We start from the raw sequence: 72,089 nt of genomic DNA on the forward strand, positions 1-72,089 counted from the left end.
TATAAAACTTTGGCAAGTTTAACAAAACAGAACTAAATGGAAAAACTAACATTGCTAACATTTCCATACCACCTGAGTGCATCTTTATAAAAATTCCAATACCCAAGGCCCAGCACTCTGTGGACATGAGGCTCACGAGTTGAAGGTGAGCCTGAGAGCTGCATTGTAAGTTCCAGGCCAACCAGGGCCACACAGTAAAACCCAATCTCAAAACAAAACTATAAAATAAGCCAAAACAAACAAAACATGCATTAAAAATACAAAGAAAGGGAGGGGAGAAGGCAAAGACAATGTTCCTTGATCCCAAATCATCAGGGCTCTAAGAACAACTCTACTCTAGGCAATGAGGGCTCTCAGAGATGACTTTGCTCGAGCTAACAGATATTCACGTGCTTTGTGGCCATAGCTTTCAGATGAGTAAATGACTGATACTAAAGGATGGGTACTCGAATCACCTTGAAACGGCTCGATTCTATTTCACATCGGAATTGCATTTGATGTAAAACACTGAAATATTAAGAAATGTAGGTATCATGTTAAGGCAGAGGGTGGTGAAATCATAAAGTGCAGTGAACTCTACTGGAGAGATCTCTGCGTGCAGAGGTTGTCTCAACTTTCCTGGAGTGATGTCTTGTAGTATTTAACGCAGTGAAGTGCATGAGTGACTTTTCTGTGCCTTTTGTAAGAAGTTAGCATAAGCTTAGACACTTAAAACCATACACATTTATTCTCTTAGTTCATGGGTCAGAAATCTAAACACAACTTTATGGCTGGAGAGCTGGGTCAGTAGTTTTAAGCTTCCATGTGGGAACTGGGAATTGAAACGGGATCCTTTGCAAGAGCTTCAAGTGCTCTTAGTCACTATCTAACTCCATTTCCAGGGGATCTGTGACTGCTTCTGACCCGCCACAAGTACTGCCTATGTGGGGTTTACTCACATACATGCAGGCAAAACACCAGTACGCATAAAAATAAATGAGTAAGTAGGTAAGTAAGGAAACTGTCTTAGTTTGTTTTCTGTTGCTGTAAAAACAAAAAAGCAAAAGCAAAACCACTCAAACCAAATGTAACTCAGGGGAGGAAAGAGTCCATTTGTCCTACACTGCCATGTCATAGCCCATCACTGGGAAAAGCTCAGACAGGAACTCAAGGCAGAAACCTGGAGTCAGAAGCTGAAGCAGAGAACAAGGAAAAATGCTGCTGAGGGGCTTCTTCTTCACAGCTCGAGTCCAGCTGTTTTTCTTACACTTCCAGAACCACCTACCTGCCCAGGGATGACATAGCCCACTGTGGGCTGGACCCTCCCCACAGAATTGTTTCCTTTTTCCCAGATGACTCTAGTTTGTGTCAAGTTGATAAAACAAACAAAACACAACCAGCACATGAACCTAAGAAAATGTTTTTATATATCATGACATTTAGCTAAAATAAAAATTCGTGCTCAAACAGCGTATAGTGCAATAAGACATGCCAAGAGAAAGAAACATTAAAAAAATAAAAAAAAAAAAAAGAGAAAGAAACATTAGAAACTGTCAGAGGAAAAGTAGAGAGGACACCTAGGCACACAGGCACAGGTAACTTGACTAGTACAGGAAATGAGACCAACAATCAACAAATTGGACCTCGTGCCATCTTTGTATATAACAGAGGATTAGTGTTGAGAATATGCAAGAACGCAGCAAACAACCCAGTCAGAACGATGGACTGTGGAGCTGAGCAGGGTTCTCTCTCAAAAGAAGACAAATGGCTAGATTTTTTCAAAAAGTGTTCAACATCAGGGAAATGCAGGTTAAATGTCATCCCAGTCCAAATAATGTCACCCAGGGAACAAGTGATGGGATATCTGAAAGGACCAATATTGGCACAGATCACTCCAAGACTGAGTTCTCAGCACCAAGGAGATGTATTTGCCCCAGAGAGACAAAGGGCAGGGAGTAAGAGACAAAGACAGGAGATAGATGAAAAGGGGGAAGGGGAAAGGAGCAAGGGAGAGGAGAAAAGGATGCTTGTCTCAGAGGGACAAAGGACAGCCTCTGGAGAGAGAGGAGAAAGATGTGGCCCATAGGCAAATGACAGTTTATAAGGGGAAAAGGGGGAACCCCATGTTAGAATGAGCTGGTTTGTTTTGATTGGGCACGTTAATTAGGGCAGCCTAAAGGGGACTTTGGATTGCTGGGCTTCTATACTTCGATAGCTGAACCTAGGTAGTCAGCCTCAGAAGAAGGAAGTACCCAAATAAGGAAATAGATCTTGGTTGCTAACTTTAGGAATATATTCTAATGTGTTTTTGTGGTTTTGGTTTTGTGTTTGTTTTTTTGTTTTTTGAGACAGGGTTTCTCTGTGTAGTTCTGGGTGTCCTGAAACTCAATTTGGAGTCCACTTTGGCCTAGAACTCACAGAGATCTGCCTTCCTCTGCCTCCCAGTGCTGGGATTAAAGGTGTGGCCCACCACTGCCACACAATCTAATGCGACTTAGCATGGTAGAGGGTATAGGGAGAGGGCAAGGCCTGACAGCTATATTTGCCACGCTTGGGCCTGTTAGAGTCTCTTCAGCATCTTTATCAACTCCTGTCCCAAGGCTCAGGGAGTATCACAAAAGGGAGAAAATGCAAGAGCTGGATGGGGGAAAGTGATGTTAAAAAATAAAGAAAAGGCTATCTTCTAGATGTGACACAGACGTTGCACTCATGGAATTTATAATGACTAGGTTTACTTACACAAGATCAGTAAGCATTCCAACAGGCAGCACTAACTGGACTCAGTTGTTGTGTGGGAAGGTGGGGGTGGCACATATGTGTTAGCCTAGTATTCTGGAGGCTGAGGCAAGAGAATTATAAGTTCAAGACCACCAGTGCAGCTTACAACTGTAAAAATTTGTCTTAACAAAAACGGATAGGCTGTGCATAGTGTTCTATGCCTTTAACCTCAGACTTCAGGAGAAAGAGGCAAGCCGAGCTCTGGTCTATATCAAGTTCCAAACCAGCCAGGGGTACATAGTGAGACTGTCTCGAAAAAAAAAAGAAAAAAAAAAAAAAAAAAAAAAAAAGGTAGGAGGGGACATAAGAGGGGGAAAGTAGGGTACCTTGAAAGAGTGAGAGGAAGCAGTTGGGGTGAATATGATGAAGGCACATTGTATGCATGCTATAAAGAACTGAGGCAACAACCACAGAGGAACTTCTTCCTGGCTAGCTTCTGGATCATGCTCAGCCAGCTTTTCCTACAGCCCAAGCTCTCCTGCCTCGGGTGGTGCTGCCCCCAGTGGGTTGGGCCTGCCCATATCAATCATCAGTCCTGACAATCTCTCACTTCGCTTCTTGCTTGAGTTTCTGCCCTGAATTTCCTCAATGACGGACTGCGATCTTGAAGTATAAGCTGGAATGGTGTTTTGTCAGAACAGCAGAAAGCTAGCTAGAACACGTACAAACAAACAATGTGCACAGCAAATGCTTACTTTAGTGAGTATTCCTGTAGATTAAATGAGAAAAGTTACAAAATGCAACTCGGAAAGTGTCGGACGAGCTTCGACAATTTTTTGTCAGTTTAAGTAAGTTGCTTAGAGTTTGAAAACGCACTAGAATATTTTTATAAAGATTAAGTTAAAACACTTTCAATTTTCTGTCAGAAATTCTCTTAGCCTTGCGCTAGACAGCTTGAGAACTTGAAGTATTTGTACTGAAGGATGCAGAAGTAGTGGTCAAAGAGACTGAATTTACGAATAATAGATTTGGTTATATAACTAAACATGATTTCAGGTTAAGAATTTGTCAAGGTCTGATTTTAAAAACAGAAATAAGGCCCCACTGGGATTCGAACCCAGGATCTCCTGTTTACGAGACAGGCGCTTTAGCCAACTAAGCCACGGAGCCACCTGAAAGGTACTTTCTAGTTTTTGATCAAATCACAGTAGATTAGGTGAAAATTTTAAATGGCATTGTATTTACTATTAGGATACACTGACACTGTCGCCAAAATAAAAGCACTGCTTTCAAACCAACAAAACACTTGAACACATTCTATTTTTTTTGGAAAATGCACTGAGCCAGTCCCCGAAAGCTTGTAAAGCCAGGGACCAGAATGGAATCCCAGAGGTGGGACCGGTTTCCAGTTTGATACTTCAGAATCTCCATGTGCCTGGATGTTCATCAAGCGCTATTCTTAAAACATATCATTCAAGTTTTAGCAAAATCAATAACATTCCTGGCGGTTTAGAAAAAAAGCATACTTGATTATTGAAAAAAAAAAAAAAAAACCCAGCACTTTGTCTCCAAACAGACTTGACTCAATTGCAGAAAGCTGAAGAGCCCTGGGCGCTAGCTCCAGGCTTCTAAAGATTCAAACCCAGAGCCAAGTGCTATCCCGCGGCTCTTAGAAAGGCGCTGAGATGGATAGCTTCAGACATTCTCTGGAAACAGCCGTGGAGATGTATCAGGAGTCCTGGAACTGCTCCTTCTCCGCTCTGCCTTCCTCATTTTGGTGGTGGTTCTGCAAAGCTAAACTCATTGCGGGACATTTTAAAGGGTAATTGCTTCCAAGACCCCGCGGGTGCCAAAATCTGCGGATGCTCAACTCTTCGTAACAATGTGTATTGTTAATATATTCATGTACAACTTTACATGTAGCTTCAGATGATCTACGTTGGAATCCCAAAGAAGTTGGTTCGAATACCAGCAAAGGTCAGCAACAGGATGGATGGACTTTGCCAGTAAGAATGAGGGCAAGCAAACAAAAAACAAAGTTTCTTTAGAGTCCTTCTATCTGGGGTTCCACCAGAAGGTGCCGCCCAGATTTGGCATGGTCTTCCTGCATCAAATATTCCGGTTAAGAAAATCACTCACAGGAGTGCCCAACAGCTTGTGTTTTAACTGAGTTCAAATGTAGTCAAGTTGACAACTAAGATTAGCTACCATAATCATATTCTGCCGGAGGCCAAGAAGAAGCAACAAAGGAAGGCAGGGTGAGGAACAGAATGAAATGAAGGAAGATAAGGCGTTACCACAGTCTGAGGCTAGTTACCAGACCAGGAGTGGTGGCCAGGTATGTAATCCCAGATATATAGAGGCTGGAGTAGAAGGACCCGAAATTGGAGACTAGCTTGGGCAATTTAGTGAGACCTTGTCTCAAAATAAAAAAGTAAAAAAAAAAAAAAAAAAAAAAAAAAAAAAGGCTAGGAATATAGCTAAGAGGCCAGAGATGGAATGATTGCTTACATGACACTCCAAATTTGAATTCCACACCCCCCACACACACACACTCGCAGCCAAGAAAACAAACAATAGCAATAGTAACAAAATGCCATTAAAACTATTGCATAGATGTCTTGGTATGGTAAGTGCCAGTTAGACTATAAGAGAACGATGTAGCACTACAAAAACGCAAGACACTAGCGAGGAAAAGGTCTGTGAACTCTTAACCTGTGACTTGGAAAGCTGATAAATGCTGTGGCTCTTTTTAAATTAACTGTTAAATGTCCTTGTATCTTTACTACTTCAGGGTTGCATTTCTCAGGCCTATAATACTGGTCAGTAGCTGTTTGCACAGGGTGATTTAACCAGAAGCCCAGTCTAAGACTCACACCTTAGTGTCCTCTTTCCTTAGGATCAAGTTGCTTGAGTAGGAGACCCTGTTATACTGATAGTCTAAAATGCTATAAACAGATGGAAGGAAAAGCTGGTACCCACTGTTCTCTTGATTTAAAACTCAGACTGCCAGTGATGGTTGCCATAGGCTTGGCTGGAGGTGGAGGGTAGGGCCAAATACAACCATTGTAAAACTTTTCTAAATTTTCTTTACTTGTTAATGTCACAGAGTTTCGTAGGTTGGAAGCTGGGGCAAAAGTTCAAAGGAGGCATACGTCTTAGACAAAGGACCTACCAGACAAAGCCCCTTACAGAAGTGCTACAAAATCACTAACGTTTATAAAGTTGTGGGCTCCCGGTATAAGTGGGGAGAGGTGTTCAGGGCTGTGAATCTGCAAATGAAAACTTTATCACAGATATTACGATGTCGCTTTGTGCATAGCACTAAGGAGAAATTTTGAATTTTAAAAATGAAGGTGCATCTTGCTTCAAAAGTCTGGAGATGCTGGGGATCGAACCCAGGACCTCATGCATGCTAAGCATGCGCTCTACCACTGAGCTACATCCCCACTACCCAAAACCTGCTATTTCCTAATCATCCTTATGAAATCCAATGTCCTTGGGGTCGGAAATCTCAATAAGTGTTCGGGATCCTCCCTTCTTGCGCCTTCCTCTCCTTCAGAACTAAGGGGAGACCCTCCCAGAAAGCACCGGAAATGCTTTGTTAAATCTTATCTACAATTATGAAGACAAAGGAAGCACGGACCTGCCGTTGCCCTAAAGTCTCCTCATTCTGTCCCCGGACTTCGATTGCCAGTCAAAATTGGGAGCCTTGGGGGACAGGGCTCTCCAACAAAAACCAGCTTCCCTCCTATCTCAGCCACTGGGGAATCAAAAGGGTCAAGATGTTAGACTGCCAGCCCACTGCTCCAGGATTTATCCAAAGGATGCCAAGGAAACCCGAAGCACTGGAAATCTCAGACTCTTCGGCGAGTCTTTATAGCCTGCGGGGATGAAGTCAGCAGCGCGCTTCCTCGAGGACTCACCTTCTCTTCTCTAGGTGCACGTTCCCACTCAGGAAGTCTGTTCTTATTCCTGACTGGAGAGTTCAGGGAAATCTCATGTACATAGAGACCTGTAGGCAAACCAGGAGATGGGAAAGCCAGGGAAACTGAGGCAGAACTAAGGGTTCAGAAGGCAGAGAGAATAGCAGGAGGGAAAGAACAGGAAGACAAAGCCGAAGCTAGAAAATCTTGTTGACAAGACGCCAACTTTTCTCCCATTTTTTCCTTACCAAGAGAACCTAAGTTCAGTGTTAAAGTAGACAATCCTTGACGAGTAGTGACTGGTTTAAATTATCTATGCTTTTCCATTTCCTTTTGTAGATGACTGTTTCCCTAGAAAGATCGCATGACCCGGGGCAGTTTCGGCACTTTCCAGGCTGCCTGTGATGCTCCCCATGTGATCTCAGCGTTGGTAGCAGAACCAGGAGGATTGCCACAAGTTTAAGGCAAGCCTGTGTTACCTGGTGAGTCCTCTTACTAAATATTTTATAGGGTGTCTTCCCAGCCGACTTCAAATATTTTGAGATTAAAAAGAATACCTGAGGGAAAAGATACGTGCTTCATTCTAGCAGTGCTTACATTTCCCAGGACTCTGTCTCTGTCTCTCTGTCTCTCTCTCTCTCTCTCTCTCTCTGTGTGTGTGTGTGTGTGTGTGTGTGTGTGTGTGTGTGTGTGTGTGTAGAGAGAGAGAGGGAGAGGAAGAGAGGGAGGGAGGGAGAGAGAGAGAGAGAGAGAGAGAGAGAGAGAGAGAGAGAGATATGGGTCCAGCAGAGGATGGGTATCTGATTCCCTGAAATTACAGTTTCAGATGGTTGTGAGCTGGCACACAGTGTTAGGAATCAAACCCTCAGTCCTCTGGAAAAACAGCCATGTTGTTAAAACCACAGAACCATCTCTCCAGGTTCAGTAGTTCCAAAAGACAACAAACAAACAAACAAACAAAAAACTCCCACAAAAAAAAAAAACCACAAAAGCCAAACCACTCTTTTAGCTGAAAGTATACAATGAACAAAATTTGATGGATTTATACAAATGTGTGTACAACTGGAACCATCATCTTGGTCAAGGAAGTTCACGAACTCATCAAGTCTACAATATTCCTTCTGTTTTCACCTGTGTTCACTTGTCTAAAGAGCATTGGACTTGATTTCTGCTCTCAAAGCCTCCAGTATTTTTACTACAGTTGCAAGTTTTACAAATCCTAAAAGCAAGACCTCAAGGGACTGCAGACTCTACACAGGCTTGGGGAGTGCAGGGTAACCCCACTTTCTGAACAGTACAGAGGAATGCACAGGCTACCTGACCACAGATGTCTGACAGCTCACTAGGCTTCCCAGATTCTCTATCTGGAAGGCAAGAAGCAAGATATTAAATGCATTGAGAAAAATAATATAAATAATAAATAGCACCAAGAGGTGGAACTTTGAGTAGATCTTTTTTGAGGGGTAGTTCTGTCATGTTCTGAGCAGCTTTTCCGGAAAGCTGTGACCAAAGATTGAGTCAGATCAATAAGTTTGTGTCATCGTGTTTCGAGGATATTTTGGTTACTTGAGAGTTTCCACTGAACTGAAAGAGCAAAAGGGGGAGAGAGAGAGGCTGTTTAGGTGAAGCCGACTGAGGTGGATTTGTGTGTGTGAGTGCATGGTGTGTGTGTGTATAAGTGCATATTTGCACACAGGTTCATGTACCTAGGCATATGCATGTGGAGGTTAGAGGTCATTCTCTATAACGGTCTTATTTTTATTTTTTAAAATATTTTATTTTTGGCTATGTCAGGGGACAATTTGCAGAAGTTGGTTCTCTCCTTCCAGCATGTGGATCCTGGGGATCAAACTCAGGTCATTTGATTTGGTAACAGGCACCTTTACCAGCTGAGCCCTTATTTTATTTTATTTATTTTTATTATTTTAAATACTATAAGGAGGATTTATTGGGCTGGCTTACACAGCTATGTGAACCCAAGAGAGGCTGAGAACCTGGTAGTCACTTAGAGCAAGTCCCAATCCACTCACCTTAGTTTTTGAGACCCGGTCTCTCACTGAACCTTGAGCTTGTCAGTTAGGCTAAACTAGCCTGTTGCAGACACATGCTACCGTGTTTGGCTTTAATGTGCATATGGTGGAATCCAAACTCAGGTCCTCATGCTTCAGCACTTTGCCCACTGAGCCATCTCCCCCCCCCCAGCTCCAATATTTTCATCTGTCAGTTGGTTGATTGTTTTTGATGTGGCTTGTTTGCTTGTTCGTTTGAGACAGGGTCTCACTCTGTAGCCCAAGCTGGCCTTAAACTCACAGTGATCCTCCTGCATCAGTCTCCTAGATGCTAGGTTGGAGATGTGTGCTTCCTATTCCAGTTCCTGCTGAAATAAAATTGATAAGGCACTGATCACATGAAAATTCGGAAATGGTGCATCCCATGGAAGAAGGACTGACAAGATAAAAAGCCATGTGGCAAGAAAATCATTCCAAAAGGTAGAATTCTTTAAACTTAAAAACACAGTCCAGAGACCAGCATTGTAAGACTTTGGGAAAGGTGAATAGGCCCTTGGGTTTCATGTAACTAAGTGTGATGGGCAGGGCAGTGGCTCTTCGCTGTTTTCCACCAGTCTTTCCTTGGTTTTCATTATTAGTCTTAAACTTAGTTTTTCTCAGACAGCCATGAACCTGACACAGAAGGTGAATGGTCGGCCACGCAGGTAAGCCATGCTTCTTAGTCCAGCAAAATCAATACCCTTCCTTTTCAACAAATATTTTGTAACTTTATTATCCTGGCCTAAATCAGAGAGTTCATTTAAACTAGATACATAATTTTTCTTCCAAATCAACAAATCCATAGCTAGTATGAGAAATAAAAGAAAATTAGTTTGACATACAGAATAAAAAAAATTAAAGGAATTCTTAGAATAACTATTTGGAAAAAGCATTATATAGTCATGTGCTTGTACCTTTAAAAACAATGTCTATGAATTAAGCAAATACAAAGAAATGCAGACACTTGGTGCTGAATTAAAGCCAAGCATATGCTCACCTTTCCCAGGATGATTTCCAATGTAATTGGTGATTCTTAGTCAAGTTTCAAAGCATATTTCCACAAGTAAAGACATATTTAAAAATAAACCAAAGCAGAAGTTACATTCCTGGTCGATTTACTGGTGTGAAAACTGTTCAGTGGAAAAGGAACATTGAGGTTATATACTCTTAAGCTTCAGAACCAGAGCTCTTCTGGAGTTTCAGCTTGATTCCCCAACTGTTACAACACAGAACCCAGGAGCCCGAAAATGAGTAACTCGGTGTCCAGAATCCAAATCAGTCGGGTTCTCAGAACAACAGCCCATGACTTGCTTCACAGCTGTCTTTTGTTGCTATGATGGTGTTTCCGGGGCCTGAATCTAGAGCCTCCTGCCAGATAGCAAGCTCAGCATCTGTGGACCGTATCACCCACCATTCACCTGGCTTTTAAACTGTTATTCTAGGTGGTTCCGGCAAGCATTCATCGTTCAATAACTTTTGATGCTGTTGCCTCGGCTTCTACGAAGTTGGGTTTCCAGGCACAGCTTCGCCATTTCCCTACATCTCTCACACTGAGCCATTAGTTAATAAGGCCGAAGTCACAGTGAGAAATAAAATGGTAACTTGTTAGTACCTCCAATGTGTGAGATTCTCTATTCAAGGGACCCCTAAATTCCTATGTACAATTCTCAACAAATATTAGCAATGGGTGGTAGATATTAGTACCTCTCCCATTCCCACAGTCTCCCAAAAGAATAAGTTGAAGTAATTTTATTTTTACTGACTGTACCCCATTGGGACTGGCAGGGCACCCTTCCTTCGAGGTGTTGTCACAGATGCTTTCCTTTTCACTTGTCCAACAAACACCTCAGAGCTTTTTCTAGGAAGGTTGTGGTGTCTAGATAGTCATACAGAAACGAAATAAACTTAAGGACACAGAATACTTGCAGAAATTATCGTGGGGAAGAAATTTAAATACATATTATTATGAGAAAAAGAAAGTACGTACGCTTCTGGAGATGCCGGGGATCGAACCCGGGGCCTCATACATGCGAAGCATGCGCTCTACCACTGAGCTACATCCCCAAGTACAATTCAGTGGTCGTACACAGTTCCTATCTTTTAAAAGCCCCAGTGTGTTATGCATAACCGTACTGTCTTTGGGGAAGCACTATTGGATCACTAGTGATAAATTCTAGCTGCACCATAGCAGCTCCTTCTGGGACCCCAACAAACCCCAGTCTCAGAATCACCGAGAGGAAAACAGTTTCAAAAGCTTCAACACTTTGGATCCTCCCGGTGACCAAGTCGCATCATAGGCACAGACAGGGAGGATGAGGGAAGAGGGATTCCCGCCGCCCATTCTGGAGCATTTTCTGCAACTCAAAGTCTCAAATGTACAAATGTAGATTGACCTCGCCTGGAGAAGGAACTGTGGAAATGTTATAAGACAAAAACGTGAACATCTTCCCTGTTCTTTGTCCACATAGGCAAGGGCTAAGCCCACTTGACCGGAAAGCACGGACCTGTGGACTTGAGCATCACCAGGGATCCTGGAACGTTCTGCAGCTGGTTGAAGGGCTCTGGCTGCAGCAACCTCACGTAGGATGCAGGATGCGTGCAGCCAGAATCTCGGACAGGTGCAACCGCCACCGACAGTCACTAAAAGCCACCTCTGCCCAAGGTTCCGTTGCTGCAGCTGCACACACAAAGGTTCGGTTTCTCTGTTCAGCGGAGAACCTGCAGCAGAGAACAGTGGCTCTCCAGAAGTAGAAATGAGCATCAGAGACACGATCCCAGAAAGCGCTTATTATTTAATATGTCATTAAAATTAAAAAGTAGCTCGTGAAAACCCCAAGATAATAAGACAAGCCCCAGGCTGAGAAAAAAATTCTCTTCATTCACACTTAATAAATGTCATATTCCAAATATCCAAAGTGTGGTGAAAAAGGTGCCTTCGAAGGCTGGAGCATCAGAATTGCCGAGTTTGAAGAATACTGGACCACATATTGAGTTCCAGACCAATCTAGGCCACCGAATCTGGTCCCTGTCACAAAATAAAACAAAGAGTTGTCATGAATTAGCCTATGGTGTTAACCTCCACTAGCTCTGAAGTTGTAAGGACGCGTGTGCTGTGTACTGGTCTATAAGTTCGAACAGCACCGCTTCTGAGTTGTGTTGTTGCCTCTGTTCCTTCATAGCCGAGTTCCACCAGAACTCTCTGAAACCATATACATGGCTTTTAAAAACCAGGCTTTTATCTATAGCTTTATAATTGACTAATATATTTTGCCTGATGCTGAGGACACACCTCCATGGTAGAATGCTTGCCTAACATTCATGAGGCCCTTGCTTGGCCCAATGTCCCTTATTGCAAAAGTAAACTTTCTCTCAATCTTTTCTTCCATGGTGGTCAAAATTCTTTCCACATTTGTGTATTGGCATACTATCATAAGCAAAATTTGTCCCTTCCCTTTTTTCTTCCTTTCAGGTATTCTTCTTGTATTCTAAACATCGTTGTCTTTAATTGTTCAATAACTGGCTTCATTGTTGGTGTTTCTGAAATATACAGTAGATCCTATGACCTTTTGAGCATCCCATTATTTTCTGAGCATCTCTTTCTATTCTGGCATAGAATCATGTTCTAGGCTCATACTGTACTTTCCCTGTCCTAGCCCCTCTTGTAACAACAAATTCTTCCAGAACACTGGTTTCCTTTTAGTGGTATCTACACTAAGTAATTAATATATAAAGCTAGGTCTGCTCATTGCTTGTGTGCAATTTTCATGCACTGTTTTAGTACACAAAGCTAGGATAGAGCTGTTCTTTGCCCTTGCTGAAAGTTTGTGTAGTTAGTTAGGGTTTGGGTTTCTATTGTTGCGATGAAACACTGTGACCAAAAAGCAAGTTGGGGAGGAAGAGTTTATCTGACTTACACTTCAGCATTGTAGTTCATCCCTGAAGGAAATCAGAATAGGAACTCAAACAGGACAGGATTCGGGGAGCAAGAGCTGATGCAGAGGCCATGGAGCAGAGTTGCTTAATGGCTTGCTTAACCCACCTTCTTAGAGAACCCAGGACCAGCAACCCACGGATGGCTGGATCCTCCTACATTAATCACTATTTGAGAAAATGCCTGTTCCTCATGGAGAAAACAACTGTTCCTCATGGAGGCATTTCCTCAGCTGAGGCTCCTTCCTCTGGTGACTCTAGCTTATGTCAAGTTGTCACAAAAAAAAAAAGCAGCCAGTTCACCCTCTCTGACAGTGAATACACTGGCTTCCAACATTAGCTTCATTCCAACACACACACACACATACACACACACACACACACACACTAAATATAACTCAAAATTCAAGTGTGGTTCTATTGTATTTAACAGGTGATTGAGTCAAAGATCTGCACAAAACATTCACTTGGGTTCATCCAGTCTTTGCTATTGTGTCATATTTTTAAGATATTTTTAGTTATTATTCAACAACTGCATTCATATATACAATGTGTTTTGATAAGTGTTATGTTTCTTAGGATTTCCCCCCTGTTGGTAGTCAAGTTTAAAATAGTTTCCCTCTCTCTGTGCTGAATCAATTTTTAATGTGTTAAGACATAAACATGGTTCCAAGGAGCAAATCTATAGAGAAGTATCAAGTTGCTCAAGATGATTGCTGTATCTAGGGATGCCTTCAGTGGGCCAGTGTCCCCCAGGCATCCCCTTGGGAGCTGGCTTTGGGGTTAAGAGTGCAGTACCTAGACTAGTGCCTTGGCTTTCTTAGCCTTTCCCTGGTGTGTGTTCGAGATAGAACATAGTCTAGCAGGTTTGGAAAGAAAGTTGTGTAAAAAGGATCTATGTACCCAATAAATTTTAGGTTCTAAAAACTCATAGATAGAAAGAAGTCACTGGGGGATCTATGAAGCTAGTTTTGACCTTGCTAGAGTGGCTTAGGAGAGGCATGCCTAGTGTGTGCTGAGGCCGTGGGTTCAATCCCCAGCTTCTCCATCTACAAATCTGTCTTTTAGTCTGAAGACCTTGGACTCGGATTTCCCATCCACAATTCTTAGTTTACTTACACGCCAGCCATCTTTCTTGGCATATTTTTAACCCCTTTGAGATGTAAAAAGCTTTTTTTTCTCTCTCTCTCTTTTTTTTTTTGCTCATTTATATAAACTTGGACTTTTTTGTGAGGCCTAACACTTTATTTTTTTTAGACATTTTAATTAACTTGGCAAATTATATATTCTTACCATTTACAATATGATAGTTTAAAAAGCATACATTTTATACATATGTACACATATATGTACACACATGGATTTCATAATGACTTAATAGAATTATCAACATATGTGTCTTCCCTCTTGTGGTGACCTTCCTCCTTCCTTGTGCCCTTCCAGTGAGTGGTTGAGAGAGAAGACTTGTTGGGGGCCGGGGGCAGGTGGTTGAGGAAAGGAACAGAGGGAGAGAAGGATGGTAACTAGGAATTTTGTGGAAGGTCAGAGAAGGGCATGGCCACACAGCCACGCTTAGTTGGGACACTTGCTTTGTACCTCTTGATGATTCCATCATTCCCTACTAGCAGTCTAAACCTGTGATCCTAACAATAGCTTTGATGGACCCACATAATTTTGACCATACCACTCAGTTTATGAAATAAAATTGTCTCTGTCTATAACCTAAATGAGGAGAAAGTATTTTAGAAAAACTGAGAGTACACTGAGGTTCGAGGAAAAGATAAAGTACCTTCAGTTTCTAACTCTGACAACATGAAAAAGACAGTGGCTTAGTCTGCTACAGTAGGATGGGTTCACTGTTGATGATTCTTATGTTATTATCCACCAACACGATACCTTCAAATAGCTTCACAAACTGCTTCCTGCTTCCATTTTCACAGGTTCTTAACCTCCTTCAATGAAACCTTCTTTGTTGCTCCTAAGTTCACTCTCACTAGTAGCATGTGTTGTAAATTTCACCTCATACTTTCATGTTTCATTACTGTTTCTTAACTTCGTAAACAGTCTCCTCATCTATTGTACCATTTCGATGATTCATGCAGTTTGCTCTTTGATTACTTTGAACTGTCATCGACTCTAAATGAACTCTGGAGTGATGTTAGCAACTTCCTGTCAGGGGAGGTCACCCCAAATCATTTGTCTTATGTCCGAAATTACTTCCTGCTGTCTTACTCATTAGCCTCAACTCTTCAATAGATTAATAGTCTTATCAAAAGCTAATAGTTTTAAACAGGTTGATAGTCTTTGAATACATTCCTTTGGCTGCTGCAATTAGACGAAACGTAATTACCATATCATGGAAAACAGTTTATTTGAATGACTAACAAATAAGCCAACCAAAAAAACTTGCAATCTTATTTTCTTAAGGAAAAAAAAAAAAAAAAAAAAAAGTCTTGAGCTGGGCAGTGGTGGTACAGGCCTTTAAATCCCAAATACTTAGGAGGCAGAGGTGGGCAGATCTCTGAGCTGGAGGTCAATCTGGTCTACAGAGTAAGTTCCAGAACAAAAATCTTTTTGAGAGATCTGGTTGTGATGAAAAAAATGTCATTTTTAATTTTCTGGGTTTTTTTTTCTAATGGTTATTTTTATGTAAGTTTGCTATTTGGTGGCGGATGCTCAGGCTGATAATGTTTACACCTGTCTCCCTGCCAGGGAACTCTCAGCATCTTTGAAGATTATGAATTACTAAAGACCTAGATGAATAGAAAAGTGGGTCTCAAGAATTTTATCTTCGGTTTCCTTAATTTTCTGAGCTTGCCTTCTAGGATGTGGCAGAACAGAAAGGCACGTGGGTTTCCAGTCTGCTTCTCATCCAGCCATCCTCTCTCCACACCGCCAGGTGGGACGCTCATCAACTAACTGCAATCCTAAATAGACTCCATCCAGGTCCTTCTGAGTGGGGAAGGTTAAGTGCAGCAAACAGTTTAACGACGCTTTATAAAAGAAAAGAGAAGGGAAGAGAAGGGAAAGGAAAACTGACAAGAAGTGAAAGAAAAGCTTTCTCCTGTGTGGCAGAGATGGCTCAGCTGGGAGAACAATGTGGGGAAGACCCGAAGGCTCTTCGTTCATTCCTGAATCTTGGCAAAGCTGGCTTTTAAAGCCAACTTTACAAGTCAGATTATGAGATTATTCCTCTGTGAGATGGGAATTCCGAATGTTTACTACAACAATCTCCTGTACTATTGGTATCATGTAGTACGTTGATGCTCATGTCTTCACGCAGGAAAACTATAGTTTGATTTTAAAATGATTTTCTAATTCAGTAATTCTTTATTTTCCTCTTTTTTTAATACTGATGATTCATTTTAGGGTTCAGTGATTAAGACATTTGTAGTTAGTAATGAAATTGAAAATCAAAGCCCAATTTTACTCTTTTAACTGTACATGCATTGATAAGGAAAAGTAACAGAATGTGGTACACATACATATGTGACTCTGAAAACAAGTAGAAGCAGCACGCAGTCACTACGGTTCAAAGGGCCCGCAGAAACTGGATAGGAAACTGTCACACAGCATCTCCGAGGAACCTGAGCTGTCACCCTTGTCCAGTCATCTGTATACTTTCAGGTACTTTCAGTGCTTGTCTCCAGCGCTGCCTACCTATACTCTCTTCTAAGATGGAACTAGCTTCCTATGTAAGGGCTCTGTGGCTTAGCTGGTTAAAGCGCCTGTCTAGTAAACAGGAGATCCTGGGTTCAAATCCCAGCAGAGCCTCAGGACAGGTTGTTGGTGGCTCAGTTTTTAAGAGTTGGGTCTTTATGGTGTCATTTTCCTACCAGTCCCACTACACACTACTATGTCCATAACTTTTATCAACCAAAGACTTCTCAGACAAAAAACAATCCTACTTTGAAGCATCTGGCCCAACACATCACTGCAAGGAAAATAAAAAGGTGGAAAAGGTGGGTCAGTGCAGTCCAGATGTGGGTGTTTGGGTGATGGTGGTGGTGGTTTGGTGGTGTTGCTGTTGCTTTGGGGTTTTTTGTTTTTGTTTGCTTGTTTGTTTGTTTTTGATTTGTTAAAAGTTTTACACATTAGGTCTTCCACTGGGAGTGGAAGCATTGTCTTAATTATTCTATTCATAATTTCATATAAAGACCTAGGAATGAGAAACTGAAATTCAGAGAAAGCCAGTAAACCTTAACATGGATTTTAATGAAATGCCCAAAAACTTGTTGTAGTGAAATATTATGAATGTTGATTTAATATGACTGGGGCCAGCAGCCTGTGTACAGGCCCTGTATGCCCAGAGCAAAATGAAAATATCAGTTCTTACTCAAACAAAAATTGAGTTCTTTCTCGATTTCTCCTTCCCTACCCCACTCTTCCTCCCTCCTAGTCCTTTTGCACCAGTGAATTTAGCTCCTGGCCCAAACTCTGCCTCAAGTCCTCTCCGTAACTCTTAAGTGCAGATTCCCAGCACACAGTCCCTTAGTTCTGACTAAGAGAAGTTTCCAGTGTTTATTTATTTCTGAGGAGATGTGTGTGAACTTCTCTCATGAAGAGTGGGCTTTGCTAGACCCATCCCCGAAGAGTTTCTACAGAGATGCGATGCTAGAAACCTCCTAGGGCCTCACTGTTATAGTTAGAATGTGAGCTTTCTGTCACTTTTTAATTTAAGAGTACACAGCTTTCTTGGAGGTTGTGCAGTGGCTCTTGAGTGAGTAGCATCCTCAAAACAAGTCTGAATGGTCAGTAACCATCAACTGTGAGACACCCTAAGAAAGAGCATAAAAAGTGGGAGGCCTAGTTAAACACACGCACATGCACCCGCACCTGCACCCCCCCCCCCACACACACACACAGGGCAGCAGCACAGGGGCTGCTACAAGAGTGAAGCCCAAGCCAGCTACAAAGAAAAAGTTCAATGTGGCTATGCCCCGAATTTGAGCAGACCTTGGCATGGACTAACAGAGTGAGAGGAAGAATGATATCTTCCAATGTAACACTCACAACTAATGGCACACTTACAGGCAGAAAAAGGATCCAGTCTGAGTTTTTTTGTTTTGTTTTTTTAGAAATCAGGAAACCAAATCCTTCTTACCAAGACTGAGAAAAACCAAAATTGAGACCAATCATGTTTGTTGCTAAATAGCATCAAGCTGGTTGTGTGGCTAGGAGGTAAAACTGCAGGTTAAGCATGCAGGAGTCAAGTGATCTTGGACTCCATGTTGCTTTTCTTTGTCCCCATTAACACTGTATATACCTCAATAAAACAACCACGTTTCCCATCTTTAAATTGTCCTTAATCCCATTTTTCCTTGCTCACATCTAAAATAAATCCATCATGAACAGACTGTCTTTAAATGCATCTGTTTCAACCCCAGCTCCTGGCACCTGCTAGCCTTGCTCCATCAGCACATGTGTGAGGATGTATGTACTCTTCCAGCTCCTGCCCACAGTTTCCTGGAGTATAGAAAAGGAAAGATACTGAAAGTATGATGCTTAAAGTACAGCTCAGTAGTGTACTGCAGCGTTCAGTATGAGAGGTCCCGGATTAAATTCTCAGCACACTAAATAAAGGGGGTGTCACACAGTCCTTTGCTAACACTTGGCTGTGCCTCTGTTAACTATGTGACTACAGAATGGGGAGTAAAACACCTGCTTTTCGCTCCACCCACTTCAGTCCCTCACTCGTTATTGACAATAGTTGGAACCAATTTCACAAAGTGTTGGAAGGAATGCTGTGCATTCCACCACCATCCCGGCATCTTCAGGGTCAGGGTGACAGGATGAGAGATGACCTCTCTGAAGGAATGTTGCGATTTCCAAATTCCAAAGGGGAAAAATGTCTTTGAAAATAGAGATGTGCTCAAACTTGCTCATGGACAGGAACTCCAGGTGATTTCAGCTCTGGGCTGAAATTAGTGATCTGGCTCCATAATCTGAAAGGTCCAAATGTCACACCCAAAATAATTTCTCAAAGCCTACCCCTCCACACCATTCTTCTGACTTCAGTTCAAGTAAATCTTCCTAAGAGCTGAGTAAGAGGAACCAGAATTGAAAGTCTTTAATTTTTCCTATCTTCATCAGGATAACCTTAGATTCAACGTACTATGCCATTACTGAGACCTTACCTAGCAGGTTTGTTGGTACAAGGCTATAATCCTAGCCACTCTGGAGGCAGGCACAAGAGGATTGCAGAGTGAGTTCTGGGCTACAGAGTCAGTTCAAGGCCAGTCTGGGGAACTTAGTGAGATCCTGTCTCAAAATAAGAAGTAAAGAGAGGACTGCGGGTATAGTTCAGTGGTGAGTGGGAAGTCCTATGTTCAACCCCCAGCATCAAAAACACTTTTCTTTGGCTTAATAAAAATCTACTTAAATTAAAATAATTTCCATTTTCTTGTCATCACAAGAAAGGCACTTGGGACTCTGTGGAGGTTAGCAGTCACATACAGGAATCTAAAAAGCTGTGCTTTGACAGAGCAGTCACTACCTCCGTGCTGGCTGGCCTCAGACAGTCAACCCTATCTGCTTTGTGTTTTCTATGACTTTCTTATACAATCTTTCTTTCTTTGAAAGCACTTTATGAAGAATTCAACTGCTATATGATTTTATCCTTTCAAATACCAGCTCCACATCTCTCATGGGTTTTCCCATTGCCATGTTTTTGGCACAGTCATCCACTGGGCTTTGGAGATAAACATTGGTTGGTATGGGTTCATTTCCCCAATTAGCAAGAATGCCATTTGTTTAGATAATGGAGGGCTGTGCATATAGCTTATGACAGGACACTTGCCTAACCTATGTGAGTCAGCACCAGAAGGAGAAAATTGTTTAATTACAAAATTTAAATTAAATTTAATAAAATTAAAAATTAAACCAACTTTTTGAGGTTGAAGAAACTTGGATAATTTTCTTACCTTCTTGTGAAGAAACCTTCAAAGGGAGGACCACACCTTTCCCCACAAACATGCTTTGGTCATGATATTTCATCATACTAATAATAACCCGAACTAAGACACCATCTTTTCTAGTATGGTGTTGGGAAAGTCAAGCCTCTAAAATGCTGTCATATTTCCTTAATCTGGAGGATCCAGAAATGTGTTATAACTCTTTTTATATTTTTTAATTATAATGCTGTTGGCCAATGTCTAAAGCTTCTTATTGGCAAGCTCTGCCTAAATTAGTAAGCAGTGTGTTATAACTCTTAAAGGGTCAGAGTAGGGTAGAAATCAATTATACATTTCCTCCATGATTCAATCTCTGGACAGAGTTTTAATCAATGAAATCATAGAGCTCTCTACCCGGCCACCTCTGCTCCTTCAGAGGTCAGTCTGCTGATCAAACTCTTTGGGGGCAAGAAGATGAGCTCTTGTTTTCCTTTAGTCTCATTTCCTGCAAGCGGTATAGAGAATTTAAAGCAGAGACCATTACCACTGCCCATCTTGCATTTTGCCAAGTTATAAGAGCATCCTTTCAGTCTTGCTCTTTATCATCTTACTTTTCTTTTTAAAACAGGGGTCTTTCTTTGTAATTTGGCTGGCCTTGAACTCACTGAGATCTTCCTGCCTTAGGGAGAGGCCAATATGCTGGGCAATTTCTATATTTTGATGTGGAGCAAACTTTGGGGAATCTTCCAAGCTATTAAAATCTACGAGAGTTAATTTTCCACAGGCAACAAAACTCTGGCCACTGTAAATCTTCAGAGAACCAATACTTTGGACTCTCTTTCCAAGACAAGGGAATAACTGAATCTGGGGATCTTGGGGTCTCAGCATGGATAATGAATGTCAAATCCAGTGGTCAGGGGATAGACCTCCTGGTAATCCCCAGTATTGTTAAGCTGAAGAATTCCCACACCATCACACCATACACCACAGCTTCAGGCTGTCAGCCCAGCAGGACTGCTAAGACCTCCGTGCAAAAGAACAGAACCAGGAAAGATGCCTCAGGGAACTTAGACATTTATGGCTGACTTAGATGCTGGCTCCTTAATGGCTGATCATGGATAGAAAGGCAAAGACAAACACATGTGCAGAAAAGTTGGGATCCCCTGGGCTGTGCTTGCTTTGATGGAACACATCTACTTCTCAACAACCAGGAACCTAAACCAGTTGATTACAGCACAGGAGAAGAGTTACCTAGTCTTAGTAGGAGGTGTCTTAGGCAAGCTGTAAATATTCTGGAGGAGGAACCTGCTGCTGCTAGTTTTTGCGCACGCTGATCTACAGTTAATAGCACCTGTATTGGCACACACTGTCAATATTTGCAGTAGATCCAGAGAAAGCTTTGCCATCACCCTAAGCCTTACCTATGAGGAGGAAGGCATTGATCCTTGACATGCCCTCCCAGTGTCAGCTCCTTACACACTCGCTCAGGGCCTCCTCCCTCCCCAAATTGAGGAAAAAACACCAAGTGAAAATTTTACTTGATGCTGTCCCAGTCTCTGCACTCAAACGTGCCCAAAAGGGATTGCTGTGGAGAAACCTGGGGCAGCCTTCACTCGGGGGGTGGGGGTGGGGTGGGGTGTTGTAGTTGCTTCTGAGACCCACACAGAAATATAAAGGGCATTTCAGATCTCGAGGGAGAACAGCAAAGTGAATTAAACCTTTGCAATAACCTCTTCATTCCTAGTCCCCAAGCTCCTGTACACAAGATTCTCCAACTGCAGCTAGCAGAGAGGTACAGAGAATGGATGCTTCCTGCTATTTCCAAAACTTTGGATCTTCTATGCTTTCTTTCACCTCAAGCCACTGCCATGGCGTTAGGAAGACCAGTTTCTCTTCCTGTCGCAGAAAACAATTTTCTCAACTGAAGATGCGGGAAGCATCTTTCCTTTGGGCAGCATCCTAAAGACCTCAGGAAAAGGAGTGGTCCGCCAGTTTGGATACGTGTCGGGCAAGTCTTGTTCGTTCGGTGTGGGGAAGGTGAAGAAGTGGAACCCCGAGGACAACCGACAGAAAAGACAGGCTGAGGGCGTCGGGACCGGTGGTTGGGCTGAGTTTTTGACATCCATCAAGATTCTGTGCGGTCAGGGTGGGGAAAACAGAGCTCGGGCTCAGGAGTATTTTCTGCAGGTCAAGTCTAAAGTAAATTTCCGAAGGTCTTTCTCTCTTTCGGTCTTTTTTCTTACCAGTATCTTAATTATGATGAGAAATAAGTGCACATGGAAATGTCTACTAAGCTAGCATGCTTCCAATCAAGGGATCTTGAAATCAAAGTTGTATTTCCGTACAGTGTCTCACAGTGGTTTCCTAGCGGAGAAGCAACCAGGTTATGAGAGCGGTTTACATAACTGTGAGTGGGAGAAGCACAGCTACAAAACGTGAAGAAGAGTCTAAAGTAAGCTCACAGCTGCGGTAACCAGAAAGGACAACGACCTGTGGTGAGGTTGAACTGGAGGTGCTGGGGATCGAACCCAGGGCCTCGTGCATGCTAAGCACGCGCTCTACCACTGAGCTACACCCCCGCTACTGGCTATAGGTTTAGACTGTTCGATAATATGGTTTATACCTTTGTCGTTGACTAGGCGATCTAAGTTGGCACCTTCACAAAATCTTGTTTTTGAATTTTTGAATTGTTGGCTCTAGACAGAGAAAGGTGTTCTGTATGAAAGACCTCATTCTCTTTCCACACTTGTCACCTCCTGCAAGGTGACAATTCCCAGAGGCCCTCCAGGGAAAATCCCAAAATAAGAGTCTTTATGTGAGTCTTCAGAATCTCCCATCTTACATATACCGATGAGTCTCAAAAGGGAGTGCCAGGAATGTTTTAAAAGGGATCCTATGACTGTTTTGAGAAACATAGATACAGATGGGAACATAGGTTATCAACTAAAAATAAAAGTTAAGTCTAGCACATTTAAGACCCAATTCCATAAAGCTTCTGGGAGGAAAACAAACCAAATCCTCTTGACAGGGCTGTGGCAGGACCTGACCGCACTTGACTAAGACATGCAAGGCACAAAGGGGTGGAGGCAGGGGCAAAAGCCACGAGCATGCTGTCTCACAAAAGAGAAATATCTGTATGTCAGTGTGACAACTGAAAAGCAAACAATGATACACGCAGTCTAAGAAAATAGACGCACCGTGTCCACAGTTTGCATGATTCAGCACGCAAAAGTCTTCATAAGCGGGACTAATACAGCTCTTATCAAAGTCCGGCAAGAGTTGGGTATGTGTGTAAATGATAGAGTGCTTGATGAAAACGCTCAAGATCCAGAGGTTTTATTAACCATTAAGGCATCTGCCCAGCCCCCACAACCATTTTTTTTAAATCCCAGCAAGATATAGTGTATAGACTAGATGATTCCACAGTATGTATAGAAAGTCACAATTATTCAAATATGTGTATGGAATTATAATAGCTGAAATTCTGCTAAGCAATATAACACAGGACCAACTTAGCTAGTTTCTATTTCTACCTTTGTGTAACTGCAATTACTAGGACTGTTTCATCATTGTAGAGACATAGACACAGAATAGAGCAGAACAGAAACCAGAAGGTCACACAGAAATTCCCAGCTGTTTTTATACAGAATGGCAGAATTCTATTGAGAGAAACAGACTATTAAGAAAAGGTGCTGAAAGTTTAGGTGTCTGGGGAAATGAATGCATGGTTGAACTCTGACATCCTATTTAAGAATTAAACCTAAATAGATTATGAGTGTAAAAAACATAACTTTTAGGAAAAATGGAAGGAAATCTTGCTGTTTGGGGAGTATAGTTTTCTAAATGAAATAAAAAAACTGATTCTGCAGGAAGGGGAGGAAGCAGAACAGGAAGAGAAAAAGGAGGGGAAAGGGGCCTGTGGGCTGTCACAGAAGGGCAAAGTTACTGCTCAGGGAAACAAAAAGGATTCAATCAGGGAAACAAAAAGGATTTAGAGTGGAGGTGCCGGGGATCGAACCCGGGGCCTCATGCATGCAAAGCATGCGCTCTACCACTGAGCTACACCCCCTGCTCATGGTGGGCTTGCCTTCGTGCCTCTCTAGAAATGGATTCTGTTTTCCAATTTTCCATTTATCAAGATACTTGGATAGGACCCTAAACTCAGAAAAGATTACGAACTTATGTTAAATAACCCAAGGAGCTAACTTTGAGTCTTAAGTTTCTCCTACTGCGCTTGGCAAGAAATCAAGTTCTAGATTCTCTTGCTGTCTTCCAGAATTCCTTCACCCGAGACACAAAGTAGTGGAAACATCCCCTCTTCCCACCCAGGAGATTTTATTTGTGTTGTTTGCTCAATGCAAAGGGCTGCTGGAAGAAAGCACCGTCACAAAACACTCTGCAAGATACTTTATTGTGTTTTCCTAATTAATAAACCTAATATAGGATACCTAGCTAATAGTTCTAAAGAGACGTTCACCGGTCTCTAGTGAAACAGTATTGTAGTTTTGTCAACTTAACACAGACATACTTGGGAAGAGAGAATCACAATCAAGTAATTGCTTCCAACAGATTGGCCTTTAGGCATGCCTGTGGAGCATTTTGTTAATTGTTCATTGATATAGCTGTGTCCAGGCCTCTGTGAGTAGGGTCACATTGGTCGATTGAGGAAAAGCTAGTAAGCTGTTTCCTCATGGTCTCTGCTTCACTTCAGTTCAGTGACTCCCAGCTCCTGCCCTGGCTTCGCAAGATGAGGCACTGTTTACCTGGAAGCACCCAAGGTGCTTTTGGTGACGGTGTTTATCACAGCAACAGAGAGGCAAGCCAGGACAAACAGCTTCAGGAATACAGTGGGATTTACAGGAGAAACACCAGAATGCTGGAAGAGCTTATTCGTTGAGTAAAACCAACAGGACATCCCAACGGAAGGAAGAACAGAAAAGGAGATGTTTAGATATCTCCTAGAGTTAAGGTTAGTTGAGAAGATATAGCAGTTTTGGGGGTACCCTTTTGAAGAACTCAAACCTGGAATTTTTGAAGAATCGGTTACTATAACTATCTGAAGAGCAAATCAAAAATTATGAATTTAAAAGCAGAAGAATCAAGCAAATACTTAGGCTTCTATGGAGTTTTTGATCCCCAGTATTTCTCCAGGTCAAGGTTGTGTTTGAACTACAGAAGAGTAACAAGAAAAGTTATCTGTGACACCAGGTTCCTAGGGGCTAATAACTCTAATACGGGCGTTTGCTGGTGTTCATAACAACCGCCGGTTTAGAACATTGCAAGTGGGAGTTGTCTGGCGGCACTCCGCTTCAGCTGCTACGCAATTTTCATAATTAAAACAGGACACAATGAATTGTAGGGCTTCCTTCTTTTAAAGGGACAGGTAGCAATGTGTCACACACAAAATCGATAGCATGTGTCTCTGTATGCAAAGGCAGGAGAATGACCTCGATGTGTTCTCTTGGAGTTATGATGCTGTGAGGTCATTATTGGGACGGTCTGCAACAACACTGCATTGTGTGGTGAGGCTCCTGGAGAGAATTGTCAGTTGAATTCTCAGGAATTCACAGTAAGAAGGATTGATTTATTCACGTTTGTTTCTTCATGAATCAAGATGCTAAATGTGTTTAAGCACATCCAGATTGTACCATGATGCTTTTATCTTTCATGAATACCAACACAGAAGTATGATAGGGAAAGTATAGAAAAAGGTACATACTGAAAAAATATCAACAAGAAAACTCGGGATATTCTTGGGACTGATTAAAGCTCAATGATGTTAAACAAATCTCCTAATCCCAGCAGCTTTTAGAGGTTGGTAACTCTTTCCACACACTGGTGCAAACCCAAAGTATTCTTATTGGGAAACCTTGCAAATGCACACTGCATAATTATTTTTCAACAGATTTTTTTTCTGGTTCACAATTTTTCTGGTAAAAACACCTCTTCTATATACCTATACAATATCAAAATAAAACTAAATTCTAAGTGCAACAGTATGTAGCACACTGGATTTCTTAATCTTTAAAGTTAACACTATCCTAAGTTTAAATAAAGATTTAGATAATACTTTAAATAAAGCTCACACTAGGTCATTTAAGACTTGACAGACGTTCTTAGTGAGACATGCAACCAAAGGAGTGAGATGAGCTCACCTTACTACTGTTGTCTGGAGGTAGGGGAGCAATCTCCAGAAGCACAGGACTTTGAGAGGAAACCACACAGTTGGTGTATTATAGACTTTTCTATCTGAGGGGGTTTAGGAAAAGAAACACTCACATACTCTCTTGATGGTTCTTTTCAGACCTTTTCTTTATTCTTCTTTTGCATTTTCTATTTCTTCTCTCATTCCTGATGTTTTCCTCCTAATTCAATTTAACTCTTTCTAACTCTAACTCTGTTTTGTTTGTTTGTTTTTGTTACAGCTTATATACCCCAGCAAAATATTTCAGGCAATATAAACATTACAATGTGGTTACATTCTGTTTTTCAAGTGAATGAATACAAGTAAAATACCTCATGTTTTCTATATCCTTCACATTATTAAACATGTTACATATTACAGGTGAAAAGCAAATTATCCCTAAAACCCTTGTACATTCACAACCCAAGCAACTTGTTATAGATTCACTGACTGTGTGGGTAAGCAAGCTTTTCTTCTTATTCATGTCTTTTACTAACAGGCTTCATTTTGAAGGGTCAAAGAAAGGGCCAATTACTTTATTACTTATCTTAAAAGTAATCTTTTAAGTATTCTTAAAGTAATCACAAATCTAAACCTTTACATATAAAAAAGAATCAGCTCTACTTTATATCTTTAGGGTACATAGCCACTCATCAATAGTTTTCATATCAGGAGATTGAGGGCAGAAATGGGTATAAAGAATTAATAATCATCTTTGGTCAACCAACCTTAGCAAGAAAGGTACGTCAGCCAGCCATAATTGGGATGTTTTGTGATGAAGTTTGAAACCTGTGAACACATCTCCCAACATTAAGGTTAAAAGAATATAAACTTGCTGAGCTACTGGGATTCCCCCTTTTTTTTTTTTTTTTTTTTTTTTTTTTTGTTTTTTTTTTTTTTGTTTTTTGTTTTTGTTTTGTTTTGTTTCTTTTTTTCTTAATCGTTAACTCTAGGTACAATCTATGCAGTTCCTTCGGTGAAACTCACAGGTCCTGGATGTGAAACACGTCCTTGTATTTATTTTTACTCATCAAAACTGTATAGGCTATCATTATTATCAATTTAGACAGTACAGCTTAGGGAGGGTCTTCTTGACAATCCACAGATAAAAAATGCTCAGTTGAATGGGATGTTTCCAAGAGATAAACAAACTATATTATAGGCAGTGGAGATCTCCCCACATCCACCCACACTATGTTAGATACCAGAGGAATATTGCAGTAACAAGCATGCAAAGGCACAGCAGAAGCAAAAGACATTCTGGGTCTATAATCCTGTAGCTTTTCCTAAACAAGGTTCATTCATCCAAGAGTTTCCTTCTGGTGGGCTGACACCTTGAACCTCAATTGCCTCCTGCTGCTCCTCTGACATGGCCACCAGCACATTACTTTGATTGGATTTTCAAAAATGTAAAATCTATAGTTATATAGTATATACTTTAAGATATAAGATATAAATATTAAAGGTATCACAGCTGTCAAGTAAGAGGTTGCCAAACCCTGGGATTTAACTAGAGACCTTTAGATCATTATCCTTTCCCAGCTGAGCTATTTCAACTACTTGGTGTCTTCTTTCTTAATCATTCTCTTAGAATAGTGAAACTTTCATTTGTAGGACCAGTGTATTTTTAATGTCTTATCTTTACAGCAGGACCACCCACCATTTATACCCTTAATGTGGATCCTGAACAGGACCACTTTTGAAGAGTATGGGCAGGTTCCTTTTGCAGTTGTTGGTGATAGAACCCAAGATCTATCAAGACTAGACAAATGCTCTGACCCTAGAAATGGAGAAACTGGGCATGGTATTCTGAAGAAACTGGAAGATAGCAGGGCCCCTTGCTATTTTTCGTTGTTTGCTTTTTCCCTTTCAGTGGCCCTAGTTGCACTGACAGTCACTCAGGGTGACACAGAACACTGGGATTCAAACAGGAATAATTGTTTGCATGAGCCCATGTACCATGAACCATGTACAGACACACAGCTTCATAAGAAAATGCCATGAAGTGCCTCCTTAAAATTTAGTCAGAGTTCATCTTTCTTGCTAGTTGGGGAAAGAAAATGGATGAGCACTTGGGAACACACACAGGGAGGAGGCATTTTCTTATGGGATTCAGGAACCTCTGCTTTTGGCAGCTCCTGAGGGAGCCAGAGGATTTCCTAATGTCCTGTGGGGAAGAATCATGTGATTTCCTTGTGTTTTATTCCAAGTAAAAAAGACAAGAAAGAACTCACATAAATTTGCTGGACTCCTAACTCAGAAATCCACTGATACTGAATTCTCTCCACAGAACTCTTGTTAGCAAAGAGTTCCTTCCATCCCCACACTCTGCTCTTGGCCCAGAAGGACTCAGAGGACCCTGGGAAAGTTGAGGCAGGCCAGGGGAGGCAGTGTCTCCCTTCTCTATCCTAATAGGCCCAGAGGTCACACAGTTGGGTCTTTGGGACAGTCAAATGGGTTGACTTCATATTGCCCTTCTTCTTCAAGATATCGGGTTGCTTTGCCCCTGTAGAAAAAAGAAAGACAGCATTTCTGCTTTGTGGGTGTTTAGTTTCAGATGTTTCTCTTTGAGGGTGGAGATGGATCTGAAAATAAACATTAATTCAAGTTCTTGTGGAGTGCCATGCTGTGAATTTCCATTTAGCACTGTGGTTATAAGGCCTGGTGCTGGAAAGAGTTTTGCTTTGGGAATGACCCAGAGTTAGATGGGTATTTCCTGGAGGTTAGAAAAGGCACATTTAAACCTGGCATGGTGGTCCATGCCTGTAATCCCAACACTTGGGAGACCAAGGCAGAAAAAGATGGTTCTTGGTGAGGTGAGACCCTGTCTCAAAAAAAAAAAAAAAAAAAAAAAAAAAAAAGCAGAACATACTGCAGCTGCAGCTGAGACTTATCATTGGTCTTCCACGAAAGAGCTATCCAAGGCTCTGGTGCTCAGAATTCGTGGGACTGCAGATAGCAGACCTCCTCAGGAGGGACACAGGGTAGCAGCCCCTCGCCTAGACAGCTGGGACCTTTGCCTCTTTTGCCCTGTTTGTAGTTGAGAGGTGATTATGTTAATTCCAGTTCGCAGCTAAGAGAACCTGAACCTTGGGTAATAAATGACTTGCTCTTTGCTCCATTAATTTCTCTGGAAGAATTTGGAAAGAATGAATATATAGCTGAGTTGATAACAGTGGCTTCAATGAAGGGACATGAATTGCTTCCTCGATGATGCCTCAGCATCACTTGGCAGGGCGTTTTGGACAGAGAAATCAGGAAGCTGGAGGTCAAATGAAAGGAAAACCAATCACAGATAGTAGTTGTTCCCAGACCCTTGGGTGTGCTAGGCATGCACTCTGCCACTGAAGCCACTGGCAGAGAATGATCCAGAAACCTTTCTGATTAGTTACCACCTCTGCATTCTGTAATGTGTCTTAGGATTAAAATAAACTCCCTTTCTATGGTATGTGTTCTTAAGCTTAGCTATGCCAGCCTTAAAGATGGAGGAATGGAAGAGGAGGAAGAAAGGGAGGAGAAAAGAATATTGTTCTTGATCTGTCCCAGTAGGTGAAATTTGTTATACCAACGAAATGAGTCAGGGCTCTCCAAAGACACAGGACCTGTAGAACAAATACATATTAAGGGGATTTATTAGAGTGGATATAGGCTGTGGACTGAGTGGTCTAACAGTGACTGTCTCGTAATGGAAAGTCTTTAAGAATCCAATAGTTATTCAGCCCATGAGACTCCATGTCTCAGCAGTAATTATCTGGGGCTGGAATCCAGAGGATTCTGGAGAGCTGCTGCTCTTCAGTCTACATTGCAACCCAGAAGTAGGTTCTTATACCAGTGAAGGAGTGTCTCAGCCACAAAACAGATGAACTTGCCAGTAAGTCTGAGGGCAAGCAGACAAAAAGCAGAAGCTTTTTTCTCTCATGTTCTTTTCTGTGGGCTGTCACCAAGAGTGGCTTTAGAGTGTGTCTTCCTATCTCAAATGATCCAGTCAAGAAATCCCTCACAGATGTGGCAAGCAAAGAAAGGAAGAAAGAAAGAAAGAAAGAAAGAAAGAAAGAAAGAAAGAAACCATATTCTTCTCTGGGTTTCTTCTTATGGATGTAGCTCAGTGAACTCACCTGATCCAGTACTCTGATGGAAATACTTGTGGGTGAAGTGTTTAGATGGTGATTCGTGCCTGTGCAGTCCAGACATTGGTGGGGGTGTCGGGCAGGAAATCAAGAATGCAAGGTCAGCTTTGACCACACAGCCAGTTCAAGGTAGGCTTGGCTATTTGAGACCTTGCCTCAAAAGGAAAACTAAAAAATTAACTAAAGACATAAATACTTGTGGGTCACAGTTATCTAGAGGAGCAGGAAGAGGGCAATGAAAACTGAAATTGTCCTTTGGCACCTGGAAAGCAAGAGCTCATTTTCTGATATCTATAAAAGGTTAAAAAAACAAAGTGAGCTTCCTCCTAGAACCCTTGTAATTTGCAGTGTAATTTGCAGTAATATCATGTGGCCTTGGAATTTCAAACCTAAAATACCAGGAGTTCATGTTCTGGGACCAAACTCCTAGCAAGTGGCTTGTCTTCTTCATTTGTCTGTGCTGTTGTTTGTTTGCCTTATGAAAAGAGTGTCCTTTGAGCTTGGAAACACCTTGTTTAACAGTTTTGGCCACCTCTCTGGGGCTGGTACAAAAGGTGAGAGGAAAGAGAAATGGCAAGTGTCCCTGCTATGGAAGACTGGGAAGTGTCACCATGAAACTAAAAGCCAGTATGTGTGTGTGTGTGTGTGTGTGTGTGTGTGAGTGCTAGAAGTTGGGGACAAGCAGAAAAATTATCTCTAAACTGTGTGTGAAGAAAGCCCACATACCAATTAGGTTACCAGAAATTCCTCACAATAAAATTTTGGTTTGCTTTTCTGTTTTCTCCAAAGTTGCACCAACACTATAAGAATTGTTAATTTTCTATAGCAATATTCAGACTGTTCATAGCATTATTGAAATACTTGTCTATAGGGGAAGTAGTAAAATAAGCTCCACATATTTGATTCTTCTGAGAAACTAATAATTGATCTCAGAAGCCAGAGCTTAGGCTTGGGGTGGAGTTCAGCAGTGAACCACATTTAGTTTGGGGAGGCCTGAGTTAAACAGAGGGTCAAAACAAATCCCATACTCTTCCTCTACTCAGGAAACTGCAGGTGCAGAAAGTGTGCATCTGGTCCATCTGGGTCAGGGAGAAGACTGTAGCTGTTTTGGTGCTGGTTTTTAAAACTGACCTATCAAAAGGAGGAATTCTCTATGACATTTCCTGAGGAGCCGAGAACAAATATTTGTTCACTCCAGACAGGGCTCTAACCACAGACCAAAGAAACAATTCCACCCAAGTTTAGCTTAGAAGTCCAATGTGTTTGTTGAAGTTCCTTACAGGTCTGTGGGTGAGGAGTTACTAGCAGGAGCATGGATCACTGAAAACCCCACCCCAGTCTGGACTGTGTATGACTCACAACGCTACTTGCAGGCAGCTTGGCCAGTCCGGGTCCCTCCACCCCAAGAGTCCTTTATATTTCAGGTTTCTGAGACTTGTAAGTTGTTTGATTCTGCAATATTATGAATCAACCCCCACTCTTCTGGAAGGAGTATTTCAATTCAGAGGAAACAGCTACACAACATGGAAACCCGGGTTCTATTTTCTTTGGTTGGTTGCTTTACAGGTTATATTGCCCAGAATCTAAGTCTAAGTGTGAAAGACAGTGCCTTTATTGGGCAGAACAGGAATAAATAACTTTGAACACTGAATGCCTTTGAAAAAGAATAGAGGATTAAGTTGGAGAATGGCCTAATGGAACATTTGCATCCATACTCTCCTATTGAAGGGGAGTCTCAAAATAAAACAGCAGGATGGAGTGTGACTCTTATGACCAAAGTTTAGCAGGGCATGACAGTGCTGACAGTGTATGCCTTTCATCTCAGTACTTGGGAGGCAAAGACAGGTAGATCTCTAAGTTTGAGATCAGCCTGGTATACTGAGAGAGTTCTAGGACAGCCAGGATGACAAAGTAAGACCCTGTCTCAAAAACAAAGAAAAATATATGGTAATACATTTGGAACTTCTATCTTAACATTTCATGTGGCTTTCCCAGGCTAAGCTGTTGTTTGTTTTCTTTTCTTCCTTCTTTACAGTTCTGAAATGGAACCCAAGTACCACTCTCACTAGACAAGCTCTACCAATGAACCGTACTCCACCCCAGTTCTGGGCCTTCCTCTCCTCTTCTTTCTTCCTTAAATGCCAGAGGTAAATGCCCGTGTGAAATCTGTCCCATTTTTACAGAGCTCTAAGAGGATACAGAGAAACAACGATAAAAACTACCGTGTTCTCTCTCCTATTTTGATCATATTCTTTTCACAACACGGACTGATGAATTCCTGTGGCTGGAACTTGTGGATAACTTTGTCCTGACACAATGATGACAAGAGATACTGTGACACTCCACTATGGAAAAGAGAAAGGGAGAGGAATACAAATCTGTTAATGTTCAGAACTGAAAACCAGCTATTGGATTCTCAACAGCAGCTGAGCCTTTCTTCACAGCAACACATCCCAACAGTAAGACACAGTGTTCTGAGAACGAGTCTCTTTTGGAACTTTCTGCTTCAAAATTACCCTGCTGATGTCACAGGACAGTGGTCTGATTTCTTCCCTGATGAAAAGCTGGGACTTCCCATTTTTGGATGTATCTTTCAGCTCACATTTTCATTACAGTTGCAAAAGATTTTAAATCAGAATGGAATCTTCCACAGCTTAAAACAGTGTTAATACAAATATACCCAAATATTAGCTAGACAGAACGCAAGCAATAAACACAGATTTTATCCTATTTAAAGGTAGAATACAAAGAAACAAACGTTCCAGTTCACTTTACAATTTAGCACAATCTTTACTACAACGTTTTCAAAAAAGTTCGTATTAAAAAGAAAATAAATTTCATATATTCAACTATGAAAGCATAAACTTCTTAATTCCACGAAATGGGAAAACAAAGTCAAAGACCGGAGCAGGAAACTTATTCGGGAATATCCTTTTAATCTTTTGAGAGCATTCAAACTGATGTCTCTTAAACTTTAATATATGAGTGACCGGCATGGACTATAATCTAAAAGTCGATTTTAATTCTTGTAGACCAGATTGCGATTTCTCTCCAATGGTGTAGATGCCACCCTTCCCATAGAGGGCGCCACTGTCTCAGGTGAATCGATTTAGTGGTTCATCTTAGAACAAACCGGGAACACTTGTCTTCGGAGGAATGAACTTCACTGGCAGACAGGGCGATGCTGGTGTTCGCCGGAGAAAACAGCTCTCTCAGCAGGAAAACTTTGGAGAAACCGTGTCATTCTCCAGTTAAATCTTTGATCCGTTTCTTTCCTGGAAAGTAGGTGGTCACGTCATCTTTAGAACCTCACGGTTTCTGGACTGGAAGAACAGCTATTCCTGGCTGCATCTTCAGATTGTCCATCCTCTCATTCTGATAACACCGCCTTCCGATGGTGCCCAGCTCAGCAGCAGTAAAAGGATTTGCTGCTTCTTAGCAGCGTTAGTATTCCGTGAAATGGTTTGGCTTTCTGTTTGAGAAAAGGAAACAAAAATTTGGAGGTGCCGGGGATTGAACCCGGGGCCTCGTGCATGCTAAGCACGCGCTCTACCACTGAGCTACACCCCCCGACACCAATGGCCTCTCGGGAATATATTCAAGACAGAAATCTGACTTTTGCTACGTTTTGGAAATAACAAGAGCAAAAGCCTAAGGCCATTTAAAAGCTGGGGTTGAAACCTGGCATCTGCCTAGCTTAGAGCAGCAGCGCACTCCCAGGTCTGGACCAACGCTATTCGCAGCTCTTGGTCTTGTGTGTCTGCAGTCTCCTCTCCCTGCGTCCATCTTTCTTGCCCTCTCGCCTGCTGCCTTACTTTTAAATGGTTGCAGAGCTGGAAATGATGAACCTCTTCTGTAATCCCAGCTTTTGGAAGGCGGAGACAGGAGGATCGCCTTGAGTTGCAAGACAAGCCAGAACTACACGGTGAGACTGTTTCCAAGACGGAAAGAAAAATGAAAGAGATGGGGGAAGACAACGGACTAAAGATGGTTTCTCATATCAAAAATTGTGACTCCAGATGATAAATCAACGTGAATAAAGGACAGGTGTATGCAATTATAAGTGATCAAAGGTGACATAAGAATGGAAACGTGGGTTATTTGGGAAATCGGAGGGGACCAGCCAGAGGGATTGGGGCAACGGATAAGGGGTGAATTATATTAAAATGCCTCATGAATTTGTGTGCTGACATAAAGAAATAATGATAGTAATGATAAGCATTGTAACGCATGTTTCTTCTCATTTCTCCTCTTAAATGATTTATAATGCAACTTTACGGTTGAGACTAGCACAGGACTAATATATATGTGCGATACATTTGCCAATGGTCATGAGATCAAAGCAGGTTAAGAAAAAGACAGATATGAAAGCAATTAATTGTGCCAATATAAAGTTTAATTTACAACTGACAGATGTAATGTGTATTAAATTAATATCGCAAAAGCAGAAAGACTAGAGCTTTGTAGGCATTACTTTCTGTATATGACTGGAGTTAAATTTTTATAAAGTAAGGTGATCCCAATATGAACTTTTACACTGTAAGCAATCCAATTAAAAGGCACACACTGTAGGACTGGATTTTAAAAGCATGCTCCAACTGAGTGACATCAACAAGATGGTGAAATTTAAAAGCCCTGGACCCACCTTCTTTCATGGAAGTGTGAGGTTAACAGCAATGTACAGAACAATGTCCCTGAAAATTCTGGAAGTTAGTTAAGTTTCCTGCCAAGACTAGCACCATGCTAACAACCTCAAAAGCAGGTTTGGGGTGGAGGGGGATCATAGCAAATCTCTCCCTCTGCAGCTGTTCCTGTCCTCCACTGCCTTCTTCTCCCCCATCATTGCTCTTTGGAATGAATGAGCAAATTCCCAACTTGCCCCTTCTTCCTGGGAGTGGAGTGGGAATGGTTAAAAAAAAAAAAAAAAAAAAAAGTACAAAATATTTTTAAAAAATCCATCAATGTAATGCATACATTCAGAAAATGACAAAAACGCATGATTGTTTCAAAGATACAAAGAAATTTATTTTTCATTTAACAATCTTTTATTTACTTTTATTTTCAATTGGGGATTGAGTCCAGTGATTTACGTTGAGCTACACTTCAAGCCCTCAACATCTTTTTAGTGTGTTGGTTTGAGAATATCCCCCTACAGGGATTACAGGTAAATGGAACCCCATGCCTGGAATTCTGTGGAGAGGGAATTCTGTGGAGATAAGGAGAAACAATGACACGAAGCAGATAAGAACCTTGGATAAACCAGAGTCTCCAGAGGCTCTTTCTCCAGATGGAGCCGGTGTGTCTGGGAAGTCTCTACTAAAACCGTGGAAATGGATCAGAATAGAGGGAGGAGCAATTTGCTTTAGGTAGAACAATAGAACAATGGCATTATCCATATACTGTGCCCGGTGCTATGCAGCCATGTTTTGCACACACACACACACACACACACACACACACAGAGAGAGAGAGAGAGAGAGAGAGAGAGAGAGAGAGAGAGAGAGAGAGAGAAATTCACAATGCTGTATGAATTTTGTGGTCATCTGGGGTTTCTGGTTAAATAACTACAACAGAAATTTGAGTTTCAATCCCAGCTGGCCCTTTCTAGCACTCACTCTCAGATATGACTTCAAGTATCTCTGTGACTGCTTTTAACATGCAAGACTGTTACTCCACCAGCCCAGGACTCAAAGCAGTCTTATGTCTCTAGATGTTCATATCATTTGCTATTCTCAGAAGCTGTCAGAGACAGAACCAATTCTCTTTCATGGCAAAGGTAAAGTATCAGTTCCTTACAATTTAATAGTTAAAGCCAAATGTGGTGGCCCACATCTATAATCCTTATGCTTGGGAGACTGAGACAGGTCGGGGAAGATCTTATCTATACTGGGTGAACACTTTTACTTTTGGGTCACCCTCACTCACTCACGCCCTGAAAGTTAGCCCAATAAATCCATTGTTCCTCTAAGTACCAGCCAAGGACTTCCTTTCTTTCCCACACCTGGCTGTTACACAACTCAAACCACCAATAATACACTTTTGGAGCCTTTAGATAAGCCCATTGGAGGAATACCCCAAATGCCATGCCAGATGACCCCACCAGCTGTAAGAAGCCAGATTGGTCATCATCCCAATGTCATAATTATTGCTGTTAAATAATGATTAGGATAAACAAATAGGCTGAATAAATGTTTATTCAGGGAGAAATAACTTACAACTTAGACAGATGAACACCAGCAAGTTCCACCGGATGCTCTCCTGTCCCAGTCCCGCCAGCAAGAGAGCTTTTCCTGGCTCTTCCTCTGACCTCCTTCCACAGGTCACATCCACCCATGGCTCCACACCCCAATGTGTGTGGTTAGTGCCACAGAAGGACTATCTCACTACAATTCCCCTTTTAGTCTAAAGAAAAGATTTAGGCTTAATACAAAACTATATACAAAACAGTGAATAACAAGTGTGCTCTAAGAAAAGGAAAATCGAGAACAAAATGACCTACATATACAGTCCTAGGGTAAAGGCATAACGGAGTTTACAATAGAGTTGTCCTAAGCTGGAAAACTTAAGTCTAGTACCTAATATATCTAACTAGGAAGAGAGAATAATAGTTGTGATAGTTTAATTTTCAACCTCATCAAGACCTGAGAAGGAAAATAACGATACTAGAGTAGACAGGAAGTGCAGATGGGCAACTTCCAAAAGGTGCAGCAAGGACAGAAACAGCCTGGACAGTCACCCTAGGTCTCACAGCATCGTTGGTACACCCAGTTTTAGCTAAGGCCAAGAGAACTTGACAGACCACAACAACAGCAGGGAGGTAGAATGGCTGTCCTACCCTGACTTGGCAAGGTCCAGCAGTCTTCTATATTTATTTCCTGCAAGCACATAGGACTGCATGTCCAAATCAGTGGTCAAGGTTGGGCAGTTCTTTGCCCAACAGGCCATTAGCTTAGGCGAGAATGAACTCCAGCAGGAGCAACAACAGTGTCCAACATGTTTTCGGGAAAGTGCATGGCGCTGTCAGGAGCAACAGGGTCTCATGTCAACGGAGTACTAATATTAAAACATTTAAATGCCATGTTCTGCATGTCTATGAAATGATTGAAGATTAAGCATCTATATCTGACTAATCTCATAGGTACAGGAAAACATGAGTGAAGATAATCTGTAATACTCAGGAACTTAGCTAAAAAAATGATTGAAACTTCCCTGAGTAAAGCAGGAACAAATACTTAAACAATATAACTATATAAATATACATACATATAAATCCCTAAAATAGAGGTAGAGTAGAAATGTCAAGACAAGAAGTAGAACTATAAAGGGCAGCAAGATAAATATCCCAAATTGTATCAATATACAAAATGTCTTTAATACAAGAAAAGTATACATACATAGAATATGGTAAAAATAATGTGCATAAAACATAAGTGGAAAGATTTCACACACTATAACAAAATATAAACTTAATTTTACATAGCTTACCACATATAAGAATATATAACAATGTAAGCTGTAAAATACTATCTCACTCTTACTCAAATTCACAAGAAAATAGGCTAATCTACCTATATCCCATCTAAACCATACATTTCCCAACCATTCCCTATTCCTGTCTAAAAGATAAACCCAAGTGTAAGCATCACCTTCCATACCCAACCCTAAATAACTAAAACCAACCCAAAGAAGATGACTATTATCCCAATTCCAAGGGTAGGGAAAGGGGGTGTCGTTATCTTAAGGTTACTTCCTGCTGAAATGGGACGATAATTTCTCCAATGGATCCTGTAGGAAGAAAATTTTTAGCAACCAAATTTCTCAACAGAACTGGCTGTGACATATGTAGCTAGTCACTGTGTGGCAGAAAATGCTTGACTGTAGTTCTATTTGAAACTCTGGCCAGGGTGTAATAATAAGGTGCACCATTACAGCTAGCTAGTCATGAGTTGTCTTGAGCAAAATAGTCTCAAACCGGTTTTAGGGTGAAGTTTGTAGTTCAGAAGCATCAGGTTGAGTCAAGTGGAAACGATGACATGGGGCCCCATCTTCTTTCCGGAGAGTTCAAAGATTGCTGTTAGGAATTGTTACTATTCCTTGTGGAAAAATTAACATCAATATTAAAGTAAAATTTTCAAGTTTTAAGGTATGCATTAGGGAAAGACAACAATAAGCATTAAAACGTATGTGAGAAAATTTAGGATTTCAGAGAGAAAGTTGCATATAAGAAATGAGTCCCCAGATTTTGTTTTCTTCTGCCTTACACCAATTGGCTTCTTGATTTAAGGCAGAAACCATGAATTTAATCTTAACAACATGCTTGAATCTAGAGAAGGAAAGCCAAATCCAACTCCAAAGCCAGGATTGGTTTACATGAATTGGGACTTCAGGAATACTAGATAGCAGAGAGAAATAGATTTCTGTATAGAAATAGTTTACTAGAATTAAATATTTTTACCATATATCAGATTCTGCTTCATTAAGTGATTGTTTCTGGAGAGCTGTCTTCTCTTCTGTAAGTACCTACATGTTCAGTGTCTTTTGGCTGTTTGATGACAGGTTTTCTCTGTTTTCCTGTAAGAACAAGAACAGAAAACTTCCCCTACCTTTGAGAGGTCTCCGCACATTTCATGGGACCTAATTTGTTGGATGACTTGTCATTTCTCTTCATTAAGATGTTTCTCTTGTTCAACTTGGATCTTGATTAACTTAGATGGTATCCATAGTTTTTCTTCTCCTGTAGATACAAATGCAAAACCCCTACCCCAACGTAACACATATCCTGCTTTCCATTCTGAGGTCAAAACATCCTTGAAGTACACTGGCTGATTTAGTTCAGAAGTTTTTTCTATTGTCCAGTGTCTTTCTGCAGCTGTTTTACCTTTTTCATCAGCATTAGAAAATTTAATGTTAATAAAGCATTATGTAATCTGTGTTTGGGTGTCTTCTTCCTCTTGCCTATTTATGGAGCATTTCTTTTAAAGTACGATTGGATCTCTCAACCACTGCTTGTCCTGTAGGATTGTGTGGTATACCAGTTATGTGCTTTATGTTATCATACTCAAAAAACTGTTTCAATTTGCTGGAGACATGCTGGAGCATTGTCAGTTTTTATTTGTGCATGTATGTGTAAGAAGTATGGTTTTTTCCGCCCGCCTCCTGGTCTTGTCCCTCCGCCGCACCAGCCCCAAATTATGCACAGAGACTCTGTATTTGATACAATGCTGTTGGCCTGGTTACTTGTTTCTTATCGGCTAGCTCTGCCTTAATTATTAACCCATTTCTGCTGATTTATGTATTTCTCTTACCGGAGAGCCGACCGGCATAATGCTTTCTCCCGACTCTCCATCTTGGCTCCTCCTTACTACTTCCTATTTCCTCCTTGTCTCCTAGTCCCTCCTATCTTCCTTTCCTATTGGCCAACAGTGCTTTATTCATCAACCAGTATGACAAACATATATACATAATGGTATCTCCCATCAGGTATGCCCATAATGGCCATTACCTCTAATAGGTGTTTGATAACAGAATCAGCCTTTTCAGAGCTCAGAGAAGTGGCCCATTGAAACCCTGAAAATGTAGCTATAGTGTGATGTACATATTTTAATTTTCCAAATTCTGCAAAATGAAACACATCCATTTGCCATATTTCATTCCTATTTATACCTTTAGGGTTACTGCCTGGTGGTAAAGGAGTTTGGTTATAGAATGAGCAAGTAGGACATTTCCTTACTATTTCCTTGGCTTGTTCCCAAGTGATAGAAAAATCCTTTTTTAAACCTTTGCTGTTCACGTGGTGTTTCTTAAGAAACTCTGAGGCTTCTAGCACACTTCCTATCAATAAACGATCAATTTCATCATTGCCTTGTGCTAGAGGACCTGGCAGACCCGTATGGGATCTGATGTGTGTTATATATATAGGATGAGTCCTCTTTCTGATAGTATCTTGTAACTGTATAAACAATGAAGTTAATTCTGTATTGTCAGGAATAAATTCTGCAGTCTCAATGTGTAAAACGACTCTCTCTGCGTATTGAGAGTCAGTAACTATATTGAGGGGTTCTGTAAAATCCATAAGTACCATGAAAATGGCATACAATTCTGCCTTTTGTACAGAATTGTAAGGGCTTTGAACCACTTTGTTAATTTTTCCTGATTTATATCCTGCCTTACCTGATTTGTTTGCATCAGTGTAGAATGTATGAACTCCAGAAATAGGTGTTTTTCTTACAATGCGTGGAAGGATCCAAATCGTTTTCATTATGAATTTGATTCTCTCAGTTTTGGGATAGTTGTTGCTAATCCTTCCCAAAAAGTTACTGCAAGCTCCCTGCCAATATTCGTTATCTTTCCATAAGGAGGAAATTTCCTCATTAGTTAAAGGTACTATAATTTCTGCTGGGCCCCTTCCTGTTAGCTGACGAAGTCTTAATTTACCTTTTATAATCAAGTCAGAGATCTTTTCTATATATGTTTTTAGTTTTTTATTCTGTTTATGTGGTAGGAATATCCATTCTAATATGATATCTTCTCTCTGCATCAAAATCCCTGAAGGATATTCTCTAGATGGTAATATAACCAGAATACAGTCTAGGTTTGGATCCACACGGTCCACATGTGCTTCTAGTATCCTCTTTTCTACCGATTCTAATTCCTTCTCAGCTTCAGCTGATAGTATTTGTGGACTATTCAAGTCCTTATCTCCTTTTAGGGCCATTTTCACATTTTTCAAATCATGCCCTTCTGCTCCAATAATGGTTTGCAGTTGAGAAATCTCTCCTAGTAATTTTTGAAGATCATTAAGAGTCTGGTAGCGATCTCTTCTGATCTGTACTTTTTGTGGTCTAATTTTCTGTAGACCTATTTTATATCCTAAGTAGTTGATAGACGCTCCTTTTTGTATTTTTTCAGGTGTAATTTGTAATCCCCAGCGAGGTAAAACTTCCTTTACTTTCTCAATCATTTTTTCTAATATTTCTCCTTTAGAGGCAGCTAACAATATATCATCCATGTAATGATAGATTATGGATTGTGGAAACTGTTTATGAATTATTTCTAGCGGTTTTTGTACAAAATATTGGCACAAGGTGGGGCTACTTAGCATTCCCTGTGGCAAAACCTTCCATTGAAATCTCTTCATCGGTTGAGAATTTTTGTAATTAGGTACCGTGAAGGCAAATTTCTCTTTATCTTGTTCTTGTAAAGTGAAGAAGCAATCCTTTAAATCAATAAGTATAATAGGCCATTCTTTGGGTATCAGAGAAGACAAGGGCATTCCAGGCTGTAGAGAGCCCATTGGCTGGATAACTTTATTGATGGCTCTCAGGTCTGTAAGCATTCTCCATTTACCAGACTTCTTTTTGATCACAAATACAGGAGAATTCCAAAGGCTGGTTGATTCCTCGATATGTCCAGCATTTAGCTGTTCCTGAACCAGGCTTTCTAAATCTTCTAACTTCTCAGAAGTCATAGGCCATTGTCCTACCCAGACAGGTTCCTCTGTTAGCCATTTTAAGGATAGGGCTTTTGTTCAGCACTTGTATTCTGTTTTTGTATAGCCTGTATATGTGGTGTCTGTCTTGTATAGTACTTTATAATGTTTTTTTTTTCTACAACCATAAGTTCGTTTATGGTTCATATCTAATACTGGAGGAATGTTAATCTGTGTATTCCATTGCTACAATAGACCACAACCCCATAAATGCATTGCTGTTTTACCTGAGATAGGGTTCTAATCCCTAAGAATTGAACATTTACCTCTTGCAGGGGCCATCTTGAAGGCCAAGATTTATTAGTTATGATGATTACATCAGCAGCCATGTCAACAACCCTCCTAACAAGCCTGTTACTCATCTTAACTATCAATCTAGGTCTTTGACTGTTCATAGAAGTTTGCCAAAATAAACATTTGTTTCCTTCATTCATGTTTGAGTCACCTTCCATCATTAGTTTGTCATCCAGAGAGGTATGAGTTTTTACAATAGACACACAATTTTCTAGTTGTCCTGTGGGAGATTGTCCGGACCACCTTTGACATGGGGGCCTTCTAGAGCCCCCCCCAAGGAGTTTCCCGATTATAAAGGGTTTCCTTGCTTGTCTGTGATAGATCTACATTCATTTGTCCAATGTTGGCCTTTGCCACACCTTCTACATAACCCAGAAGGCTGAGACCCTCTGTTTGATTCATTCCTGGGAGTGTTATTCCTAGGAATACTATAATTTCCTCTTAGATGTCTTACCCTACCACAATTAAGATATCTGGTATTTTGATATTTTTTTAAACCTTTGGAGATAGCTTCTCCTATCCAAGCTTCTATGTCATAGTTAAGGCATCTGTTATCTTGATATCTTCTCAGACCTTTGGATATGGCTTCTGCTACCCAAGCTTCAGTGTCATTGTCATTATACTCAATGTTGGCTGTATATAGGACCCATTCATCCAAGGGTGCTGATCACATTTTTAAAGGTCAAAGCACCTGTTTACACTGAGGATTCGCATTCTCATAAGCTAATGATTCTGTGAGTATTCGCCTAGAATCTGGGTCTGCTACCTCTAATTGTACTGCCCTTGACATTCTTTCTAGAAATACACTAAAGTATTCTCTGGATCCTTGCCTTATCTTAGTATAGGATTCTCTCCTCTCCCCTAGTTCATGAACCTTATCCCAAGCATTCAGAGCTGCTATACTGCACAGAGACAAGATGTGTTCATCACAGGCAGCTTGGGTTTCTGGGTCAGCATAAAGACTCTCACCAAGGATTTTATCTTGGGGAGCTTTATAACCTTTCTTTAAGCCCTGTATTTCAGAACTTTTGCTTCCTCTCTCCTTAAAGCCCTCCATTCTAATTGACAGGAGTTTTCAAGGACAGCTGATATCAATTGATCCCAATCCATAGGGGTTACCTTGTTATTCCTTGCCCATGATTCTATTAATTGCTTCACATATGGTGAGTGCGTGCCATAGGAGATTACTGTTTCCTTTACACTTTTTAAAACTTTCATACATATTGGTTCCCACTGATATGCAATGACACCTTTTGGGTGTTTTTTCATTGTTGATTTTTCAGTAACAGGTACACGGGAAGCCATAGGAGATGACACAATGACTTTAAGCAGGTCTCCCCTAAAGTATGTAGGAAATTTTAACTCTCTCTTATGCCCTATTACCTGTACCTCTTCTTTTGGTTTATTAGATCAACGGCCTTCTAAGGTCTGCAATCTATTCATTGTTTTTCTCAGTGTTTGAACTTGTTGAATCACAGAATTTTCCAAAGACTTCATTGCATCAGTCAGTTTGTTTTTTCCAACTATGAGTGATTTCATGTATTTAATATTTTCATCCATAGATATTATCTGAATGGCATGTAAACTGCCTTCCAGAAACAATGTTCTATCTGCTAGCTTGCCATTATCCTCAGACATGGAAGAGATTCTATCATCTAGTCTTTCTATCTGATGTTCCAGTTTTTTAAACTTATTAGCAGCTTCCTCCGACCAGGAACGAGCTGTTTCTGCTAGCGTGTTAATGCATTGCATTGTTTCTGTTCTGGTTATTGAGGTATATGACATGAAACAAATTCTGTTTTTTACTTGGTCATTTTCAAGTTCCACGGTTTGTATTCTACCTGTCAGCTCTCCAATGCCATCTTCAATATTCTGAACCTTTCTTTCTATACTTTCTATGCTTTGAATTCTATCATTTTCAGTGTTTCGAATCCTTGTTACTAAGTCTCCTATGGTTTGTACAAGTTCCTTATTGTTTGCTGTAATCTCAAACCATTTCTTTAAGAATATCATGTTAATGATGAAACCCATTGCTATTACAAAATAAAAGTACATATTGGTCCAGTCATAAGTTTCTTCTGCTAAAATCCCTTCTATATATGAAGTAAAATAAGTCCTAAAGTTCTGCATTGTAAAATTATCTACCATAGTTATGGAACAATTGATCTCAGATATTATATCAGCTTAAATTGCAAAGGATGTTACAATTACCTTAGGTGTAATTCTGCTGTCCTGGAACTTTGATGCTTTTAGTTGTAGATCTCAGCTTGTGGTAGTTACGCCTGGAAGTGTACCACCAAACAGCGTCCAGTCGCAGAGGACCCGTCTGATCCCAGTTCTGCCTGGAAGTGTACGGCCAAATATCGTCCGGCAGCAGACGATCCTTCTGATCCCAGTCCCTGTAGAATAGCTCTTAACAAACTATGGCAAGCAAAATTTTGTTTTTACTCATTGAAAATATACACTTTCTCATTTTAAAGAATCATTAGTCTCAAAAATAATACAAATGCATGTTTTTTAAAAATCAACATTAGCTAGGTGTAGCAGTGTATATGTTTAAGTCTAATACTCAAGAGGCAGAGGCAGATAGATCTCTGTGAGTTCAGGGCCAGCCTGGCCAACATATAAATTTCAGACTAACAATGTCCTTGTGGTCAGACCCTAAAACAAACAAACAAAAGTCAACATTTTCAAGTCAGAGATGATGCCAAACTACTCCCATCCAGTACTTGGAAGGTGAAGGCTAGGATCAAAAGTTCTAGGTCATTCTCGGCCACATATTAAGTCTAAGACCAATCAGGAGTCCTTATGAAAGAGATGACAAGGAGGAGGAGGAACAAATAACTTAAAATAAATAGCAAAATAAACATTAAATTATTTCCTTAAAAGACCTATCCGGGACAACCAGGGCTATTACACAGAGAATGCTGTCTTGAAAACAATAATAAAAAAATAAAAATGTCTGTACTAAAATGACACATTATTGTGGGTTGTTCACTGTTTGGGGAACCACATATGAGCATGAGGCCAGTTAACTGCTTTGGCCACCTCAATCAAAAGGAGAAGGGTGTATTATCTACTTTTTTTTATATAGTGATAAAAAAAACCATAACCAAGGCAATTTATAAAGAATTATGCATATATGTGCATGTGTGGAAGAGTCAGCCAGAGGCAGCTGATCTCCCAGTAGTCAGAGTTGGACTTGAGCTAGTGGGAGCTCACTGACTTTGAATTGACAGCTGGGTGACCTGCATGAGACCGAACTAGAGCCACTGAATGTAGGGTGCTCTGAAAAAGCAGTAGGTGCTTGTGAATGTCTCCCAAGCTGGTCAGAGTTTCAGCCCTATTTTTATTTTTAACTGCTAGGAAAGGGCCCTCAAGAATCTTTTAAATTCCAGTTTTGCGCTAAACCTCCCAGAGCTCCTCTTTCTGCCTGGAGCAAATGTTTCCATTTGAAAGGAATGCTGCAGTTCTGAGAACATACCCTACAACAGTGGGTCTCTCCACGTTTTGAAGTCAGCCTGTACACACAGCAAATTCCAAACAGCCAGGACTGCATAGCAAAACCGTGCCTAGAGGAAGAAAAGCAAGGGGTGTACACTGGCATCACAACCCCGGGCATGGAGTTCACATCTTTGTTCAAGCTCCGAGAAATACCTGCCCACCCAGTCCTGGGCTGCTTTTCCAGGGTCAATGCAGGGCACTCCGGATGCTTCCTGAGGACAGCCCTTTAGTGTTGGTGTCCCCCATCCTGAGAGGTAGCCCAGTGTTGTGCATGAAGTTTGCAAGTGTGTAGTGTTCACACATTCATAAGTGAGGCCCTTCAAAAATGTGAGGTCGAGCTAGTGAAGATACTTACATTTGCTTTCATTATTACCTCGGACTTGATTAAACTTACTTAGCACAACCAAGAACTTTTATCTGGATCGAAACATAGCATAATACTTTTTAAATTACTCGAATACACACAAAATATGGAAGATGACAGGAACCAAGTGGAGGATCAACGAAGGGGAAGTTGCCGTGGGAGGAGTGGGGAAAATGAGAGAAAAATTTCCCATTTCACACTGTGGATTGCTCTCTCTTCGGTCCTTCCTGTCTTTCCTATTCTCCTGCCTGCAGACTGTCCTTTCTGCTCTTATGTATCTGGGCCTTTCGTCATGCTGTATTGTGAATCGAAGCGCCTCGATATCAAATGCATTATTATTGTCTCCCTTGGTCTTGGTGTCTGCCGGTGTGGGTTGGAAACGGTAGAGGACACAACACACCAGACCCAAAAAGGAACACCTCTAAGAGGAGTACAGAAGTGCGACACCACGGTACCTTGAAAACTGGAGGTGCCGGGGATTGAACCCGGGGCCTCGTGCATGCTAAGCACGCGCTCTACCACTGAGCTACACCCCCTTGCGGACGTGCTTACTCAAAATATTCCTATGACTGAATAGAGCCATTCCAGCAGGCAGGTGTCCTGCAATTAATTTAACATATACTAATACTAAGCCCTGCATCTCGGGTACACAAAGTCTGGATCTCGACCACCGGACCTTCTATGACCTGTCACCTGGGGCGGAAAACAGGCGTTCTGCCAGGCTGCTCCAGAGAGGGGTCTGAATGGTGACTTCTGCTGTGAAAAGGGGCAGACACCGCAGGACGGTGCCGGAAAGTATGGAGAACAAAGCGAGCTGAAAGGGTAGCGTACTCAGCTGTGGACTGGCTGACAGCCAGGTGCGGGCCCATGTAGACCCCGGGAAGCAGCAGGCTCCAGTACACCGGGCAGAACCCCACCACCCCATCCTACTCACGGCGTCGACCCCCAACCCCGAAGCCTCTATCACGAAAAAGACGCAGAAGAGGTTATCTGCACATCTCTATGCTCAGCAGAGTCAAGGTCCTGGAGACCTTCCGCTCCTTGATGCAAACAAGCGCTCTCTCGCTCTCGGCCTTGGTACAACAGTCGAAATGGGGTTGGGGATATAATTAAATGAAATAAACTAGGATCCTGAGAAAACATAAGAAGGGGAAACCCGGAAAGAACGAGAGGAGACCTGGAGGGGTATAACAGAGTATATATTACATAGAGTTCTCTGGGGGGACAGAAACAATAGGATGCGTAATTGCAAAAGATAGTATATTGGATTCGTCTTGGTGACCCGAATTGGGTAAACCAATAGTAGTTTGCTGTATGCTGAAAAGGCCAGTAGTTGTTCAGTCCATGAAATTGGAAATCTCAACTTTCCCAATGCGGTGCGGAAAGCTGGCAGTCCCCAAGTGTCGCTGATTTTGAGTTCGTGTTGTAAGCTGGAAGTCTGATGGCACCAGAGGACAGCAGCTGTGTCGAGAGCTGTACTCGCTCCAGGGGAATCGGAGGTGGCAGGTGCACACTGCTTTTTCCTTTGACCTCTATATCTTGTGCTGCTCCTTAGGAACATGAGAGTCTATCTTCCTTCTTCGATTAATCAAGAGGTGTGTCTCCACGGTGATCAACCATTCCTGCTGACAATTAAGGCTGACCATCACAACCTAGTAGGAAGAATGGAGAGTGGTGGGTACTTAGAGCTCAGGACGGGAATGACAGATCTCATCATGCCCCGGGTCTCCATTGTTCCCACGCTTCCTCCAAGAACCAGAAGACCACTCTCTAAAATGTGGAATCAGAACGCTGGTCCTTCTAGACGTCTCTCACTGAGTGTAGGAACACTGGGGTTACCAGGGAAGATTGGGACCAGGCTCAGTTGATCTGGGTAAGCCCTAAAATCTTGCAGTTCTAGCAAGTTTCTGGTGATAAGAGAAGATTCTAAAACATCCGTACCTAAGTAACAATTCTGAACATGAAAGAATGTGATGAGAGTTCACTGCATTCCAAAAGTGCTCCACAAAGAACTAGCCTTCATAGGAAGTGGGTTGCCAAGCAATAGGGAAGTCTCCCAGGGAATCTTGCAGAAACAAACGTGAGATCAGTGTCAGCCCGATAAAAGCCTGATTGAGACTTACTGCTTGGTTGTGCACAGCTCTTGGTGCCCATCCCCAGGTCTTCTGTGACAGGGTAAGACAGTGCAAATGCAAGACCCCGTCTTGTATTCTTGCTGGGCCCATTTCAGGTTTAACTAGAGTTTAAACTCCTTGGATGGAGAATTCCATGGAAAATTTCCAAACTCTAGACTAGGAACCCAAGGTTAGGATATCCTAGCTAACTTAGCTTCTGTTAAATGTCTTGCTTGCTCAAACCTCCCTTTCCAGTTCACTGATTATTTTAGCTTCTACCAATCTGCTTGCCTACACAGAGCCACCCCAGCCTCCTTAAGCTGCCAAGTGAGACACCAGGACCTGGTATCTGTCTTCAAACAAACAAACAACAACAAAACCTGTGTTTTGAATACTCTAGGCCACACATAGGTCTCTGAATATCTGGGTGTAGTCCAAGCCAGCTGGAATAAAAACTTCTAATTGGCTATAAAATCACACCCTCCCCCTTCATATAGATTATGAATTATGCAATCACATCAGAGTGTGAGATTGAACTCTCAGCAGTGGGATGAAACAGTCACCAGTGCATTAGAATAAAAACAAAAAGAACTTCCCACCTGGTGTGCTTGCTTCTCTGGTTTGGGTAATGGTACATTCTTTTTACAAAAATGAACTGCCTTTCTGAACTGTTTGTTTTACCCATGTGTTTCTTTGGGAGAGACCAAAAGTATTATTTTCCAAAAATCTGGGTGCTCATTCTAGATTGCAAATCCACCCAGAGAATGGTCTCGTCCCCTCCTTTGAGGATGATGCATCCCCACAGCTCCACTGTGGCCGTAGGTTCTTGCGTGAATGACCCTCTGAGTTCTGTAATGATTCCCAGGACATACCTTCTTGTCAGTTGGGGGAAGGGCCCAGACAAGTTACCTTAGTGACCAGACAACTGTGTGCTATGAAGAATGGCCAACTCTTCGGTGATGAGGACATTACAGTGGTGATTTGAAAGTGAGTTAAGTGACTTAGAGTACAAGAAATCTCCTCCTTAGAGGTGGTGATTGAGTCTCTAAGGACCAGAATGGGAAGTAACCTGCGGAAAGCAAGCTCTAAAAAGAAAGAAAAGAATGGATTCCCCAAGACAGGGGCAACCTGTCCCGAGGCTGGTCCAGAGGGGGCTGGTCCAGAGACTCCTCAACCAGATTCCAATACTCTCTAGCCTATGGAGAGACTAAACAACAAGAAAGAGACCTTTAAGATTTGAATTTAGCGCTCTCTCCCTAGGCATGGGATTTACCTTCCTTCCTTTCTTGTCGTGATTCCTTTTGGCCATGGATTTCTCAGAGAACCTGGGAGGCTTCAGATCGATTCTAGTGGAAAAGGAGAAAAATAGCCTCTTGGTATATAAAGTTCAACCCTGGTTTAAGTCATTATTAGGTCTGGAGACAATTGCTTTTCTAATTGGATCAAAGTGCCACACAAGACTACTAAAGCTTTACACCAGGGTTGATTATTTCTAACAAGTTGGTTTCTAAGGGACTTTAGGCAACACCGAGGGTCACAAAGTATCTGCTTTCAACTCATGCAATTCACGCCACACTTGAGTGGGACAAATTGGTAGCAAGGTCCTGCCTGGTCTTCTTCCCAATTTGTCCATGTGCTCCCAGGGGAACAGCGCCACCTATGGGCACTAAGCACACCTCTCCTTTCTTTTCTTGGCATAAGATTCAGGCGGTATCTTTTGGTCACAATTACAATATGTAGAAAGATGTATGGACTCCCTTTCATTGGAAATGAGACCATGGGATTCTTTCTTCTGTTCTTTACTTCACTATTTGGGGCCTATATATCCTAGGGTAATTTTTTCTGCTATATCCTATCTTAATCTGACTTGGGTGCTTATTTGGATAAATATCAGGGTGATTGCTCACAACTAATCTGGAAGGTGTGTGGATTCCACAGGGACTTGTGCCTGATGGAGGTTAGGCTCATTTTATCATGGAGCTAAGCTCACAATAAGCCAAAGATAAGAGTATGGCATGATGTCATATTGGCTGGTGACCTCATCAAGATGTAGGCAACCATGTGACTTGGTCACCGTCTTGGCTAGTTACATCATCAAGGCATCTAGTCACATGTCCCAGTCCTCTTCTCCTTTTGGGTTTTCACCTTCTTAGATGGGATCATGTCAGTAACAGACCCAGAAACACCACCAGCAGCAGAGCAGAGGCTCTCAAGCCAAGTGTTAAGTTCAGTGCATTTTTATGTTGAACTACAGAAACCTTAGCAGAACTCCAGGGTTTCTCAGCCATGTGCCTCTAATACTAGCCATCTACCAGTGGGAGGTAACAAGTTGAGATGGCTTGACTGGGAAGATAATGGGGATTTGCAATGACCAAGGGAAAATGGTAAGGCACACCAACCAAGACCCAAAGGATAGAACAGTAGGTTCTAGATCAGGTGTAGAATGTAAAACTTGATTTTTTTCTTTTTTCCTTTTTTTTTTTTTTTTTTTTTTTTTTTAGTAAAGAAGTACTTGCATATGAAGGTGAAGATGGCTGGATGAGGCCAGGTGTGATAGTGCACAATTTTTATTCCGGCAGCTACCAAATAGAGGCAGGCTTATCGCTGCAAGTTAGAGGCCAGTCTGATTTACAGAGTGAGTTTCAGTCTAGCCAGGACTATGGTGAGACCCTATCTATAAATAAACAAATAAATAAATAGATAGGTAAAGAAATAAATGCCAGATGATTTTCTATAATGGAAAAAGAAAGCTAGGAAGATTAAACAAGCCACAAAGGTCTACAGAAGTTATATAAGGATTGTGAAAGATGAGACTTTCTATATATGAAACCTCTACTTAAGAGCAGGAGCACAGGCTGTGTTTGTATGGCAGTGTTGGAGAGCATTCGGGAGTGAATGTGTGGGAGTAGGAGTGAGGGGAGCTGGCAGGCTGACCAGTCTAGCTGATACCCAGGCCCAGGACTGGGGCTGTGAGTTGGCCCATCCCAATATCCACCTCATCTATGAACTGTTGGAGCATGAGAAGGGACGAACCTACAAATCTAAAACTGTATGATATCCACAACACAGGACAAGGGCAGGAAGTTCAAGGGGAGCCAGGGTGAGATCCCATTGTCGATGGTGTGACAGAGGACAAAGGCCTTGAACTAGAACTATGACTCATGGCAATGAACACTTGAAAGTGAAGATGAAAGGACTAAAGCGTGAAATGTGTATTCAACTCACCAGGCTACACCACAGCTTCCACAATGAGATTCTTTTTTAATTCTTCTTTCTTGTTCTGCTTTGTTTGGTTGATTGATTCACTTTTATGGTTCTTCTTTTAAATTTTTTTTCTGGGGGGGGGTTGCAAGGGTGGAGGGAGGATAGGGATGGGGAGATGGCCAGGATGGGGATGCATGATGTGAAAATCACAAAGAATAAAAGTTAATAAAATAAGAAAGATAAACTATTAAGTGAAATAATAAAGAGTCATTAGTTTAAAGGATCACACTCCCTAGACATTAGACTGAAAGCCAGAGACTTACTCAGACAGCTATTTTTCATTAATGATATTCTTTTTTGATGAGAAAAAGGCTGCCCAGATATAAGACCTTGGCTCACTGCAGTTCCCACCTGCAGCCAAGATAGGCAGACTCTCAATTGTTTGATCCTAAAAATTAAATGATGGTTAAATGTATTCTTTTCCTATCTAGGAGTCATAAAGGAGGAACATCACTTTGATTCTAGCCACTTTAACAGCTATCAAAGTGTCTAAAAATGATGCTCAGGTCTTCTCTCTGGAAATCATTCTTGGAGGCCAAAGGGAAATGAGCCAGGACAGGTGCTCTTGTGAGCCCACCAAGACATTCTAATGAACTTTGATTAGGATATTTTAAAAATATCCTCGGTCCTGGCTTCTCCTGGTTCCTGGCATCGGGTTTGTAATAATAATTATTATTATCCCCTTTACTTCTTCCTTACATCTCTTTCTAGATATCAGTCAAGGACTTTCTTTCCTTTAACTTGTCTGTTATACAAATAGAACTACCAATGAACTTCTGAGGTCTTTTAAATAAATTAGGGTTCTCTAATTGCTGCACCCAACACCCCCACACATCCATGTATACTGGAGGAATCCAGGTCCTTAGTCATTCCAATTTCATAGAGGACTTTAGATTATATCTTCAGAAGCAGGAATGATGGGAGCAAGATGTAAAATTAGCCTAGGCTGTCTAGGATTCAAAGATCCCCAAACAAATGTAACCAGTTTCTCTCTTGGCTAAAAGCCAGCAGTGTTAACAGGCAACTTGGGAACTTCATCCTTGACAGAGACCAGAGGTGCCAAAAATGTTTCAGGAATTTCAATCTTTCATCTGGTTCCTAAATGATTCTAGGCTTCTCTTCAGAGGGAGGAGTGCAAAGATATCAGTAAAAGCCTGTTAAGAGAAAATGCTAGCCACAAAAGTGGAATCTCTGGCCTGGGTGGGTCCAGTTATTCTTTTGGCAAAAGCATCACTCTTAGCAAAAAGATGGATTAACCTTAAACCATGCCAAAAAACAAACAAATAAACAAAAGAGGCAGGTAGAATGATTAATTCCTTCTGTTAAGGGCCTTATCCAGAGGCTTGACTAGAGGCTGGAGGGATGGTTCAGGCCCTGAGTTCAATTCCCAGTACTAACATAAGGCCTCACAACCGTCTATCATGAGGTCTGGTACCCTCTTCTGCTGTGCAGGCAAACATACAGATAAAGCATCCATATGCATAAAATACATAAATCCTTAGAAGCTTGTCCAGAGTCTCAAGGAATTGCCCTCACCAAATAATCCCTAGTCACTCAACAATTTACTGTTACTAGAGACTTGAGAAAGTTAGCAGATGTTGGCTGAATTTTAAGTAAAATTAAAATGTATTAATAAAGAGGTACCCAAATTTATTGCATACATGGGGAACATCATAGGTACAAAAAAATAAATATTCCAAGTGGAGTAAGCTCTAGAAGCTTCTATGCTTTCTTCTCAAGGAATGGGGAAGGAGATGTAAGCAACTCGGAGAAAGGAATGATTTGTAGAAAGATGAAAGACTGCAGGAGAACAGGTTTCAACAGCATTTGTAAGTCTATCTGGATGTGTAGACCTTTGGCCTCCCATAAACTGAATTAGTCCATGCTTGATGAGATTCTCAGAGGGGTCAGGACAACTGTTCACAATTTTAGTTTTGAAAGGTTAGGTTTTAGGTAGATAAGAAAGCTCCTCCCTGCACCTGCTGTTTCCTTGTGAGCTCTTTGTCCATCCCAACCTCCAGTATTTGAAGAAATTAACTTGGAAAATGACTGAGAAAAGAGAAGAGGGAAGCTTGGGTAGAGAAAGAAAATCTACAACCAAATATGAGGTCCTGGCACGGGGACTCGTGACAATGAAGGGAAATGGGATATGTGGGAGAGCTGGAGGGAAAAGGCATTTTAGATTAAATAATGCAGATGTGTGAACGGTCAGGACAGCACAGGGACAGCAGAGAAAGCACTCTTCTGACACTCTGGCAAAATATAAGAACAACTTGATTTTTGTTCACCAATTTTCATGGCTTTTGCCTTATTTCTGCAATAGTGGCTGGAAGAGGTCCACAAGACAAGAATCTCAACTGTCTTAGTTAGTGTAACTATTGCTGTGATAAAACACCATGACCAAAGCAACTTGGGGAGGAAAGTGTTTATTTGGCTTACACTGTCAACCATCAACAGAAACTCAAACAAGGCAGGAACCTGGAGGCACGAGCTGATATAAAGCCCATGGGGGGTGCTCCTTAATGGCTTACTCTTCCTGGCTTGCTCAGCCTGCTTTTCTATAGACTCAGAACCATCAGCCCAGGGATGCCACCAATCCAGGGTTTACAGTCCCCCATCAATACTAACAAAATACTCCACAGGCATTCCTACAACCTGAACTTATAGAAGCGGTTTCTTATTTGAGGCTCCCTGCTGTTAGACGACTCTAGCCTGTGTCAAGTTGACATAAAACTAAACTGAAGATCCAACCACAGACTATTTAGTCCCATGCTTACATATTCTACTATATATGTTTTCTACAAACAGAACAAATGAAAGTGAACACCCAAAAATAATGGGTGTCTTCGTGATGTACCCTCAATTGGGAGGCTGAAGCAGGAAGACTGAGGCTACAGTCTAGCATGAGTTACATACTGAGACTCTGTCTTTTATTATTTTTAAGTAATAAACTAGTTACAAAGAAATAAACAAAGGAGGGAGTCCACCACAGACAGGCCTCTTTTGTACGGTCACTGCACTCAGCACAGTTAGAATGTGTCCTGCACAGATTCCAATTTCTATTAACAGGAGACTCTTAGTCCGTGTGTTGAATATCAGTGGAGTCAACCAACTGCCCATTAAAGTATTCTAGGAAAAAAGAAAAGCCCAGAAAACCTCTCAAATCAAAATAAATTTATGGCTGAGCACTGTGCTGAATTCACAGGACTCCATCTGCAGCTGAAGACGTTACAATTTCAGATCGTTTGAGTCTCAGTAGAATGCTCTTTGTGTTTCATATTGCTTTTTTGTTTTGTTTCAGGGACAAGACCTCTCATAGCCCAGGCTTGCATGAAGCCCAGAATTCTTGGTATTTGAGGATGACCTTGAGCTCTCGGTTCTCTTGCCTCCACCTCCCAAAGACTGCATTTTCTACATCCTTTCTTATATTTTTGGTTGTGAGCCTAGCCTTTAACGGCTGAGCCAACTCTCCAGCCCTCTACATCCTTTCTAAACTGACTTTGCAAACTTTAGTAACCGTTCTTTCTTAAGAAAACGAATCTTAAGCCAACTTCGCACTTTCACACAAGCTTTCTTTAAAGCTTGCCGGCTGCAAACCCTATCTGATTCCCATCCACCAGTGTTCCTCCCTCCCTCCTTTACATTGTAAGGTCCCCAGAGTTCTGGCTGGACATCTCTGTGCTTCTAGGGTCATAGAACACTTAGCCGCATTCACAAGGAGGAAGCATTGAACTACCTGCTACCTAGCTTACAACTCCCAAAATCTACATTTTTGAAGTCTTTGTAAATTTTTATTCCAAATTAGGAACTGTTTTGTTATACTGAATCTTTGCTGTTTCTCTTTGAAGCCCCACTTCTACCTAGTCATATTTCGTTTGACTATTACGTGAGTACCCCTCCCCACCGCTCGGCCGCGTGGCCTAATGGATAAGGCGTCTGATTCCGGATCAGAAGATTGAGGGTTCGAGTCCCTTCGTGGTCGGTTGTGTTTTTGGCATTTTCTTGTTTCACTCTTCTTGTCTTCTGGGAATTTGAAAAATATTTTTCTTCCTGTATCTCCTGAGTCTTGTCTTGACAGTTCGTGCTGATAGATGGAGCTAGTGTTTAACTGTGTACTTGAGGTGTTTACTATGTAACAAATACTTTATCAAGAAAAAGGCAAAACTAGCCCAGGATTTCCTAAACAAGACCTGCACACGGAAGGGTGAAACCTCACCTGACCTCAACTCTAGACAAAGAACTACAATCAACTGAGGGCAGGAGAAATGGTCTTCTTCAGAGAAGAGACCTCTTCCTCAGAGAAGAGACCCCCTACTGGTTATCCAATGTCAAGTGGTCAGTCATGAAATAATATGTGTAAAAGTAATTTATATAGTTAGAAGTGTGTGTGTGTGTGTGTGTGTGTGTGTGTGTGTGTGTGTAAGTAAAACTATTAAGGAAAAGGAGGCCATGAATTGTAAAGGGGAGTACAAAACAAGCAAACACCCTAATTGGCACAAGGGTCTTGGTGAAAAGAAATGTTAGCATGGTTTTCCGTTCTTGATGTTAAATATATTAGGTTTTTGTTTGTTTGTTTGTTTTTCCTGTGTTCACATTCTTTCTACTTTTTTGATACTGAATTTTTCTTTATTGGATGATGTAATAAAAGCCAGATGTGGTATCACACACTGGTAATCCCAGCTTTCTAGAAGCCATGGCAGGATGATTGTGAAACCCTATCTCAAATACAAAAGAAAAAGAAAAAAGAAAAAAAAAAAAAAAAAGATGAAGAAATAGTGAACCAGTGGGTGAGGTAAAGATTGAATTGGGTATCCCCTCCCCGCAAGAAACCTCTTCTGTTGATAACAACCACTACCACCAATTAGACATTTAGAGACACGCCTTTAGTGACAATTAGAGATACGGCCTTTAAAGAGGTCAATTGAGTGATGCTATGGTAGTACAGGCTCCATGATAGACTCAATGACTACTTTTAGATGGGAGAGAGCCCTCTCACCTATGCCATATGAGGACATTACAAGCAGCTGATGAAAAGAGCCCCCATAAGAAACTGAATCCAAGGAACCTTCATCTTTTGCAGAAGATTAATTTCTATTGTTAAACTACTGTGGTAGTTTGAATGTAATCTCATAGGGGAATGGCACTATCAGGGCGTGTGATGGGGGATGTCCTTCTGTATGCTATGAATGTGTTTCTCTTGTTGGTTGATGAATAAAGCTGTTTCAGCCAATGGACAGGCAGGATTTAGCCAGGCATGAAATTCAAACAGGGATAGAGAAAGGTAGGTGGGTTGGAGAGATGCCATGTACCTGCTAAGGAAACAAGAGACCTGGGCATCACTGGGAAGCCAAGACCACGAAGAGATACACAGATTAATAGAAATGGGTTAATAATTCAGAAAGAGCTAGCCAATAAGAAGCCTGAGCCATTGGCCAGACAGTTTATAATTAATGTAAGCTTCTGTGTATTTATTTGGGATTAAACAACTGCAGGACTGGGCGAGACAGAAACTTTGATCTACAGGATATGGCTTTGTTGGAGTGGGTGAGACCTTGGAGGAAGTGTATCACTGTGAGGTATCTTATGCTCAGGATACCACCCAGTGTTTCACACAACTTCCTGTTGCTGGCAAGATGTGACTGTCTCAGCTACCTCTCCAGCAGGATGTCTACCTGCATGCTGCCATGCTCCCGACCACAATGATAATGGACTGAACCTCTAAAACTGTACTTGAGCCACCCTAATCAAATAATCATGGTATCTCTTCACAGCAATATAAACCCTAACTAAGACAGTCATGTAGGTCTGAAGGTCCTGGGCAGTAACTGCTCTATCAGCTGCAGAATTGGCTCTCTGCTAATCTGGAAGAGTTCTGGATGCCTCTTGATTCCCAGAATTAGGAAAGAATCTCCCCAGTGTGGAATTTCTTCCCATGATGCTGATTTCCTGTTTCCAAACACATCTTTCTCCCCCTTCAGTATCTCAATTCCTGCAGGTTCCTCTGAATTCTTTGAGCTCCTCTGGCTTAGGTATTTCTTTTGTTGCTCTCTCCTGGGTGCAAAGTAGGAAACTCTACCACTTGTAATGATCAAGGAAACCCAGACACCCACACATCCATCCTAAAGGAAACAACGCAAGAAACTACCATATTAGAAACTGGAGGAAAAATTATTTATATGCTGTAAAATGATGATTTTTAGACTTATATGCAAAGATAATATATCACAGACAACTCCTGAATAAAAAGATTCTTGTCTTCCTTATTTCCAAACAATTAATGGCTTTTTCCTATGTCATAGCACTTGTGCGAGAATTTTCACTTCTGTGTCTATCTCTACCAAAAATCCCAACTTTCTCTATTTATCTAACAACTTTCCTATTGACATGGTCCCCCAGAATGTACATAAGTGGTTTGACAAACATTTGGGTAAAAGAGAAAAAGATGAAGACATCATCTCATTCCATAGTCAGACTGGTCTAGAACCCAAGAGGAATTCTCTCTAAGCTTCAGGTGTGAGCATACTTTCTGTGTAACAATGCAACAGATTGAGATGAAAAAGCCAAATGTGTCTCTCAGTGAACTCAGGGGAAAAGGATGGAGAGGAAAAGCTCTAATTTCAAGCTCTTGGCTGTGACACATTCTCTTCCAGAAACCAGAGAAATGGCAGGGGCCAACTATAGTCCAGTCAGGGTTGAAATGAGTTCATTGTGCAGAGCCTGCCATGCAGGCCCACAAAGGCGTCCCTCCTCTGCTCAGTGCCTAAACCATCGAGTCCCTGCAGCTCCGACCCACCTCACCTTACCAGACAGTAGTTCCCAGTTTTCAGGCCACTGAGCTGAGGAAGGAGGAGTACAAATTTACTTCCACCTGACCAGGTGTAGCGATCTTGGGATGGATTTTCACATCACACAGCAAGGCTACTTCCGGATCCTCTCTAGCACACTGGAGGTCTTAGTGATTTTCCTAAGTTTCCTGCAGCAGAAAAACTGCCTACGGGCTCCAGAGTTAACCTTTGTTTTCTTCCCTTGACAGCTTTCTGGACTGAAGGCGGCTTGGTGTTTTTCTAGCAGCTTCGCAAACACCATTTATAGGTGTCTTACTCTGTGTTGTGAACAGAAACAAGGCATCCGTCTTAAAAGAATTCTACAAGATTGACTGGCTGATTAAACTTTTGGAGTCATGAAGATCTGGAAGGCTGCAGGTCCACAGCCAAATTATCTTGGGCTAACTTTATACTTTTAAATACCCATCTATAGTCCACTTACATGTGGGCATATGCATAATAAGTAATTATTTTGGAATGTACAAACAGAACCTTAGCTTCTACGAACCCAAACCCACAAACCCAAAGGCTAATGTCACTAGATAGCCAATAACTAGAGGTTTCCTGCCCTATTGTAAGCTACCTGCTTGATGTTGCCATCAGTGTTTAGTTGTTTGTGTTTTTAGACAGCTTCACTATGTATCCCTGACAGATGTGAGATTCCCTATGTAGATCAAGCTGGCCTTGAACCCACAGATGTCACCCGACTCTGCCTCTGAGTTCTGGGATGAAAAGTGTGCCCTGCCTGGCCCAGCCACCATTTATTTTTCTTTTATATGGGTGAGTGTTTTGCCTGCATGTATGCATGTGCACTGTGTGTGTGTGTGGTGCCTATAGATGCCAGAAGAAGGCATTGGATCCTCCAGAGCTGGTTACAGAGGGTTGTGAGACAAATGTGGGTGTTGAGAACCAATAAAGGGACTCTCACCTAGACCCCATAAAAGGAGGGCCACCTGTCTGGGCAGTGGTGGTGCACACCTTTAATCACAGCACTCAAGAGGCAGAGGCAGGTGGATCTCTGAGTTTGAGGCCAGCCTGGTCTACAGATTGAGTTCAGGATAGCCAGGACTATTATACAGAGAAAACTCTCTCTCTCAAGAAGAAGAAGGAGGAGGAGGAGGAAGAAGAAGGAAGAAGAAGGAGGAGGAGGAGGAAGGAGAAGGAAGAAGAAGAAGGAAGAAGAAGAAGAAGAAGAAGAAGAAGAAGAAGAAGAAGAAGAAGAAGAAGAAGAAGAAGAAGAAGAAGAAGGGAGGGACACCTAAGACTAACACTGTCATGGTCACAACCCCATCCACCTTCATCAAACCACTGTGTGTGTGTGTGTGTGTGTGTGTGTGTGTGTGTGTGTGTGTGTGTGTTTGCGTGCGCATCAAGGGACTGAAAGACCAAGAACCATTTAGGGAATTTTTTTTTCCTTTTTTTTCTTTTTCCCTTGGAGCTACATAACACTGGGAAGTTGTAGCATTTGGGAAAGTTTTTGAAGACCAGCAACTTAAAAACAGGCATCACCTCCACCCCAACACACAAATACTTTACTTTTAACAATGGGGGAGGTTGGGGGGTGAGACTAATCATCCCACAAGCTTTCTGAAAGTTTTTTTCAGAAAGTAATTGGGTCCTATTCTAGGAATTTGAGCATGGAAGGAAGAAAAAAAAAAAATCCAGACATATAGGGTCGACACTAGAAAAGAAACCGTGTGTACTAGAGTGGGTTCTAAAAGGAATTTAAAATCTTTCTTTTACATGAGCTGTTTCGTTTTCTTGAAATAAAAAAGTAGTTTTGTGGAGGCAAAGTGTGCAGAGCCCACAGGATACCAGGGACAATAGACTGGAAGGGAAAGGGAGAGTCAGGGACATAGAAGGGAAAAAGAAAGGAAGGAAGGAAGAAGGGAGGGGAAAAGGGACGGAAGGAGGGAGGAAGGAAGGAAGGAAAGAGAGAACGAAGTAAGGAAATGGAACGCATTCCTAGAAATTTTCTGTTTTTATTGCATGTCTGCAACCTCTGCAAGTAACAGGCTGCATTCATTCTGCTGATTTACAATAACTCCTTCGTGAAGAAGAACACAACAATGGTTCAATTTACAACCTAACAAATAGTGAGTGAAAATAAAAAGGAGAATAGTTATTGCTGGGTTTTGTGTTTGTTAAAACCAAGCCAAAACAACAACGAAGCCCCACCAATGTTGATCACACGGGTGCCTGTAGAAAGCACTGTCTAAACAGCGGAAAGCTGCAAGCTCTGTTTGGTCTAAGGCGATGAACGATGATTTACCCCGCGACCCGTACAGGAGGCGCTGTGGAGCTCACAGTGCTTCGGGCTGTGGAGCTCACAGTGCTTCGGGGTTGGGACACTCGCTGCGGGCAAGGCGCGTGGCCAAACGTTTGCTGCGGTAAAGTGGATCTCTGGTGGCCGGGTCCCCTGGACACACCCGCCGCTCAGTGTTCCTCACGGTCGCCTCTTCAGGAAGGCAGCACAGCTGAGCGAACTTCACGTCCTCAAAACCGTAGCCGTGCTTCCGCTTCTACGGTCAGTGTCGGCTGAGCTATTACAAAGTTTGTAAGGTCAATTTTCAAAAAGACGTGGCTCGATATTTAAGTATGTGTTTAGCACATTTTGTGAAACCAACCGATCAAGGTGAGATGAGAAAAACATTACTGTGTCAGAAGTGGGATTCGAACCCACGCCTCCATACGGAGACCAGAATCCCCAGATAGGGAAGCTCAGCTTGAGTCTGGCGCCTTAGACCACTCGGCCATCCTGACACACAGGAGGACAGGGCAGATTTTTCCCTGATATAGAGAATAGCCTAGCACCACATCTGTCGTAAGCAGCGTTCGGATTTGTTAGTTAACGGTGACAAAAGATAGACAGCCACCTGTAAACTGAAAAAGGAAAATTATTTTGCGGATAAAAAAAGAAAGGAAAAGTCCGTGTATAAATGTAACTGTTTTAAAGACAGACCTTCTTTGTTCTCTATCCGTCTCATCTGCCAAAAGTTTGAGGAAGGAAGGGAGGGAGGGGAACGGTCAGCAGTTTCTGCTGCTTTGCTGATTTCGGTCCTCAGAACTGCACTCCAGGGGCCAGGGACCGAAGCGGCATCTGATGGCCAAATGCCACTGAACGTTCAGTATTTGAACTCTAGTGCTTTAAGTGGTGTATTTGGGGCTAAGTTCAGGGAGGAAGCACACAGAATTTAAAATTTTAATTAACTTTGATAGAATGTTCTGTTTTTATTAGCACAAAGATGACTCTCCCCTCCCCCTTCAAAGATGAAGTCTTTTTCTCTGCACTAAGAGTATTTGGGGTCAATATTGCCTTATCTTTGATTTCCAGACGCTTGCTTTCACAATCTATTTTTAATGATTAAAAAATAATCAAGAGTACAGTGAACAAGGTCCCTCCCTCCAACATACAGTATGGGTCTGTGGTATTTTCTTTCATACGCCATTGCTTTGTAGAAAGGAAGTTATATAGGAAATGACATCCAACAAAGCATCATTGTAATTAATGATTATAATTAAGGCACCTCTTACAATTTTTTCCTAATTGCAAAATCCATATGAATTGCAGAAAATGGAAATAAGTCAAAGCTGAAAATTGCCCACAATCTCATCTCTCAGCTGTAACTGCTACTAACATTTGCCATAGTTACATTAATCCTTGTAAAAGCAAACAAAACCCCCAAACGGTCATTTGTAGGGCCCACTTTGTCCATTTGCTTTTCAAAGTAACTTGATACAAACACAAATACATTCTAAGTCAGTGGTTATCAACCTCGTTGGCAAACCTCTCAAATTACAGTTATGAAGTAGCAACAAAAATAATTTTAAGGTTGGGGGGGTCACCATAACATAAGGAACAGTGTTAAAGGATCACAGCTTTAGGAAGGTTGAGAACCACTGGTCTAAGTTGTCAAATATTCTTTTGCATGGATTTTAGCGGCTGAAGGTACTCCATGATGTGGGATTTCTCTTCTGAACTCCATGGGCTCCAGGCATGAAGGGGGTGCACATACATACATGCAGGTAAAACACTCATACACATAAAAATTGTTTTAATAAAATTAAACACGAGACCACACACATTATTGTCACCTTTGTGTAAATCTTTTGTGGTGGGTTGAATGAGAATAACCCCTATAGCTTCATATGTTTGAATACTTAAGCCTCAGGTGCTCAAGCTGTTTGGATTCGGAGCATTGTTGGAAGAGATATGTTACTGGGGGTGGGTTGGAAGTCTCAAAAGCCTGTCCGATTCCCAGCCAGCTCGCTCTCTCTGCCTCCAAGTTGTAGGTGAGGATGTAAATGCCTAAGTACTATTGTAGTGCCTGCCTTCTCCCATGCTCCTGGCCATGTGATCATGGACGCTCTCTAGAACCATAAGCCCCAATAAATGTTTTCTTTTATAAGTTGCCAAGGCCATGGTGCTTTGTTACAGCATTAGAAACATAACTGAGACATTTTTCAACCACTCACCATCTCTTTATATTTTTAGTAGGGAAATCACCAGATCAAAGTTTGTTAATACTGACCAACTACCTGACCAAAAATATAACTTAGATAGTCTAAACCTGACCAAGAGAGGATGCTAGGATTAAACAAGAAACATAAAAGAAAAAAAAAAAAAGAAGTCATACCAAAAAAAATTAAAATATTTTAAGACATGAAACTAGATTTTTAAATAGATTTATAAGGTTTAGCCTTTACATTGGATTTTTATACTTCCTTAGTACATTGCTTTCTAAGCTTTTATTTCTAAGAATCGTATTTATTCGTGTGTATAGGTGTTTTGCCTGTGTGTGTATGTTGCTGCTGGAGGACACAGTAGGTTGGATCTCCTGAAACTGGAGTTAAGCCATGTGAGCACCTCGAAGCCAGCCCCAGGGCCTCTGAAACCTGTCTGGTGCTCTTAATCTCTGAGCCACCACTCCAGCCCCTTACTACAATTTTTATTGAAAGTTCATCTTTCCTCACCAATTTGTAAGACTCACTTTATGAAAAACAAACCCTTATGATAGTTTCTACTTGTCAAGAGCCCAAGGAGAAATCCTTATCTCTTATTAAGAATAGATATTAACAAGGGAATTTCATCACGTCCCTTTGAACAGTCGGCAAACTATCTGGTGGGACAATGAGCTGTATGACCAACAAGGATTTTGTTAATCTTTTCCCTTCCCTTCTCTCCTCCTTCCCCTTTTTACCCTTCTCCCAGCTTTCCCTCTCCCATCTTCCCCTCTCTTCTTTTTTTAATTGAAAACATATTTTTAATAATATATCCTTATTAGAGTTTTCCCTCACTCAACTCCTCCCCACCTCCCCATCTAGCCCAATCTGTCTATACCCTTTCTTGATCTCTTGTTAGAAAACAAACAGGCTGCCAGTTGGTGATGATCTTCCTGTCCTGAACTCAGAGATCTGCCTGTCTCTGCCTTCCAAGTACTGGGTTTAAATGTGTGTGATACCACCACCTGGCTAAAATCATACATTTTAATTAGCTTATAAAGTAGCATAAGGTTTTTCATAAATCCTTAGTTTGGTTTAACCTACTTTCCTCTTCTCTGTCCCCATCCCCAACAATCCTACATTAATTTTTAAGATCTGTTTTTAGGGTTCTTCCAGACAGATGTTTTGGGATCACAACCATCTATAATAGGATCTGATGCCCTTTTTCTGGCATGCAGGTTTACATGCAGAGCACTCACATATAAAATTTAAAAACAGATTTATTTTTTTGTTTCTGTGTATGTAGCTGTGTTGAGTACATACTATGTGTGTATGAGTGCTCATGGAGGCCAGAAGCCTGGAGTTACAGGTATTTCTAAGCTGATAAGGGTGCTGGAAGCTGAATGCTGGTTCCTTGCAAGAGCAGCAAGTGGTCTTAACAAGTAAGTAAGTGAGCCATCTCTGCAGTTCTGAATCCTACATTTTAATGAAAGCATTTTACAAGAGGGGATTTGAAAAGCCTGTCAGATTTCTGGAAAAAGTGGTGGGGACAAAAACAAAAAACAAGAAGAAAAGAAGAAGAAGAAGAAGAAGAAGAAGAAGAAGAAGAAGAAGAAGAAGAAGAAGAAGAAGAAAGCAAAAAAGAAAGAAAAGAAAGCTGACAGGTGACCGTGCCAGTTAAAACAGAAGGAGCAGGGACAAACTTGTACTCTCTTAGGCAGGAAGATCAGGAATTCACATTTTTAACCACTGAGCCATTCCTCCAGCCCTCCAGAAATTCACTCTCAATCTGGGCTATACAGGCAGTTCAACACCAGCTTATATATGTTGATACTGTATCTTAGAAAATCAAAACGCCAAAGCCTTATCATATAATGAATTGTGGAGGCTGAACCCAAGTTCTTGCACAAGTAAGCAAGGACTCAGTACATGACCCAGCCCTAAGATCCATGACCTTTATTAAGAAGTTCATAAAATGCCTGATTTCCCATACTTTGTCCAGAAGTTACTTCTGGGTAATATGAGAAGATTGAAATTAAGATGAAGTAAAATTCAAAATAGGCTTAAACATGAATTTGTAATAGTTGAAGTTGAGAAGATGGTGTAGAGTTTTTACTGTACACATTCTTCATATGGGTTAAATACTTTTAGCAAGAAGGCCCTGGATGTGATTTCTAGTATTAGACAGATAGATAGGTAGATAGGTAGGTAGGGAGGTAGATAGATAGACAGATGATAGATAGATAGATAGATAGATAGATAGATAGATAGATGATAGATATTTCCCAATATTATTCTCTTCTGGTATATCACAAACCTTGAACTGGATTTAGAGATTCACCTCATAAATATTCTGCATATGCTATGAAGAGCCTTGAAGGTACCTGCTATGTAAAAACAGAAGTAGAAGAAATAGAGTAATAAAAAAGCCACGTAAAGATGGAAAGCACAGAGATAATCTGGATACTGTACAGTATCACATTGTCTTTGTATCATTTGACTGCTGAGAAAATAATAACAACTGTTAAAAGAAATGCTGCTGGATTACTTCAATTTATATATTTTTAAAATGCTTTGACTCCAAAATTTAAGTTCAAGGACAGGTTACTGGGGAAAAGGATTTCTATTTTTGTTTATACAGAAAATGAAAAGCTGTGGATTCCTTCCAGACTAACATGGTTTGCTCAAGCAAGACCTCCTGAAACAGTGTTCCAGGTGATTCAACATTCAAAACAGACTACAGCCAGGATTTCTTCATCTTCTTAGGATCCCCCATGACAGCGCCCCCTACCAGCAGGAAGCAGTTTGGAAAGAACGACACTCAAATTTCCAAATATTGTTTATAAATTTTTGCTTTTATTTAAGTGGGCTTGGTTATAAATGGTTAATGACCACAACCAATCGTTTTAAAGGAAAAAGGGAAATTATGGTATAGATATGAATACTTTGTTTTAAAATGGATATTCATTTATTGATACAAATTTAAGATCAATTTTGTGATATGTATATTTCTCTTGTTTAGGTATTGTGTTTATATAGCTCATTTAGAAATGAAATGTATAATTTAATACAGATTTTAGATAGTTACCTATAACAGTCAAAACTTATAGCTAGGTGAATTAGGTTTTCTAGATATGTAGAGAAGTATGTATTTGAGATGAATAGGCATTCTTTAAACCTTTCAAAGGCCTACAGAATATGGCATTTAAAATGGTTTAGGGTTTTTCTTAACAGTGAGGCACAATTGCTCCTGGCAACACCACCTGCATCAGAAAGGAAAATGGACATGTTATGGAGTTTGCCTCCAATATGGCAAGACTAGCCATTTGGACAAGATACTGCTCTTGTCTGGACTGTTTGACTTTATGCTGTATAACTGGACATGTAGGACCCACAGAAAAATGACTGCTGATACAAGATGGACATTGCTACAGGATTCCTGCTTCATGAAAGAGTCTGCCAGATATTCTGCAGGACACAGAGAAAAATGACTGACAACCTGCCAAAACAGATGGACAGTTTAAAGTTTCCTGCTTTGCTGAGGAGTCTGCCAGACACACTATGGCCTATGGGCTGAAGATGGAAGATTACAAAACTTTGGGTGACTGACCAGGCAGTGAGTTGTCTCTGTCATTTCTAGACTTTATATATTATCCTTCTGTGGTCTTTGATGGAGTTAAAGACAGATAGTTATGGTTATAGTTTTCCTTAATTAGGATTAAAGATAAGTTACATATAGGACTTTAGATGCACTAAGATAGGATCGATGATAGAATATTTTCTTTAAATCTTACTAAATGTTAACGGACTAAATATTGTTAACTGTGATTCTGATTTGATAACTGTTGTGTGATATATTTTGCTATGTTAAGGTTAAAACCCTTCTTTTATTTTAGTCAGAAAAGAGATGATGGGAGATATCATTCTGTAGATATGCTTCTCTTATTGTATAATGAATAAAGCACTGTTGGCCAATAGGAAAGCCAGTTAGGCGGGACTAGGAGACTAGGAGGAGAGGAAATAGTTGAGAGGAGATCCAAGATGGAGGACCTACAGGGTAGGATGCCGGCCTCTCTCTCCAGTAAGAACAGACCACGTGGAAATACTTAGATTAATAGAAATGGGTTAATCATTAAGACAGAGCTAGCTGATAAGAAACGTAACTGCCCTAAGCTTTGTATCAAATACAGTGTTTCTGTGTATTTTTTGGGGCTGGTGCAGCTGTGGGTCCAGGCCGGCAGGGGAAAAACCTTACTCGTAAGAGATACATTTCAAACTTTGAATACAAAATTAACTCCATAAAGAAGGCAGACCCAAGTCAATTTACACTTCTCCTTAATACAGAAAGGAAGATGTGAAACATGTGATGTTTGGTTTTAATTGTCAACTTAGCAAAATCTGCAATCACTAAGGAAGAGGGTCTCAGTAAAAAATTGGATTGGGTTGGCCTATGAAGGATTGGATTTTGCCTGCATGTGTGTCTATGTGCCCTACATATATGCCTGGTGCCCAAGGGCACTGGATCCCCTCGAACCAGTTACGTGGTTATGAGCTGAAGTGATCAGTGCTCTCTCTCCAGTCCTAGTGAGAAATCTTGATGTGTTGAGCTGGGGAGATCCACCCTGGATGTGAGTAGCACCTTTTCATGGACTGGGCTCTGGGCTGAATGAAAAGGAGAGGCAGCTGAAAGCTGACTGGTGAGAATGCATGCATCTTCTCTTGGCCACGGATGTAACCACCTGCTTCAAGTTCCTGCCACTGGGAATACCCTATGTGACCTGTAAGTGGGAACTGGGAGCCAAAATAAATTCTTTCTCCCCTGTCACTTTTTTTTTTTTTTTTTTTTTTTTTAAATCACAGAAACTGTAAGTGAAAGTAAAATAGGGCATTCACACACTTGAAATCTAAGGTAATGTAACAACCCATTAGAGTCAATTCCTCAGTAACAGAGGCCAACTGGTTTGTGTGTTCCTCATTATTTTTTCAGAAAGACCTCATTCAGGAGGAAGTTTTGGGTTTGACAAGGGACAAGGATTTGGTAATTTAATCACAAAACACATTACAGCTGGACTTAGGTATGGGTACCAGTCTTATGGCTTCAAGAGAAAGAGCATAGTGACCTATGCATTAATTAGGTCAGTGGTGAGGTCTTGCTTTGCACGATTAAAATTCTGGGTTTGATGGGAGAAGAATGGAGGGGTACAGGAAGGATATACAAGAGAAGTGAAGACCTATCATTTCATCTTCCACTGGTTACTGTAATGCACACAAAGGCCACCTACAGTGATGCTTTATTTATCCCCAATTCTTTAGTTGTGCTCACTTTTTATCTCTGACCCTTGATTGACTTTAACTTTTTCAAGGACAGAAGTTACAGTATCTTGTGTTTTCCCAGGACTCAGGTTCAGCTGCAGCACTCAAATGTAGCCAACTGTGTATTTGAGTCAAAGAGCTTTTGTCTTTCATGGAAGAAGAAAAACACCATCCTTGGCACATTAGGAACCATTTAAGATTTTTATTGGTGGGCAATGGGTGGGGGGACAGTAAGGGAAGTAATTTTTCCATATACATCTTTGATCTGGACTTGAGACAAATGGTAGTAACAAGTAACTTTATTAGCCATCTCACAGATATTTGTCCTTAATTTCACAGTGTCTTTAAATAGTTGGAAAGTATTATGCACACCCTCTATTCTAAACGTACTTGGAAGGCAGACAATATGTTTAGTTTCCCTTTATCTTCCAGCATCTCTGCTAGGTCTCCTTTTCTCCAGGAGGTGGTGTACCAGGAAAAAAGATGTGGCCATAGGCACATATACACAATTTCCTGTGGCAATAATAGAAGAGTTTCTAAACCGTAATATATAATTAACAAGATGCTCCAAGGACCAGGAGCCTAAAGAACCTTACTGACCCTCATGTCTGCCATTAGAGCTCATATTCCCATCCAGTGAATGAAAAGCCTACTTACCTGTCTGCAGATGAATAAATTCAGAATAAGCTTCAGGTTGATTTAGATTTTTAAACAACTTTGTGTGTTTGTATGTGCATGTATGTATGTGCTCTACATCTGCGGCTGACACATGTAAAGGTAAGGAAATAGAATCGGACTAAGGGTATGGAGAACCAAATCAGGGTCCTCAGCAAGAGCAACAAGTGCTCTTAACTGTTGTGCCATCTTCCCAGCCCAATTTTAGGGTCATTTAATCCCGTTCAAAATGGCAGCACTTTTTAAAAGTTAAAATCTTAAAACTTCATGAACTATTCACTACAAAAAACAAACAAAAGCCAATGACGACCAATAACATCACTCTTGGCAGATTCTTTTTGCTCATCTTCCCACACACTCATGTAATGGTGATCTTTTTGCTCATAAACTTAATGTGACTGATAATTTTTTCACTCAACATTAAATTCTACATTTAACATTCAAAAATCCCTTTTTAAAAATATTTGTGCAAATGTACACATACACACACAAAATCTTTCATGTACCATGGTACTTGTTGAGGTCACAGGGTAACTTCAGGGAGTTAGCTGAAGCATTTACCTGAGTTATCTTGCTAGCCCTAAACAAATTTTAAATTCAGTATTACTGAATCTGCATACCAACATTGAATGTGTGGAATCAATTCTCTCCTTTCAGAAGTTCCACACTTTGTGGGACTTTATGTGAGTTCCAGGGATCACATTCAGGTTGCCAGGCTTGCCTCAGCCAGTGCTTTTACCTGAGCCATCTTGCACAAGTTCACCTCTGCACATGTTTTTAACCCGAATCAGTAAGCACAAGACTACTTCTCAGTCCGTTTTGCCTCTAGTAAAGGTACAGTAAGAAGTGGCAACTACGGTATCAGGTCAACTGGGCCCAAAGTACACCCTGTGTGAGATCTTGTCAGCCTGAGATTGCCCCATTACTGGGTGGCACACCTCTGTGGATACGGAGCATCCTCTTTGTGGGGTTTTCTTTCTCTCCAAGGACTAAGTGAAAGGGCATGTGATTTTGACTTAAGATTCCATCCCATTCTCCAATTGCACAGTTTCTATAGTGGACAACTCTAAGGCAGGTATTCTAAGCCAGCAAATCAGCACTCAAAGGTATCCATTCTGTTCAATACTTCACACGCAGAGACAGTATGTATACACACTGTGGAAGTTGATGGATGTGAACATGTTAAACCTCACTTGGATCCTGGCTCATCTTACATACATAAATCACTGGTCCTCTTTCTGCTTCTGTGAATTTGCAACTCAAGGCCAACTGTATACACTTCATGAAATTGTGATGAGCACTGTTGCTGAGCAGAAAACTTCAGAGGCAAGCACTGCCATCATTGTTTCAAATGCACGTGTATTATTCTAAGTACTTATACATCAGTAGCCTTGTGGAAGCACCTGGGTCCCTGGCCAGTTGTACTATTTTCCTTAAAATCTAAAAAAAATTAATAAAGAATTGAGGCATTCATTCATTAGGACACATCTACTAATGGTCTTTGGTATGGAAGTCTGACATTAAGCCAGAAATGAGTAGGAGGGAATTATAGACCCATATTGGAAAATCAATAGCCTTTGCCACCACTTCTCAACCAAGACCCAAAATAGAACAGCAATGTAAACATACACAGTCATTTTATTTTTAAACAGTAGTGTCAGTACATGGTCCAAGAATGGAGTTGTGTGAGGGAAATTCTGAATGCTTCTGACAAAACTCCAAGAAACAAGACAAGAGTCTTATGACTTGTTCCTTCAATAACATGGATTTGTTCTTAGAATGTGTTATAGTACCCCAGGTGTAACAGATAGTTAAGATTATCCACTACAACTGGATATTGTTATTTATGTGTGTGGAAAATCTTTTTGTCACATGCAGTTTACTCAGGTGAGTCTTCTTAACCCTCAGAGTATAAATTGTCTGGTGCTCTGACTCCATTCTCCCAGCTCCAAGCTCCTTAGATTGGTGAACACAGTAGGGCATGTACCCAAAGGGGAGCAGGACTAAGGACCACAGCAGGGCTTGTTCAAAGTGGCCTTAGTCTCTGACTCCAAAGACTGTGGATGGAGTTGCCTCAAATGGCATGCATAAGGGAACACATTGCACTCCCATCCCAAAGCGATGCAACAAAACCCCAGAAATTGAGTTTGATGGCTACCAGCTTACAAACACTCCAAGGATATTCTCAGGTGATATGTACATGCCTAGCACCAAGTCAGACAGTATTCAGAGAGTAAATAAAGCTTTTGGAAAGCGACTAAGGAAGAGACACTGGTTAAAACATTGTCATTACACACACAAATGGGATAGTTTCTCACCAGTAGTGTAAGCAAAACATAAACTGTATTAATGGGGTTAGTAAAGTAACTGGAAATCAGGGTAGAGTTACTGTTCCATGAAAGAAAAGCTAGAAGAAAGGGAGTCATTTCAACAGTCTGTGGCTCCATCCTGGGTTCTCAGAAGGGAGACATGGTCTAAAACCAGTGTGTCTCAGTTTGTTCTATTCTGCTATGATAAAACACTGACCAAAAGCGACTCGGGCAGGAAAGAGTTTATTTGGCTTATACTTCTACATTACAGTCTATCACCGAATGATGTCAAGGCAGGAAGGAGCTCAGGGCTAGAACCTGAAGGTAAGAACCAAAGGAGAACTACAGAGGACCACAGCTTATTGGATTGCCTTTGTTTAAACAGCTAGGGGCAGCACTGCTCAGTGAGCTGGTCCTTCCTCACATCAGTCATTAATCAAGAAAATGCCCCATCAGACTTGTCTACAGGCCAGTCTGATGGGAACATTTCCTCAGTTGAGGTCCCTTCTTTCCAGATGATTTTAGCTGGCTTCTGTTGGCACCTGCACTCATGCACATGTACACACACCCACACAAACAGTAATAAAAATTATTTTAAAGTTCTAGTCTTTAAAAAATTCAAACACCTTAAAAACTTCAAATTCTCTTTAAAATATTAAAATATCCAAAATCTCATTAAGTGGATTCCCGTACAATCAAAATACAAGTTACGTACTTTCTAATTTCAAGAGAATAGAATCAGGGCACAGTTACAGACAAATCAAAGCAAAAGCAAACTCGAACAGATAAATAACTGAATGCCCCAACATTTGGGACTCATGATTTTCTGTGCTCCAAAAGGCTTATATAGCTTCTTCTTCAGCTCTGCCATATGTAGCACAAATGTGTTTGATAGGTTCACACCAGCTCCACTCCACATCTGCCGTCGTGCCTGCTGACCATCCTACAGTCCTGACTTCTTCATTATGCTGGGGTCTCCACTGCAACTGACTGCATTCACCAATAGGTTCTCTTGTGTTCTCTTCAGGGACTATGATCCCACTACAGGATGCCAAACCTCACTTTCTCTCCAGGGCCCCTTTATTCTTCTTGCTCATGCAACCAAACCAAGTACCACATGGGAGATGCTTACACATTACCAAGTTTTGCTACAAGCTTGAGATGCAGGATTGGCCTCCTCTGGAGGACAGGTTCTGTGAGCTGACCATGAGGAAATACTTCACCTCAACAGGGCTGGCCTTTTGTTAATCAGCTGATTTCAGCCCCAAATAACCAGCATCAACTGTCCCAGTAAAGCAAAGATTTCACTCGGTGGTACTGGCCTCTTGTTATTCATAGCCAATTCTTTAGCCCCAGCTGTCCAGATATTACACATTCATAATTCAAATACATTTCACAAATGAACCATGATGGGAGATGTCATTCTGTATATGTATCTCATACTGGTTAATGAATAACCAGTTGGCCAATAGGAAAGGAAGATAGGAGGGACTAGGAGACAAGGAGGAAAGAGGAAGTAGGAAGGAGGAGTCAGTCAGCATGGAGAGACCGGGGAGACCAGACGCCTGCCTCATACTCTTTGCTTCCCTCTGAATCTTTACAAGTCTGGTCTCTATCATCTGCATTCCTCTCAACACTCTTTAAAACTCCCACAGCTTGTTACACTTTTTATATTCAATGGCTTTTTCAAAC

General features: G+C 41.2%; 10 non-coding genes across 10 annotated transcripts; 2 read left to right on the forward strand and 8 right to left on the reverse strand.

Moving 5' to 3' along the window:
* Positions 1-3,793: 3,793 nt before the first annotated feature.
* On the reverse strand, positions 3,794-3,867 carry Trnat-cgu (transfer RNA threonine (anticodon CGU)). Its single transcript has one exon. It is a non-coding gene; the product is annotated as a tRNA-Thr (tRNA).
* Positions 3,868-6,074: 2,207 nt separating this feature from the next.
* Trnaa-agc (transfer RNA alanine (anticodon AGC)) lies at positions 6,075-6,146 on the reverse strand. Its single transcript has one exon. It is a non-coding gene; the product is annotated as a tRNA-Ala (tRNA).
* Positions 6,147-10,663: 4,517 nt separating this feature from the next.
* Positions 10,664-10,735, reverse strand: Trnaa-cgc (transfer RNA alanine (anticodon CGC)). The gene has a single exon. It is a non-coding gene; the product is annotated as a tRNA-Ala (tRNA).
* A 5,566-nt stretch (positions 10,736-16,301) lies between these two features.
* Positions 16,302-16,375, forward strand: Trnat-agu (transfer RNA threonine (anticodon AGU)). Its single transcript has one exon. It is a non-coding gene; the product is annotated as a tRNA-Thr (tRNA).
* A 5,626-nt stretch (positions 16,376-22,001) lies between these two features.
* Positions 22,002-22,073, reverse strand: Trnaa-agc (transfer RNA alanine (anticodon AGC)). Its single transcript has one exon. It is a non-coding gene; the product is annotated as a tRNA-Ala (tRNA).
* Positions 22,074-23,491: 1,418 nt separating this feature from the next.
* Trnaa-ugc (transfer RNA alanine (anticodon UGC)) lies at positions 23,492-23,563 on the reverse strand. The gene has a single exon. It is a non-coding gene; the product is annotated as a tRNA-Ala (tRNA).
* A 9,740-nt stretch (positions 23,564-33,303) lies between these two features.
* Positions 33,304-33,375, reverse strand: Trnaa-agc (transfer RNA alanine (anticodon AGC)). Its single transcript has one exon. It is a non-coding gene; the product is annotated as a tRNA-Ala (tRNA).
* Positions 33,376-45,919: 12,544 nt separating this feature from the next.
* Trnaa-agc (transfer RNA alanine (anticodon AGC)) lies at positions 45,920-45,991 on the reverse strand. The gene has a single exon. It is a non-coding gene; the product is annotated as a tRNA-Ala (tRNA).
* Positions 45,992-54,742: 8,751 nt separating this feature from the next.
* Trnar-ccg (transfer RNA arginine (anticodon CCG)) lies at positions 54,743-54,815 on the forward strand. The gene has a single exon. It is a non-coding gene; the product is annotated as a tRNA-Arg (tRNA).
* Positions 54,816-60,315: 5,500 nt separating this feature from the next.
* Positions 60,316-60,420, reverse strand: Trnal-caa (transfer RNA leucine (anticodon CAA)). Its single transcript has 2 exons — positions 60,383-60,420; positions 60,316-60,361 (listed from the first exon to the last, which is right to left on the reverse strand). It is a non-coding gene; the product is annotated as a tRNA-Leu (tRNA).
* Positions 60,421-72,089: the final 11,669 nt, after the last annotated feature.

The sequence above is a fragment of the Phodopus roborovskii genome, unplaced genomic scaffold, assembly GCF_943737965.1.
Source record: "Phodopus roborovskii unplaced genomic scaffold, PHOROB, whole genome shotgun sequence".
Lineage (NCBI taxonomy): Eukaryota > Metazoa > Chordata > Mammalia > Rodentia > Cricetidae > Phodopus > Phodopus roborovskii.